Source organism: Rhinatrema bivittatum, chromosome 8 (assembly GCF_901001135.1).
Source record: "Rhinatrema bivittatum chromosome 8, aRhiBiv1.1, whole genome shotgun sequence".
In the NCBI taxonomy this organism is placed as follows: Eukaryota; Metazoa; Chordata; class Amphibia; order Gymnophiona; family Rhinatrematidae; genus Rhinatrema; species Rhinatrema bivittatum.
This window is the reverse complement of record NC_042622.1, coordinates 274,631,883-274,703,971: the sequence shown is the minus strand read 5'-3', so window position 1 is coordinate 274,703,971 and position 72,089 is coordinate 274,631,883. Positions and strand designations below refer to the sequence as shown.

General features: G+C 46.0%; 1 protein-coding gene across 1 annotated transcript; it reads left to right on the top strand.

Annotated features, from left to right (window-relative positions):
- The first annotated feature begins 47,025 nt into the window (after positions 1-47,025).
- On the top strand, positions 47,026-61,710 carry LOC115097435 (actin-like). Its single transcript, XM_029613242.1, has 2 exons — positions 47,026-47,090; positions 60,344-61,710. Exon 2 carries the CDS (start codon positions 60,412-60,414, stop codon positions 61,687-61,689), a length of 1,278 nt encoding a protein of 425 aa, XP_029469102.1. The 5' UTR covers positions 47,026-47,090; positions 60,344-60,411; the 3' UTR covers positions 61,690-61,710.
- The last annotated feature ends 10,379 nt before the right edge of the window (positions 61,711-72,089 follow it).

Below are 72,089 nucleotides of genomic sequence, written 5' to 3'. Positions count from 1 at the left end.
GAGACTGGAAAGGATGAGGTTGGTTGGGTGGGACTTTTATTCCATACGGCTGAATCGGTAGGCTCCGAACCTTTGCTAGCTGCTACCTTAGTTATAGATTTAGGTTATTCCGCGGGTGTGGCTCGGGGCTCTACAAAGTTCCTCATGAGAGGCTTCTAGGAAAAGTAAAAAGTCATGGGATAGGTGGCGATGTCCTTTCATGGATTGCAAACTGGCTAAAAGACAGGAAACAGAGAGTAGGATTAAATGGACAATTTTCTCAGTGGAAGGGAGTGGGCAGTGGAGTGCCTCAGGGATCTGTATTGGGACCCTTACTTTTCAATATTTATTTTTATTTATTTTAATATATTTATAAATGATCTGGGAAGAAATACGATGAGTGAGATAATCAAATCTGCAGATGATACAAAATTGTTCAGAGTAGTTAAATCACAAGCAGATTGTGATTTTCTGAGACTGGAAAATTGGGGCATCAAAATGGCAGATGAAATTTAATGTGGATAAGTGCAAGGTGATGCATATAGGGAAAAATAACCCATGCAATAGTTACACAATGTTAGGTTCCATATTAGGTGCTACAACCCAAGAAAGAGATCTAGGTGTCATAGTGGATAACACATTGAAATCGTCGGTTCAGTGTGCTACGGCAGTCAAAAAAGCAAACAGAATGGTGGGAATTATTAGAAAGGGAATGGTGAATAAAACGGAAAATGTCATAATGCCTCTGTATCACTCCATGGTGAGACCGCACCTTGAATACTGTGTACAATTCTGGTCACCGCATCTCAAAAAAGATATAATTGCGATGGAGAAGGTACAGAGAAGGGCTACCAAAATGATAAGGGGAATGGAACAGCTCCCCTATGAGGAAAGACTAAAGAGGTTAGGACTTTTCAGCTTGGAGAAGAGACGACTGAGGGGGGATATGATAGAGGTGTTTAAAATCATGAGAGGTCTAGAACGGGTAGATGTGAATCGGTTATTTACTCTTTCGGATAGTAGAAAGACTAGGGGGCACTCCATGAAGTTAGCATGGGGCACATTTAAAACTAATCAGAGAATGTTCTTTTTTACTCAATGCACAATTAAACTCTGGAATTTGTTGCCAGAGGATGTGGTTAGTGCAGTTAGTATAGCTTTGTTTAAAAAAGGATTGGATAAGTTCTTGGAGGAGAAGTCCATTACCTGCTATTAATTAAGTTGACATAGAAAATAGCCACTGCTATTACCAGCAATGGTAACATGGAATAGACTTAGTTTTTGGGTACTTGCCAGGTTCTTATGGCCTGGATTAGCCACTGTTGGAAACAGGATGCTGGGCTTGATGGACCCTTGGTCTGACCCAGTATGGTAGGTTCTTAACTTCCGACTTCTAGCCTTAAGCTCTCGCTCCCACGTGCAACTGTCTCTGCACTTCCCAGTTCTCTGTTAACCTGTTTTTTGTAACTGCTCTCTTCCTGCTTTGTTTTTTACCCCTGTTACATGTAAACCGGCATGATATCTCTGATGATGGTCGGTCAAGAAAAAAGACAAATAACTAAAAATAAATTAAAAATTTCCATCTTCTAGATATTAGGGATCCTCGATGTTTAGCTAGTGCCCTCTTGATTGCCTACTGTTGTGGTCCGTGCACGTGGGCGGCCTCGGGCGCAGTCCCCTACCTCGCCCTCCAACCACGGCGGGGCCAACCGCCGCGCGGCGGCGCCAGTCCCTGAGCCGACCGCCGGGATCGGAGCTGCTGTTGCTCCTCCCTCGCAGCCGCCACTGTTCTCCTCCGCGGCCCGGATCCAAAATGGCCGCCGCCATCCATAGGCGCGAGGCCGCGCCTCTTCATCGGATTTAAAGGGACCTCATCCCTTTAAGTGGATTCAGCTGATTCCTATCCACGGAGTCAGAGGAAGTATAAAGGGAGACTTCCTCTGACCATTCCTTGACTTGGCAACGTCTCTTGTGAGCTTTGTCTAGTCTGCTTGCTTCGGTGAGTTCCAGCGTTTTGATCCTTTGTTCCAGTTTGTCTTGATTCCTGGTTCCTGACTTCGACTCGGCTAGCGATATTTCCTGGTTCCTGACTTCGGCTCGGCTAGCGGTGATTCCTGGTATTGACTTCGGACTGGGAGTGGTGATCCGGGGTCATGCACCAGAGGAGTGGTGATCCTCTGGTGCATGACCCCGGACTGGTGAGCGACATTTCTCTGGCTCTCGACTTCGGACTTCCCTCTGATCCTTGCTTCCAAGGGCCCACCTAAGTCCCAGCGGCCCGGGTCCCTACGGGCTCCTCCCGTGGGGACCTCGGGCTTCCAGGGGTGAAGCTCCAGTCGGCCCTTGCACCGTGCGGTACCTGCTTGACCTCTCAAAGGTCTACCGAAGTCCCAGTGGTCCGGGTCCCTACGGGCTCTTCCCGGGGAGACCGCGGATCTCCAGCGGTGAAGACTCATCTTCTCCTCTAAGCCACAACTCTTCATTCACTCCCAGTGTCTCGCCTGTCCCCAGTATCGAGGGTCCACCAGTCTTCTTCGGTTCCTACCTCGCCACCCGACGAGAGAACCCTCGGGCCTATCCCCAGGATAACCCATCCTCCCGTCGGCCCAAGGGTCCACGAGCCTGAGCATAACACCTATACAGTACTTTTCACCCAGCCTGCAGTTCCCCTGACCACACTCAGCTCGATCACTGTTGCTGGTGGGGGAAGCTGGCGTGAACAGCTGTGTGTGTGTGTTAGGAGGCTCCTTGGATGGGTAGAGGGGAGCGGAGAAAGGCAGCAAACATGTTGGAGACAGACAAAAACACAAAGGGCAAAAAATAATCCTGAAGAGAGGCAGTAAAGGTTGATAAGGTCAGACTATTTTAAGACAAAACCAAAAGAGAGACAAAGAAGCCTTTATTAGGTTGCGATGTGGTGTGGATCAAGGTAGTAGCTTCATGCACAGATAGTGACTACAGAGATAGGTAGATAGATATTGTAATTAACAGTTTTTATTGAATTTTCAAATACACAATGCCACACCTTACAGGTATCCACATGTCTGTCCAGTCTATACAATAATACACTATCTGGTGTCCACATCCCATATCACAGCCATTGGCATTGTGTTTACAGGTTTTCCAATGCCTGCCAGTTTTTCCCCTTTTAACCACAACCCGCCCAGCTACAGATTTCGTATTTTTTCTCACTTACATCTTGGTGGAATAATGCTGCCACCTAGCAGCAGTGACCGTGTATGTAAGCAGATATAATCCATGAGGCAGGTGCTGCCCGGATGCACAATGCCCACAGGGACTGCTAGCGCTCTCTCTCACGCGCGTGCTGATATAGCCCGCGCGACTTCAGCCAAAGGCAGACAACTGCATCAGTAGTGAGCCAGCTAAAGGTCAGAGGTGGGGGCCAGAAAACCGGCTCACCTCATTCACCTGCCCCCAGTCCATGATTGACTCGGGGCTCCCTCCTTCATCCCTGCCTTCCTCCAGCCACTCCTTGGGGTCTCCAACCCTTACCAAGTTTTCTGGATATCCTATCCCTTAGGTTATCCCAAATCCAGGTCTTGATCTCTAGATTGACAGTCTTTGCTGAAAAACAAATCATTCTATTATTATTCAACGCACAATTAAGCTCTGGAATTTGTTGCCAGAGGATGTGGTTAGTGCAGTTAGTGTAGCTGGGTTTAAAAAAGGTTTGGATAAGTTCTTGGAGGAGAAGTCCATTACCTGCTATTAATTAAATTGACTTAGAAAATAGCCACTGCTATTACTAGCAACTGTAACATGGAATAGACTTAGTGTTTGGGTACTTGCCAGGTTCTTATGGCCTGGTTTGGTCTCTGTTGGAAACAGGATGCTGGGCTTGATGGACCCTTGGTCTGACCCAGTATGGCATGTTCTTATGTTCTTAAGTCCTGTCTATGCGCCAAGAGTTCTTTTGGTCTACGTTAGTGCTATCTTGACCCTGTTTGTATTGTGCTATTGATTCAGGCTTCCTCTAGGAGCATTCAGGGCCACTTTAACCTATGGGTAAATGGGACAGTTGTCCTGCTCCTGCAACGCAGGGAGCCCATAGTACTAGACCATTAACACTGAGCTCACAACAGCTTACAAGGAGAAGAAGAATGCCTTATACTGTGGCTCTGTGGGCCAGGAGGAAGCATGTGTGCTTGCATAGGCCCACGTGGTCTGGAACAAGGAGAAGGAGGTAGAGTGCTTGCACCCACCCGCAGCAGCTGGAAGAGGGTAAAGGCAGGCCCGCATCACCCTACGCAGGCCAGAAGAAGGAAGAAAGGTGCGGATGGGGCTGCCTTCCCTTCAGCCAGCGCAGAGAAAAGATGCAACAGGTGGAGCTGGGACGCAGCCTGGAGAAAGGGTTAGTCAGAGGCTGGAAGGGCCGAACCTGGGTACAGAGGGGGCAGAGGGATAGAGGGAAGGAGGCGCATGCTGGGGTTGGGAATGATGGGGGAGCACATGGAGAAAACAGAAGGGGGCCCTCAAGTGGTTAAAGCAGATCTAGCACCATTGCAGATGCTCTACGATGAGATCATGCTGCATCCAAAATCTAACTGCAGCCAGATATAGAGCCCCCCCTTCTGTCAAAATCACCTCCCCCCCTTTGTCCTTTGCATGTAATCACTGCTGAGAAAGGTGCAGGCGTTATGACAGATTGAGCCAGAGAGCCACTGCGCCACCTGCTCAGTTAGAAGGCCCTTGGCTGCCATCTAGTGACCGGAGGTGACAATGACATGCCAGGCCAAAGAGAACCGTACGTCCCCTTTCCAGCGCCCGTTACTGGGAGGCTCCAGTGTTACGCACACTGCAGGAATGCTTGATTCGCCTGTAGCGGAAGCTCCTTTTAGGTATTAGCTACTGTAACACCACACCCTCTGCAATCCACCTGCTCTGTTCTTGGCTAGGGTGCGTGGCCGGACTCCAAGATACTTAATTAGAGACAAGTATGAGCCAATTTAATGAACAACAATGTAACTCCTGTAAGGCAGTCTCTTCTACTATTTCCAGCGGTAACTATTCTCATGTGCCTGACTCTATTTTTAACTCCACCTTTAATACATTTCTAATCACTAAAAAAAAAAAATTTAAAAATTGCAGCATGATATCACAGAAAATCATGTTCGGAGGCGATGTCTGATGTAACGACAGTGGGAAAAAGATGCTGAGTTATGGTTGCTGGGGAGGGCGCCCTGCGTCCTGAATGCCGGGCACATAAAACCTGCGCACTTCCCTGGCTTTTGGGAATCCAGATAAAGAACTTTAGTTTAATAATTTACGTTCCACCTTTTCCAACAACTGCTGGAACAAGGCAGGTTACAGCAATTATACAACGGGTGTAATCACAGACAGCCATAGCCAAAAGCATTTAGCAGGATAACTCAAAAGTTAATCCAACTAAACGAAGATTTTGGGCCCTTAACTGGCTAGAATTTAACCAAATAAGGGGCAGATTTTAAAAGGCCCGGGCGCGGTTCCCGGCGCACACACACGGACAGCAGCCATTTTGTGACAAGCGCGCCTCGGCGCACACATTGTATAAAATTCGATTCCTGCGTGCCACGTGCGCGCCGGATTTTAATGTCCGCGTGTGCGTGTCAGGGCGGGTGGCCTCCCCCGGGACAGCATCTAATGGCGTTGTCCTGGCCCCGCCCTCCCCCTTTCTTCCGGCCCGGCACTTCTGCCCGATTCGGGGGTTACACTCGTGGCCGGGCCCTTTCGAAATTGCCCGCGCAGGGCTTTTAAAATCCGGGTTTCAGTTAGGAGCATTCTGGGAGCAGAACTGGGAAGAGCTGATTTAGGCCAGCTCAGTTATCCAGCTATGTCTAGTCTAGCCAAAGAGCTGTCCTAACTTTAGCATAGCTGCTTATATTCAAAAGTGTGGCTGCACTATCGAATATATACCTCCAAAGTTAGCCAGATAAGTGTATCCGGCTAACTTTGTTATCTGGAAAGTGACTGAATATGCACCTCACAGGTTACAGATTAAAATGTGATACTGAGAAATCTGGTATAAAATAACACACATTTAAACATAGTGCATTCTATATCAATACTTTCACATTAAACATACCATAACCCTTGCTAAACTTAACATTGCTGGCCTGATGTTTTAAAGTCTTCTTAAAAAAAACCCAACATATACCATATCTTATCAGAACATATTCAGGGATCAAGGAAACTACCTGCTATCAGCTGATCCTATAACCACGTTTTTAACAAATGCCAGAGCTGTATTCTAGTTCCCATTTGCTTTTAGAGTTCCCTAAGGAGTGCATTCCGCAACCCCCATCCTAGATCTCGTCAAGGAGAGCTTTGACCGAAGGGGTGGATAGATTCACAGACTGACTGGGATGGAATGACCTTACAGACGGATAACGGACCATAATTTATTTAACATAAACTGGTCCCCCAATTATATAAAAATCCAAAGACAACGATAAACCTTTTCCGTCAGAAAAAAATCAGCAGAACCATGGGTCACGATTTGAAGCTCCAGGGAGGAAGACTCAGAACCAATGTCGGGAAGTATTTCTTCATGGAGAGGGTGGTGGATGCCTGGAATGCCCTTCCGGAGGAAGTGGTGAAGACGAAAACTGTGAAGGACTTCAAAGGGGCGTGGATAAACACTGTGGATCCATAAAGTCTAGAGGATGTGAATGAAGAGTGGGTGACTCATGGGAATGAAGGCTACTAGCTGGTGATAATACCCTTATTCAATAAACATACACACGGTTAATGCGACTCCAACATTGCTCTAAGCTTCAGCGGCAATGAGGAAATGTGGAAAAAAGGATTTGCATTCACAAAAAAAGCAGGGAGTAGCTTGCTTGTTACGGCGGTTACTACCCCAAACCAAATAAGCCTGATACTTCACTTTCAATGCATATCCAGCATAGCTCTCTGCTTCAACGGCAGGGGAGAAAGACTGATACTTCACGCATATATCCAGCATAGCTCTCTGCTTCATTGCCAGGGGAGAAAGTCTGATACTTCACGCATATCCAGCATAGCTCTCTGCTTCAACGGCAGGGGAGAAAGTCTGATACGTCACTTTCAATGCATATCCAGCATAACTCTGCTTCAGCGGCAGGAGGGAATGAAGAAAAGTGGATCTATATACAGACAAGGACTGAATAACATAGTCTGGGTACAACAAATAATCATGGGTGTAGCTTGCTTATTGCGGCGGTTACTACCCCTACTACCCCTAACTAATTAAACTAGATATTTCACTTAGATGCAGCTCCATCACTGCTCTCTACATTAATGGTGGGGGTGGAAGGGAAATAGAACCAAAAGGTTACTAAGAGCCAGGGACGGTTTCGCGCTGACGACCGGCCCGGGGATTCGCCACCCTGGCCGGCCCCGGAGCTACCACGTTGTCTGCCGAGCGCGGCTCTTTCATAGCCGCACTCGGCAGACCACGTGACTAGAGCGACCAGCCCACCGGGGGATGCCCGACCCCCCCGATAGGCCAATCTGTCCCTGCTAAGAGCCAAGAGTAACAGATAAGTATGAGGAAAAAAAAAGTGCGAAACTTGCTGGGCAGACTGGATGGGCCGTTTGGTCTTCTTCTGCCGTCATTTCTATGTTTCTAAGTTAAAAGCTCTAGAATTCATTGTCAGAGGATGTGGTTACAGCAGTCAGTGTAACTGGGTTTAAAAAAAGGTTTGGATAATTTCCTAGAGGGAAAATCCATAAACTGCTATTAATTAATAATCAACAGTAGCCTGGGATCTGTTTAATGTTTGGGTACTTGCCAGGTTCTTATGGCCTGGATTGGCCTCTGTTGGAAACAGGATGCTGGGCTTGGTCTGACCCAGTATGGCAATTTCTTATGTTCTTATGTAAAAAAAACAAGTCAAAACAGCTTGAACTTGACACACAAGTTTCTCGGGAGCCAGTGTAATCAGTCTAATGAAAGTGTGGCTCTATCCTATCTGGGACTTGTCCCTGCTAGAAATCTATTTGCTGCATTCTGAATCATCTGGAGCTTAGGCGCCCTCTAGTTTGGAAGTCCCACATAAACTGAACCTGCAAAACCTGCCTGGCATGGTTCTGGTTGTCTGGTTCATAACTGATTAAAACAAAAGTGAAAAGTGAAAAAGATAAATATTGTTCTATTTTTTTTTTAAACTAGCAATGGGGCCAGTGGAATAATGGATGCTAAGGTAGGCTTTTACTCCTGTTTTAGTGCACAAGTTATAACTCTGGTATGTAACAGCGGTTTTAGCTCCTAAAAAATGCACTTTGTAACACCAGTGCTAATTTTGGCATGGGCGCCTGCAAATCCCAGGTAAAAGGCGGCATCAGCTATTCCTCAGCAATGCAGGAAGGTGCATTAAAGGGCGAACAGCTTAAAGCACATTCTCTTCTTAATGCTGGAAATTTTACTCCTGGGTCAAAGCAGGGGTAAAACTCAATTCATATTTCCGTGTGCCATGTTATACTATTGCTGTGCCCAGTGTGCTGGTGTCTTGCTGCTTCTACCGCACTGGGCACAGCAGTAGAATAACTTTGGCCGCCTGACATGTGAGCTTATTGTACCTCGGACCCAGGGATTTAATTTCTGGTCCTCTGGGGCTGTGAATCCAACTTCGGCATACTGTTCAACCGTAGGTGCCCACCCCAGGGAGCTTACACTTTATTCAGCTAGCTGCAAGGGCCTACTCCAGAGAGCGAATTCTTGCAAGCAAAGCCCTTTTGGCTAGTAAAATCAAAGTCGAAGCTCTTTGGGGTGGGCAACTAGAGGCAGCTGAACAAAGCATGAGCTCTGGGCAGGGGACGGGCACCTAAAGCTGAACAGGATGCCAAAGCTGGATGCACAGTGGCAAAGTGCATATTGTTCAGCTGCAGGTGCCTGCCCCAGAGAGCTTACGCTTTGATTTTACTGGCCATGCCTTGCAGTAATGGCACTGCATGAGAGACTGGCACTGGGCATATTCTCTCATTCAAGGTCATTTTGATAAGGAAAGGCAAGTAAAATAAAATAATAATGTTTCTGGGGAACGCACCTACAGCTAGAAGAACAGGTAGACAGGTAGGCACCAGCAGCTAAACAGCACACACTTTAGCAATACGTGTAGGTGTGCTGTCGAGCTATTCAGGGAAACAAAGAAAGCCTGTGACTGGCGCCTGCCTCAGAAAGCTTACATTGGAAGTTTTAACTCCTGGGTTTGAAGTGCAGTAAACTCGCATTTCTGGTGGCAAATGTTCTCTCTTGTTGTCCCCAGTGTGGTTCTCCTGCAGGAGGGTTTGCATCCAATGTAAGCTGTCTGGGGCAGGCACCCACAGTTCATCGAGAGAGCTTATGCTTTGTTCAGCTACAGGTGCAACCCACAGGGAGCTTATGGCTTCTCTGATATGAGGTGGAGTAAACTCACATCTCCGGTGGCTGAACCCAGTCTGGTAGAAAAGACACTACCACAGGGGCACAGCGATAGAATAACAAGTCCTCTAGAAATGTGAGTTCATGTTTACTTCCCCTCAGGCCAAGGAGTTAACCTGAAAATCCACTTTAAGTCCCTTAAACCAGGAGTATGGAGTAAACACTTGAAGCTGGAAAGAATGTGGCCAAAATGGACTTGAGTGCAAGATTGTGTCCAAGTCGGGATGCCCGGTGCCTGTTTCGCAAGCAAGGCCATTTTGCCAAGTGAAATCAAAAGATAAGCGCTCTGGAGCAGGCAAGCACAGCCATTTGAGATGCACAGCACCAAAGTGTGTGCTGTTCAGCTGTAGGTGCCTACCCTGGAGAGCTTACCCTTTGATTTCACTTGGCATGCCTTACTTAAACGGGCTTGTACGTGATACTGCGCTCAAGTCAAGATGCCCAGTGCCAATTTTGCATGCAAGGGGGCCGATGTAATAAGGTTTTTACTCCTGTTTTAGAACACCTTTTTCTGGAATAAGTTAACTCTGGTATGTAAGGAGGTTTTAAGTCCTAAAAAATGCAAGCTAAGACAGGAATACAAACCAGTGCTAAGACTGGCATGGGTGCCTGCAAATTCCATGTAAAAGAAGGCATTAGCTTTTCCTCAGCATTGCAGGGAGGTGCATTAAAGGGCAGACAATTTAAAGCACATTGTTTTAATGCTGGAAACTGAAGTCCTGGATCAGAGCATGATTAAAGTTTAACTCACATTATGCTGCCCATGTTCTACTATTGCTGTGCCCACGGTGGTAGTGTATAGCTGCTTAAACCAGACTGGGCACAGCAATAGAATAACTTTGGCCACCTGAAATGTGAGTTACTCCAGCTCGTACCCAGGAGTTTAATTTTCAGTGTAAGCTCTTCATGTACAACTGAACAGTGCACCAGCGCTGTGTGTGTGAGAGCCTGAGAGAATGGCAATCTATATGTGTATATGTGAGCGAAAGTGTGTATGTCTTTGTACGGGAGCCTGAGAGAGTGAGAGCATGTGGGGGGGGGGGGGAGCCTGAGAGCCTCTGTGTGTGTGTGTGAATCAGAGAGTGAGAATCTGTGTGTGTGTGTGTGATTTAGAGAGTGAGAACCTGTGTGTATGTGTGTGAATCAGAGAGTGAGAGACTGTGTGTGTGTGTGAATCAGAGAGTGAGAATCTGTGTGTGTGTGTGTGATTTAGAGAGTGAGAACCTGTGCGTATGTGTGTGAATCAGAGAGTGAGAGACTGTGTGAGTGTGAGTGTGTGAATCAGAGAGTGAGAGCCTGTGTGTGTGTGTGTGAATCAGAGAGTGAGAGCCTGTGTGTGTGTGTGAGCTTGAGAGTCTGTGTGTGTGTGTGAATTAGAGAGTGAGAATCTGTGTGTGTGTGTGTGATTTAGAGAGTGAGAACCTGTGCGTATGTGTGTGAATCAGAGAGTGAGAGCCTGTGTGTGTGTGTGAGCTTGAGAGTCTGTGTGTGAATTAGAGAGTGAGAATCTGTGTGTGTGTGTGTGTGAATCAGAGAGTGAGAACCTGTGCGTGTGTGTTTGCTGGTGTGTGTGAGCCTAAGACAAGGCTTTGCAGACATAGCATATTTTCTTTGCACAATGCACCTTTCACTGTTCAGAGCACCATCTGGTGGTCACAGACAGGCATGACAGTGTGACTGATAGGAGCTCAGAACTTTGCCTGCATCACAAGTTGTGAAGCAGCTGCTTTGCGATCTGACCCAATATGGCCTTATGGAAACTGTGGCCACCTGAGATTCTAGGAGGAGCCCTGCACGCCTGACTTCCCATTATAGCATGACATTCTGCAAACCAATGGGGGCCTTTTCTCCCATGCCAAAATCATTGCCACCATGCATGTAACACAGTAAATGATGGGAGCTCAAGATTAAAATGGCCCATTTAGTCTGCTGCTCCACGCAGATTCTGTTTAACGATGACACCGCGGAACAGCTGGAATCTGTCTCCCAAGTGATGCTGTGAATGTCTGCATCAGCGTGGCCGCCCTGCTGAACAGTAAGACGAGTTCTGGCTGACCCTGGCTGATCTGGGTTTGGCTTTGGTCTTTTAGCTCCTTTGCAGCTGGGGCAGCAAAGGGTTAACAGATGTCCCTGAATTCTATGATTAAAGAGTCAAACATAGGGAGGGAGAGGGTTGGGAAGGAGCACTGCTTGTTATTTCATGGCTCCTAAACTGGGCTATCACATCTCCATAACTACAAAGCAGGTGCCCTTTGATAGTGACCATAAAAATACGCTATTGAGGTCTGTGCAAAGAGGATAGTAAACTTTATTTGACTGGCAGCAGGGGGGCTTTTGGATTTTGGATGCTTTCTGACAGCATTCATGTATTAAAACATGATTTGGCATCATGCTGGATGAATGACAGGGCAGATTTTCCCACCGACGTAAGAACCCTCCTGAGTCTCCAAGGTATGCAAATGTATCTCATGCATATTCATTGTGGTTATCCTGAAACCCGTCTGACTGTGGGGTCCCCAGGACAGGTTTGGGAAGTTCTGTAGGGTGACCAGCAGACAGCCTAGGCCAGCTTTTATCAGCTCCCTCCTGCAAGGTATTCCAGGATTTCTAGTCCTGCTGACATACAGGCCGATACAGTACAGTGCGCGCCGACGCACTCTTAACCCACATTTGGACACGCGTTTTCGACGCGCTAGCTTTACCCTTTATTCAGTAAGGGGTAATAGAGCGTTAAAAACGCGCGTCCAACCCCCCTCCTCCCCCCCCGGAGACTAATAGCACCCACAACATGCAAATGCATGTTGTGGGTGCTATTAGGTATTCCCGCGCGAAAGTAAAATGTGCAGCCAAGCCTCACATTTTACTTTCAGAAATTAGCGCCTACCCAAAGATAGGCGTTAATTTCTGCCGGCACCGGGGAAGTGCACAGAAAAGCAGTAAAAACTGCTTTTCTGTGCATCCTCTGACTTAAAATCATGGCGATATTAAGTCGGAGGTTCCAAAAGTTAAAAAAAGTTAAAAATAAAAAAAAAATTTAAAATCGGCCGGCGGCCCGCGGGTCGGAAGGACGCTCAATTATGCCGGCATCCGGTTTCCAAACCCGTGGCTGTCAGAGGGCTAGAGAACTGACGCCGGCAAAATTGAGATTTGGCTGTCAAACCCGCTGACAGACACCACTCCTGTCCAAACAGAGGCGCCAGAGACGCACTAGTGTCCCTAGCGCCTCTTTTTACTGCGGGCCCTAATATAAATATTTTGTTTTACTGTATTGCGCGCACAGGACACTGGCGCTCGCCTGCTCTCCCGTGAACTTTACTGTATTGGCCCAATACTGAGAAAAGCAGGCCCACAAATTCCAACATTCAAATCACCACATTTCAAATTTTACCTTGAGGGAAATTTTTAAACTTCTAGGAATGAGAAAGGGGTTATCGTATAAAGTCTCAATGAAATAAATGAGCCGGATGGATTTTTTTTTTCCATCAAAACAGAGCAAAGCAATTGTAATTTTTGTTTGCATTATCTGAAAATGAGGGACTGTCATTTTAAATAAGAGCCATAGGCGTTACAAAGGTAAAAAGCCATCCACAGGTCACCCTACTGAAAGCTGCAGCAGGCTTGGCTAATTAGACTGCCTTGTGATGTTTTCCCCATCCCGTGCTGTGCTAGCTGAGGTAAAGCACTGGTGCCTTATGGTAAATCCTAAAACCGAATCCAAGCCCACTCGCCCCTCTCAACCTTTCGCGTGGTTTAAGCAGATGGAACTGTTGCCAGTCTAGGGAATGAAGCAGCACAGTGCAAGTCCTCTGGTAAAAAGTGCTTGTGAAATTAATCTGAAGTTGTGTAATCTGGAAATGAATAAAAGGATCACTACTTCCCAAAAATCAGTCTCTGGAAAAATGATTAAATGGTTTCCCCCCCTTTTTTATTCTGCCCGTTTAGTTTTTCGTTTTTTTTTCCCATTTTGGTTCTCTCTCTTCATCGCTCTCTCTTACACTATTTTACTCAAGTCAGGCTACTTATTACAGAGTTCAGTTAAGCATGCACTTTTGGGAGTCAGAATTCTCTATGCATCCAAATTCGGAAGTGTTTTCACATTTTTGAGTGTCAAAATCATATCCCGCATTTTAAGGAAAAAGTAAAGACCATTGTTGGAGGTTTTTGGACATAAAGAACTTCCAGCCAGTGACTAAGTGAAGCCTTGCAGCTAACAAGCCCATCCCTACGGTACTTTCACCTCATAGCACGCTGCTATACTGATACTGGGTTTCCTCATCCTGAATTTCAGAGGCACACAGTTTGGCGAGCTGTCCATGAGATGTTCCATTGGCTTGTGTCTTTCTGATTCTAGGCCAGACCTAATTTGGTTTCACCAACATATGAATTTCCTAGACTGGCCGATATCCACCCAGCTCACCTTTTAACTCAAGAATTTTGGAAGTGAACCAACTCGAGTTCTGGGTGATTCACATGTTGCCACAAGTAGACGGAAACATTGCTCAAGCAGCTTCTCCAACCCAACCTGCAACTTTTGATAGCAAACCTTACAAACTTTAAAGCTTGACGTGAGGATCGGGCACCTATCGCGCTTGTCCAGACTTGTAGGTTGGGCCAACAATGAAAACAGAACTGAGTCAGGTTTGACTCAGATTTAATTCCACTGGAGGAAAGGTCACAGGGGTTTAAGATGATTTTGGTCCTACGAGAACCACATGTGTATAATGTTATGTGCCTTGTCCAATATGGATATTGGTGATAATGAATTTTCTTACTGCAGTGGTTTGCCGGCATTGCCGCTGCCTTCTAAAGCCCACGGCACCTGGTCTTCCTGGGCAATATTACACCCAGGTTCTAGCCAGGCTCCACCCTGCCTAGCCCTCCGACAGAATTGGGCTCACTCACAGGTAGATTTTAATAATGTTGCTTGTGCAAAGACGTCCGCTCGCGAGCAAATTTTAAGACGCTTTTAAGAGGCCGGGAAGTATGCGCGTTAAGAATAAGGAAGGCATAAAAGGGGCAGGGAATGGGGCCGAGATGTACGCGCTTAACCTCTGACTTTTGCAAGGCTGACCATGGCAACGCGCGCCAAGTTACGCAGGTAACTTTACTACTGGTCCTGATGAGGCGCGAGTCGAGCGAGATGGTGAGAGAAAGGGCCAATCTAACACTCTCTATATATCTCCCTCTGTAAGAGGGGCATTTTCAAATCAGGGTGGGTTTTGGGGTGGGTGGGGTTACATTGGGTGCCTAGGGTGCAAGGGTCTGTAGACCCTTGTGACAACGCTCCCTCCCCACCCTGAGTTGAAAGAGCCCCTCTTACAGTGGGAGATATAGAGAGAGAGAGTGGCCCTTTAAAAATACGTATCTCCCTCTCCCCCCTAGCCAGTCACTTGTGAGTACGCCTTGTAAGGCTCCAACACATACGCGCGGTAGGGATATTTTAAATGGCACGTGCACGCACACTATCAAATTGAGCGTATTTTTGCTCGCCTGTGCAATGCGCGCGTTCACGGGTGCCCGTGGGCGCCTTTTAAAAATCTGCTTGTCAGGGCGGCACAGCTGGGGCAACCAAAAGGATCCCAGTGAGAATACAGCGTGCATTAAGTCCAGATGGCATGTTCTCTCCCCACTTTTATGACCTTCCTCTGACCTTTTTCAACCTTCTTTCTGCTGCGTTCGGAAAATGCCAGCGAGATTAGAATAACACGACACTACATGGAAACCCCCCCAAACGCTGCTCTCCACCCTTAATACACTTCCTTCTATTCTTGCACTGCAGTGATTTTGAAAAGAGTTCAAAAAAAAATCTGTGTCACCAAGTCCCGCTCAGGGCCGGGTGAACCTTCTGCCTTGCGGCCCCCCCCCCCCCCCCGTTCACGACGCCACTCGCGGAGACGCAGCTCGCGGGCCCGCCGAGGGTTTGCTGTTCTCGGCTGTGAGCCGCTGGCGGCCCGCCGAGCCTCTAACTCTTCTCCAAGCGTGAGTGGGATGGGCTCCGCTCGCGTTCCCGCACGGCTGCTCTTCGCCGCCCCTTACTAGTTGGTGCCCGAGGCGACCGCCTGGTTCGCCTAATGGGATGCACCGGCCCTGGTCCCCCCCCCCCCCCCCCCCCCCCCCCCCCGCTGCTAATGACAAAGCAGTTTGAATGCACAGAAGTCTGGGGAAACAAAGGAGGGGCTGCCCTGACTTCCCAAGCAGCGTGCCCCATCGAGACAGAGCAATTATTCAGGCTACACTGCATAAGAAGGGAGGCGCCCAGCCTGGCAGCCTTTGGCACATGTTCTTGGCATCGCTGGGACTCCAACTCACCCGCAGGACTGGTTTCCATTTCCCATATCCTTCCAGACTAATTAGCATGGCATAATGGGAAAGGTAATTAGTGTTTTTCACACCCACAGGCGCTTAGAAAATGTCAGGAGCCTGGCATGCTTCTGCTGGCTCCGTCCTAAAGGAAGTAACTTCCTGCCGCAGGCGGCGTGTGCTGCCCCTGCTTGGTTAGTGACCCAAAGTGAAAGACAGGCCTCCGCAGCCAGAAATGCACGCGGTTCAAAGAACGACAGGCAGAAAGTGTGGCTGGTCAGGAGCAGCATTGTGCAGAAACACGACTGTCAGGGAGGGCAACTTCCTCGCTGCCTGGTTTCCTGCTGAATATTTATATTCTTTTTACTGCACAGAGAAAGTGGAATCTGAAGTTCAGGCTGTAAGTGACCCTCCTCAGATACCTGAAGGAGCATAGTCCAGCGATCTCAGCTACCATACCTGGGATGGGTTTGGTTTACTGCACAGAGAAAGTGGAATCTGAAGTTCAGGCTGGAAGTGACCCTCCTCAGATACCTGAAGGAGCACAGTCCAGCGATCTCAGCTACCATACCTGGGGATGGGTTTGGTTTACTGCACAGAGAAAGTGGAATCTGAAGTTCCGGCTGGAAGTGATCCTCCGCAGATACCTGAAGGAGCACAGTCCAGCGATCTCAGCTACCATACCTGGGATGGGTTTGCTTTACTGCACAGAGAAAGTGGAATCTGAAGTTCCGGCTGGAAGTGATCCTCCTCAGACACCTGAAGGAGCATAGTCCAGCGATCTCAGCTACCATACCTGGGATGGGTTTGGTTTACTGCACAGAGAAAGTGGAATCTGAAGTTCAGGCTGTAAGTGACCCTCCTCAGATACCTGAAGGAGCACAGTCCAGCGATCTCAGCTACCATACCTGGGATGGGTTTGATTTACTGCACAGAGAAAGTGGAATCTGAAGTTCAGGCTGGAAGTGACCCTCCTCAGATACCTGAAGGAGCATAGTCCAGCGATCTCAGCTACCATACCTGGGGATGGGTTTGGTTTACTGCACAGAGAAAGTGGAATCTGAAGTTCAGGCTGGAAGTGACCCTCCTCAGATACCTGAAGGAGCATAGTCCAGCGATCTCAGCTACCATACCTGGGGATGGGTTTGGTTTACTGCACAGAGAAAGTGGAATCTGAAGTTCAGGCTGGAAGTGATCCTCCTCAGATACCTGAAGGAGCACAGTCCAGCGATCTCAGCTACCATACCTGGGATGGGTTTGGTTTACTGCACAGAGAAAGTGGAATCTGAAGTTCAGGCTGGAAGTGACCCTCCTCAGATACCTGAAGGAGCATAGTCCAGTGATCTCAGCTACCATACCTGGGATGGGTTTGGTTTACTGCACAGAGAAAGTGGAATCTGAAGTTCAGGCTGGAAGTGATCCCCCTCAGATACCTGAAGGAGCATAGTCCAGCGATCTCAGCTACCATACCTGGGATGGGTTTGGTTTACTGCACAGAGAAAGTGGAATCTGAAGTTCAGGCTGGAAGTGATCCCCCTCAGATACCTGAAGGAGCATAGTCCAGCGATCTCAGCTACCATACCTGGGATGGGTTTGGTTTTAGCTCACCCCAATGTTGTGCTTTTTCCCATCTTTCTATGCATCATTTCCTTTTCCTGTTCATTCACCTTCCATTGTTTTCTCTGTTATTCTCCCCTTAATTCGCCTTTCCCCTTTTGTTAACACTGTTTTTTCCTCTCTCCTCTGTGCCTCTGCTTTTTAATTTCTCTCTTTCTGCCTTCTTCCTTTTCATGCGTTCATTTCCACTTTTTTTCTCCACCCTTCCCTCTTCCCTTCCTCTCCCCCCTCTTTTCCTACTCTCTCGCTCCCCCTCCCTCGGTCTGGCCTTCCTCGTGCCCCTCGCAGACACCAAAGGGTTAACGTTCTTCTCACTCAAGCACTGTCATCTCCGGCTGCTGAAAGGTGCACAATAGAAAGCTAAATACCAGACAGACCTGTAAAAAATGCAGAGGTGTGTAAGTCACTGAGTATCAGGGAAGTCAGCCAGGTATGTAATTAGCCAAGGTGGGGAACCAAACACAGGGAAGGTAAGAGAAGCCCAGGACTGGACACAAAAGGTATCAAAGCAGCTTCTCTAGGTGTGATCCAATTTCTTGTGCATAATGCAAGGCACCACCAGCAGGCATGCAAAATAATACCTTAAGCTTTTAAACACAGGCCGCTTGACTTAAAAAGGAGATAAGGGCAGAAATGGCTTAGACTGTCGAGTTGCTATTATTATTATTAATAATCCGGCAGGGAAGGACACATGGTTTACCAGTGCTGCAAAATACCAGGCGGTTAATTAAATATGGCCTGTTTGACAGATGTTACAGTAGATTTTGTTAAAAAAAAAAAAAAGAATAATTTGGAGATGTGTACACTTATAGAAACATAGAAATGACGGCAGAAGAAGACCAACCGGTCCATCCAGTCTGCCCAGCAAGCTTCACACATTTGTTCTCATACTTAACTGTTTCTCTTGGCTCTTAGTAACCTTATGTTCTAATTCCCTTTTCACCCCCACCATTAATGTAGAGAGCAGTGCTGGAGCTGCTTCCAAGTGAAATATTAAGTTTGATTAGTTGGGTAAGCGGCAGCATAGCTCTCTGCCATGAAGCAGAGGGCAATGCTGGAAATGTGTGAAGTATCAGTTTTTCTTTTCCCCTGTCATTGAAGCAAGGAGTCATGCCGGACATGCACCGAAAGTGAAGAATGCCTTGAAAGTCACATTAACTATCATCAAATATTGAAAAGCCTAATAATTGGTAATACCTATAAGCCCATGAACCCATCCCTGTTTTTTTTTCTTTTTTTCTTTTCTTTTTTTAATTGGGAGATGGATGCCCTTCATCCTTCTACTCTGTGAAGGTGGACACCTACCACCGGCCACTGGCATCCCGCTCCGTTAATGCCTCTGTGGCTACTGCCGCTCCATGCAGTGTTTTACTACCTGCTCTTTATATGCGTCCTCTAGAACTGATGGATCCCATCCCTGGGTTTTTTTATTATTTATTTAATTGGGAGATGACAGCCCTCCTTCCTTCCGCTCCGTGAAGGTGGACACCTACCACTGGCCACTGGCATCCCGCTCCGTGAATGCCTCTGTGGCTACTGCCGCTCTGTGCAGTATTTTACTACCTGCTCTTTATATGGACACCTACCACTGGCCACTGGCATCCCGCTCCGTGAATGCCTCTGTGGCTACTGCCGCTCCGTGCAGTATTTTACTACCTGCTCTTTATATGTGTCCTCTAGACCTGATGGATCCCATCCCTGTTTTGTTTTTTGTTTTTGTTTTTTATTTAATTGGGAGATGACAGCCCTACATCCTTCCGCTCCATGAAGGTGGACACCTACCACTGGCCACTGGCATCCCGCTCCGTGAATGCCTCTGTGGCTACTGCCGCTCCGTGCAGTATTTTACTACCTGCTCTTTATATGCGTCCTCTGGACCTGATGGATCCACAATATTTATCCCATGCCCCTTTGAAGTGCTTCACAGTTTTGGACTTCACCACTTCCTCCGGAAGGGCATTCCAGGCATCCACCACTCTCTCCGTGAAGAAATTCTTCCTGACATTGGTTCTTAGTCTTCCTCCTTGGAGCCTCAGCTCGTGACCTCTGGTTCTGCTGATTTTTTTCTGTTGGAAAAGATTTGTCATTGTCTTTGGATCGTTAAAGTTTTTCAAGTATCTGAAAGTTTGAATCATATCACCCCTGCTCCTCCTTTCCTCCAGGGTGTACATATTTAGATTCTTCAATCTCTCCTCGTATGTCAACCGATGAAGACCCTCCACCTTCCTGGTCGCCCTTCTCTGTACCGCCTCCAACTTGTCCTTGTCTCTTTGTAGATACGGTCTCCAGAACTGAACACAGTACTCCAGGTGAGGCCTCACCAAGGACCTGTACAAGGGGATTATCACTTCCCTTTTCTTACTCGATATTCCTCTCTCTATGCATCCCAGCATTCTTCTGGCTTTTGCAATCGCCTTGTCGCATTGTTTCGCCGACTTCATATCATTAGACACTATCACCCCAAGGTCTCTCTCCTGCTCCGTGCACATCAGCCTTTCCCCCCCCATCGAATACAGTTCATTCGGATTTCCACTCCCCAAATGCATGACTTTGCACTTCTTGGCATTGAATTTCAGCTGCCATATCTTCGACCACTCTTCCAGCTTCCTTAAATCCCGTCTCATTCTCTCCACTCCTTCCGGCGTGTCCACTCTGTTGCAGATCTTAGTGTCGTCCGCAAAAAGACAAACCTTACCTTCTATCCCGTCCGCAATGTCGCTCACAAAGATATTGAACAGGACCGGTCCCAACACCGATCCTTGCGGTACACCACTTAAAACCGCTCTTTCTTCAGAGAAAGTTCCATTTACCATCACGCATTGTCTTCTGTTCGTCAACCAGTTTGCAATCCAGGTCACCACTTCGGCACTCACTCCCAAGCTTTTTGTTTTATTCACAAGTCTCCTGTGCGGAACCGTATCAAAAGCTTTGCTGAAATCCAAGTAGATGACATCTAGCGCTCTTCCTTGATCCAATTCCTTGGTTACCCAGTCGAAAAAGTCAATCAGATTTGTCTGACAGGATCTTCCCCTGGTGAATCCATGCTGCCTCTGGTCCATCAATTCTCCGGACTGTAGATATTTCACTATTCTCTCTTTCAACAGTGACTCCATTACTTTTCCCACCACCGAAGTGAGGCTAACCGGTCTGTAGTTACCAGCCTCTTCTCTGTTCCCACTCTTGTGAAGCGGGACCACCACCGCTCTTCTCCAATCACTCGGCACCACTCCCGTTTCTAGGGATCTATTGAACAGGTCACACAGCGGACCCGCCAGCACATCTCTGAGCTCCCTCAGAATCCTTGGATGAATCCCATCAGGCCCCATGGCTTTGTCCACTTTCAGATTCTTTAGCTCTTCCCATACATTTTCTACTGTAAAATGATTTTCATCTATTCCACTACCCTCCAGCTTCTTGTGTAGAAATGGTCCTTCTCCAGGGTCTTCTTTAGTGAATACAGAGCTGAAGTATTCATTTAATATTTCTGCCATTTCTTCGTCTCTCTCCACACATTGATCATTTCCACCTTTCAATTTCACTATACCACTATGGACTTTTCTCTTTTCGCTGATGTATCTGAAAAATGTTTTGTCACCATTTTTTATCTCCTTGGCAATCCTCTCTTCCGCTTGACTTTTTGCCAACTTGATTAATTTCTTCGTCTCCCTCAGTTGAATCAAATATTCTTCTTTGTGCTCCTCCCTTTGGGATCTTTTATATTTTTTGAATGCTGTTCTTTTAGCTTTAATTTTGTCAGCCACCTCGTTTGAGAACCAGATAGGTTTCATTTTCCTTTTGCTTTTCTTTACATTTCTAACATAAAGAGTAGTTGCCTTGGTGATTGCTCCTTTTAGATTGATCCACTGCTGATCCACATCTCTCTCATTCTCCCATCCATTTAGTTCTTCCTCTAGGTACTTCCCCATTTCCTCAAAGTCTGTGTTTTTGAATTGTAAAACTCGGGTCTTTGTGGTTCTTTTCCCTATTCTTTTAGTGATATTAAACCATATTGTTTGATGATCACTGGTGCTGAGGTGGGTGCCCACCTCGACATCAGAGACATTATCTGCATTAGTGAGCACTAAGTCGAGTATATTTCCTTCTCTCGTGGGTTCTAATACCATTTGTTTGAACAAAGCTACTTGCATGGCATCCACTATTGCTCTACTATTTTTAGATTCTGCAGATGGGATTTTCCAGTCTACATCTGGCATATTAAAGTCACCCACGATCACCACTTCTCCCTTCTTACCTATCTTATGGATGTCTTCAACCAGGTCTCTGTCCAGCTCTTCCTTTTATAGGACCTGATTTTCAAAAAAGCCTTTCTGCACAGAATTAACGTGATTTTGTGCGCATAAATAGGCTTTTGAAAATGGTCCCGGAGATGGTGCGCGGAAAGGGACGCACAGAAATGTTTCTGCCTCTACTTTCATGTGCGCTAGAAAGGGATTTTTTTTGGGCGGGGAGGGGGGAATAATATTTACCTGCTGGGAAGGTAATTACCTTTGTAAATGCAACGTACTATCGCAGCAACTTTCAGAAGCCCATGTGCACGCTTAAAAGGCAATTCTGCACGGAAAACCTAAGGGCAATTCAACAGCGTATGCTGCAGCGGCTTTCCAAAGTACACTTACAGGCGAATGACCCAGTTTTAAGCATGTATCACCCCCATACGTTTACACCTGCTAACAAGCACAGCTATCTGTCCAGTGGAAGGCTCCTTGATGTACCAGGAGAACAGGAAACTGGAGTCTAAACCACACAACTATGAATCTCACCCTCCTTTTGTTACCTTATGAGAGGAATTTTGAGCAGGCCACAGAGGGTCCATATAGACTGTAGCCAAAATGTAGAAAATGAACCCCACCTAAGCATGCAGGCAGGCGCACCTTGTCACCTGCTTGGAGCCAGGAAATGAAATTACAGACCGCATGGCCCATAGCAGGAAAGTGACAGCACGGGGATCTGAGGGATTCCCTCTCTGGGTCCTGAAAGCAGAGCTGGAACTCAAGTGGAATTGACCAAATGCATCACGCCTGAGATCCTTCTGGGGTTTTCCTTTCGTACATTTTTTTTTAACTGTAATAGCCTGAAGCACCTGCGATCTCTGCATATCGCTTAGCTCCAAAACTGCTCATGCATGTAGCAGAGTGAAATTACTTAGCTTGCATAGAAGTGACCTGGAATGGAGAGGAGGGCTGGGTATTATAAACCAATATTATCCCTGAAAACTAGAAAATACTTGCTGTGCAGCCCCGTGGAAGTGCAGTTTAGAAAGAATTCCAGTGCTTGGACGGGTGCCATGAGGGTATCTGACTGGTGTGCCTGGGCTGCCCCCTGGTGCTCAGTGGAGGGCAGTGCGGCACCTCTGAAAACCAGAGGATGCCCCGAGAGCTTGCTTTCAGGGACAGCACCTCCCTCCCCAGCCCAGCCTGTCAAAAGCTTTCTTCTTGCCTAGGGACCATGGGGGAATCAAAATAGGTTTCTATAAATCTGGTGCTACTTGTAAATTTTATTTATTTATTTATTTTATGTTTTTCTATACCGGCATTCGCAATGAATATTGCATCATGTCGGTTTACAATTAACAAGCGTAGAGGGAACAAGAAAGATAATAAATAATGATGATTATAATAATTAATAATAGTAAACATTAAACAAGAGAAGGCGAAGGTTTGCAGTTACAATAAAACAAGGGAGTTATACAACTTGGAACAGAGAAAAGAAGCTAGGATTTTAACAGAGAGAACATCTCTCTGTTAAATAAATAAAAGCCCAGAGGGCTCACAGCACAATAACTATTCCACTGAAAAAGAAAACCTTTACTTACTGAAAAACAGAGCAGGGAGAAAGCTGGCAGCAAAATTATCTTTCATCAGTGCCTGGAATGCCCTTCCAGAACCGGCGGTGAATACAAAAGCAGCAAAGTGATTCAAAGGGACATGGGATACAGACGGTGGATCGCTAGAGGCTGGAAATGGTGCATGGGGGTAACCTGCACGGAGCAGCAGCTACTATCCCTTAACAGAAGGCACGGGGATTACTGCCCCTAATTAATTAACCTTGATGCTTTTGACACAACTGCAACTTGGCTCTCTGCTTTGATGGCGGAGGTGGGGAAGGGGAACTGGATTCAGTACCGGGCTTTTGCAGTCTGGAGTACTGATACGCAAGCATTAGGATCTTCCACATTTCATTTACGCAGATGATGTACAGATCCTTATCCCCATCAACGATTCCCTACCTAACGCTTTAAAAATTTAGGATGCAGCCCTTATAGAAATAAAAAAACTACTTACTGAGTACTTCCTAGCAATCAACACTACGAAGACAGAGCTCCTCATCATCTCACCTCATAATAACATTGCCGCTAACCCTACTCTACCTTCACCATCGGACTCCCTCAATTTACAGCAAGTCCGCAGCCTTGGCGTCATCATAGATAATCACTTCTCCTTAAAGAATTTCATCTCAGCCACAATCAAAAACGGTTTCTTCAAGCTACATACTCTAAAAAGAATTAAACCGCTTCTACATCCACATGACTTCCGGACAGTATTACAAGCTACAATATTGTCAAAACTGGACTACTGTAATGCCGTACTACTAGGTCTCCCCAAAAACACAATACAACCACTACAGATGCTACAAAATGCTGCAGCACGCCTACTCACTAACTCTCACCGCCATGAACACATTACACCTGTTCTCATGTTCCTTCACTGGCTTCCTGTAGCATCTAGAATATTATTCAAAGTTCTCTCCCTCATACATAAATCGATCCATAACCAAGATATGCAATGGTTCTCCGATCATTTTATTTTCCACACATCAAACAGACCAATAAGAAAAATGCACCAAGCCAAACTCATCTCTTCTACAATTAAACACATCAAGCACGTCTCTACAAGAGACTGCACATTCACTATTGCCAGGACCAACATCTAGAACAAAATGCCCACAGACCTGCGTCTAGAACCCTGCCATAAGAAATTTAAGCAAAACCTCAAAACATGGCTGTTCGAACAAGCTTACACTCAATGATCCTCTCCTCTACTGAAATACCGATTACTTTTACTGTTCTCCCTGAATCATTGCTACACGCTGATTTTATACTTCTCACTGCTAATTTTGACTTTTTTGGTCTCTGAACTTCCATTTATTATTAGACTTGCCATTAACTAAGGATCATGATTACCATTGGTTTATTGTATTTGCTTTTATTTTGTTGGTATTTTTTGATATATATCATGTCTATGTTATTTCAATTTCTCTGTAAAGCCTGTTGCTGAATTATTGTTTATTGTAAACCGAGGTGATGTTTTTAACGTGCCGCGGTATATAAAAAAAAAAATCACTAAATAAATAAATAATAAATAAATTAGGGGAAAAGCACAGGACTGCTTCTTCGGCCAAGTCCAAAAGCGAAGCCCGTTCAAGCAGCACTGTCTGAATCATCAGGAAGGCGGCTGCTCACCCCAGAAAAAAGTTGCTAGCGGTAATTTTGTTACGGGTTTGATAGTTGCTTGTTTTTTATTATTGTAAATATATTGCTATCCTTAGCACAAGGCGTGGGGATAACTAGCATGGAGCAGCAGTTCAGTTACTACCATTAACACCAAGCAAGACTAAAATCTATTTCCTCATTCAAATGTAATGGCATGATATACATTTTTTTAATTTATAAATCCCAAAGACGTTCCCCTAGGCAATACTTGATTTTATCTGTGATCACCTTTGCGTGCTGGTTTTAATCTCTTTTACTCCAATAAAAGGCAGAAAGAACGCACATGGCGCAAAGACCCATCCCCGCAAAAAGCATCCATATTCAAATCCTCACTACATCTCTACAGGCTAGCCACCCTTAAAGCCAAACGAGACTACTACGCCCTAAGAATCCACGATTACAAATATAACCCCAAAGCCCTCTTCACCTATGTTTCTTCCCTTACCAAACACACATCCCCCCCCCCCCATTCCTGACAGCGAAACCAGCAGCAAATGTGAAGAACTGGGATGCTACTTTCATGACAAAATCGCAACCATCCTTCTCCGATTTCCCTCTACTCCCTCCTCGCTCCCAGCTGCTACAGGCACTGACCCACCCTCGTCCTCCTTTAACGACCTTGAACTCGTTTCTTCCACTGAAATCACATCTATCCTCAAAAAGATGAAACCTGCGACTCATCCATCAGACACTATCCCCACCAAAGCCCTCCTCACCATACCTGACATAATTTCCAAACCCATTGCAGATGTTATCAATTGCTCCCTCTCTTCAGGCATTGTCCCTGACCCACTCAAGCATGCTATGGTCAAACCACTGCTCAAAAAACCTGCACTTGACCCCAAGGACCCCGCCAACTTTCGCCCTATCTCCAATCTCCCTTTCATCTCAAAAATCATGGAGAAGGTCGTCAACTTGCAACTTACAGAATTCCTTGAAACTCACAACCTTCTCCACCCCTCTCAATTTGGCTTCCGTAAACACCTCAACACTGAGACCCTCTTACTTTCCTTGACTGCCTACTTACTCAGGGGAATGGATCAAGGTCACAGCTACCTTCTTGCTCTACTGGACATTTCAGCAGCTTTTGACACCATAAATCACACCCACCTCCTTGCCCGCCTAACCGACATTGGCCTTTCCGGCACAGCCCTTAAGTGGTTCTCATCCTACCTCGACAATAGGAAATTCACCATGAAAATAGGCAATGCTGAGTCCTCCCACTACACCCTCGCCCAAGGAGTCCCCCAAGGCTCCTCCCTCTCTTCTACCCTCTTTAACATTTACCTCACCCCCTTGTGCAAACTCTTATCAGAACTTGGCCTCAAATTCTCTCTCTACGCTGATGATGTGCAAATCATCATACCCATTCAAGGCTCCCTATCTGACACCCTTGAATCCTGGGGAAATCATCTCGCTGCCATCAACTCCTTACTTACCAACCTCCACCTTGCTCTAAACACTGCCAAAACTGAACTCCTCCTCATATCCCATCACCCCCCTACTAATCCCGCACTCTCAATTGACTCTGCTATCAAGATTCCTCATGCACAGCCCTGCGCAAGGAACCTGGGGGTCCTAATCGACCAACAACTGAACTTCAAAAAACATATCAGTGCCATACTCAAAGAGGGTTTCTTCAAACTTAAAGTCTTAAAAAACCTGAAACCTCTCCTTCACGCTAGTGACTTCCGCACTGTCGTCCAGGCTACACTGGCATCCAAGATGGATTACTGTAACTCCCTCTTTCTTGGCCTACCCTACTCCTCCTTAAAGCCCCTCCAAATGCTACAGAACACTGTAGCCAGAACCCTCTCCAACGCTCACAAATACGACCATATTTCCCCTATACTGAAGGACCTACACTGGCTCCCTATTCCCTCCCGCATCCTCTTTAAATCCCTGACCATTATACATAAAGCCTTATATTCCCATCACTCCAACTGGCTGGCAGATCCCCTTCAATTTACCTGCTCGAATCGACCGACAAGGACCACCAACAAAGGGTCCCTCCATGTGCCATCCCTAAAGAAAGCACACCTCACAGCTACAAGGGATCGGGCGCTCTCCATTGCTGGACCTATGCACTGGAACTCACTCCCAACCCACCTCAGACTTGAACCTTGCATCACCAAATTCAGAGCCCAGCTCAAAACCTGGCTATTCAAACAAGCCTTTCCCCAACACCCTTGATGAATATTGAATTGTGATGGATCATGACCTGAATTTGACTATGACCTTGTTCTTATGACATTATAGTTCACTTGTTGTTTGTTCCTATGCTTCTCTGCTCTCCTTATGGTTTTTTGTACCCCTTACCCTTCCCCCTGTTACTTGTAATTTCCGTTGCTTTTGTTCCATGTAAACCGAGGTGATGTTTTGACTAACATCGGTATAGAAGACTTTTAAATAAATAAATAAATAAATCAATAAATAAATCAGTGTCTACTGGCACCTCTCTGACCTCTCTCCCCCACCATGAACATAAGTGAAGCACTAGGAATATCCTGAGTATCTGCTATCATGTAGGGATCTGAATTGGGTACCTGATCATTCCCACTTTTGGGATCGTGTTTCCCCGTGTTTTTTTTTTTAGTGAAACATCATTTTTCGGGTTAGTGCGCGCTAACAGGAGTTAGCACGCACTAACCCGAAAAACAATTTTTACGAAAAATTGGGGGTAAAATTGATCGTTTCTTTCTTTTAACCCATTTCTAACGAATTTAGAAATATCGTATGATATTTCAATTCGATAGAAAAACGATTCACATCCCTACTATCATGTTCCTTTACTGAGAACAAACGTTCCTGTCTATTCGTTTTCCGATTTCTCACACTGGAGGTAATTTCCAAAAGGGTTTATGGTGTGTAAAACTGGGTTTTTTGAAAACTGCTATTTTTTGCACAAGTAACTCCTTCGAATATCCACTCCATAGGGCGGAATCTTTTAAAGCTTCTGAGCGTGTAAATGGGCTTTTGAAAACTGCCAAGATATGTGTTACTTTTACACGGGTAACTCTTTTGAAAATTCACTCCTATGGTTCCAGGAAAAGTGGAAAATCTCAAGAATCTGGTGATGGAATTGATTCAGATCCCAAATAGTTTATGGACTCCTAGCCCTCAGATTCAACACAACAAGCGGAGTGGCTTCTTTACTAAAGATTTTCTCCCATTTTGTACCTCTGGGAAAATTCTTAGTAAATGAAGCCCTGACCCTACAAACACCACCTGCCTGAATGCAGCTCCTCCAGGGGCCCTAGACACAACTAGAGAACCAGAAAACCTTTCAAATCCTTTCCCCGTTATAAGGATCGACGCACAGCACTTCCCAGTCCTCTCATCTGATACTGTGGATAGAGAGACCTAGGGCTTAGGGATTCTCTCCTCCCTCCCACCTCATTCTGGCCCTAATTTACTGAGGGGGTAAATGTCACGTAACACCGCAGCGCCACCCCCAATATCCACACAGGGTAACCCTGTGGCCACCCGGAGGGTCCTGCCGAGCACTGCACCCCTGCTTCTGCACTGGCAACCTCCCACCCACCAACTGGGTTCCTGCCTGCCTCTGGGCACCTTCCCCACCCACAAGCTATCCCCCGACACTGAGACCCCTCACAACCAGGGGTCCCACCGTTCCTAGAAATGCACCCACATCCACCCAAATAGATCAAATGTACACAATATCAGGATAGTTAGTCAGTCCAAGACAGGCAGAGCTAACAAACTAATAAGTTTATTAAGAAAGAGGAGGAACAGTGAACGGAAAAAAGATTTAAGCTGCAAACAGAAACAGGTAGAACAAGGGGTCGATTTTTAAAGGTCCGGGCATGTTATAAAATACGGGTCCCGCACGTAGATGTCCATGCGCGCATGTGCGGGCGGATAAGCCTCCTCCACGCGGGGGGGGGGGAATTTTAGAAAAATACGCACGTGGCTGGGCCCTTTCGAAAATGCACACAACGTGCACAGGGCCCCAGCCACGTGCGTAACCCCCCCAATTTTATGCCCATGGCCAATCAACAATTCGGGCTTAACTGAATACTTTTCACTACTTATAAAGTACCTGGGGAGGTCAGGGAAAAGGGCCTCAGCAGAGAGATCTGCTCCCTTTGCACTCCCCGCTGGGACCGGAGAGTTCCAGCGCCCCCTGGGGGAGTTCTCTGCCTCCAGGGCCAATCAGGGCACACGGTATTAACAGTTAGCTTTCTAGCCAATGGCACTGCAGGGTGTTTCAGTGTCACATGCGCCCGGGGCTGCTGGGATGTGTGTGCTGATCAAGCCACGTTTTGTGTGCTTGCTTTTGAAAACGGAAAGCTTTGTGCATAAGTCCAAAACCCCCCTCCCCCTCCATCAATGCCTCGAGAATGCCTCCGCGCCGTCCTGATAAACCTGCGTGCCCACGGGACACGCGCACGGACGTTTACCCGCATATGGAAGGGGTAATCATTCTATAACATGCCATGTCTGTGGATAAAGCACCATTTTATCCATGGAAATGCCTTTGAAAATTACCCTCCCTCAGCCTGTGGGAAATGTTTTCAACGTTTGAGATGTCAGGCCACCAAACAGGAAGATGCAGGAAGTTCACTCCAGCTTTACTGATTTAACAGAAGCTACGTATTAATACCTAAATGTGATTACCGACCCGCCACATCTTGACCCTGATGAGGGCACAGGGTGTGCTGAAACCCCAGTGTTGGGCTGTTGGTTTCTAGTTCACTGCAGTCCTGATACAGTAAGCAATAAGCAATCAGCTGTGGCACCTACAATTGGCATCTGTAATTGAGACGTCAGAGCCATCAATAGAAGGAGGTATGGTCGGTGATGGCAACTGTTATTTGCAATATAAAAACTAAACCAAAACAAAGTTTTTTCTGTGATTCCTGCATCTAGCCTTGTATGGTACATGATTAGATAAGTATCAAACTTAAGTCCAAACTATCTACTCAAATATCAGTTGGCACCTGAATTCTGACACCACATAGTAGAGGGGTGGCCAACTCTGGTCCCTGAGAGCCACACGCAGGCCTGGTTTTCAGGATGTCCACAGTGAACATGCATGAGATTTGCATGCATTGCCTCCAGTGTATGCAAATCTATCTCGTGCATAATCATTGTTGATATCTGAAAACGTAGCCTGTTTGCGGCTCTCGATGACCGGAACGGCCACTCCTGACTTAGTGCATACTGATGTGCTTCATTTCTCACATAGGTAATGAGACCAATGTATGTTGCCAGTTATTACGGTGACATAAATTTCTCGGCCAAAGGCCACACGTCAGGACCCTACAATGATGGATCCTAAATCTGGCCAGTAAGTGTCACTCTGACTCCCTTCCCCAGGGACTGTGAATGTTGCAGCATCCCCAGCTGCCCCGGGGAGTGAAAGAACTTACTCAGAAATGGCACCAAGGACCTCAGCATGGCAGCATGCAGCATATCACTAATGCCACAAGGCTGTCCTTTGCATTAATTTTTTGAATTGCATCCTAAACCTACCATTCAGGGAGTGGTAGAGTACAGGGGGTGAAATTCTTCTAAGCACAAAAGAAGAGCAGGATCTGGTGTGATTGTATCAGATGATCTTAAGGTGGCCAAACAGGTGTATAATGTGATGGGAAAAGACAAAAAGATGCCTGGATACATAGGGAGAATGAGGGGATATTGCCCCTACATGGTGAGATCTCATTTGGAATATTGTGTACAGTTCTGGAGATCACATCTTGAAAAGCATATAAAACAGCTGTAGTTGATCCAGAGGACGGCTACTAAAATGGTCAGTGGTCTTCGTTCTATAGCATATGAGGACACACTTAAATATCTAAACATGTATATCCTAGAGAAAAGGCATAATAGGGGAGACATGACAGAGACATTTTGCTTGGGTCATAGGTGGACTTCTTTCAAGGGAAGGAGACTCTAGAATGAGGGATCATGAGATGAGGGTGAACGGGGGTAATCTAAAGAAATAGTTAGAGGATAGTGAATGCATGGAACAGCCTCCCTGTGGAGGTGGTAGAGACAAGGACAATATCTCAATTCAACAAAGCATGGGATAAACCCCGAGGATCTCTGAGGGAGTGGTTAGGATTGTAAAGCTGAATAGTTGGTGTGGATGGGCAGCTTAGATAGTTTTCTGCCATCATGTTTCTATGTTTCTAGGTCTGGGATATCCTGCTCAGTATGGGGCAATGGGAGGACCCAGAGTTGGCGTCAAGGTTCTATCCTGCCGTTGACCATGAGAGTACGTTCTGCCCCGTCTTTAATGCTTTACCCCACGCTTCACCTTTCAGTTACATAATCCGCTGGTGTTAGGAGGCATTTGCAAACACTGTTGCTGCATTTTTGGTTCAGGTTTTGGACACTTGTTCTTTTGAGAAGCTAAAGGACAGACGGAATGCAGGACAGAAGGGTGTAAACCAACTGCCAAACACAAGAATAATGAAAGCACAGCCCCAGGGTGGAAGGTGAGGTCTGCCCTCTCTGCTCATCTCCCTTGCTCAGAAACAAAATTGTTTTGTTGTTCTCTTACTACAAGGTTCCTGTTTCTGTCCTGTCACTGTAGGCAAAAACGTTTAGAAACAAGGCAACTATATATTATGTGTGGACAATAGATGGCTGGGCCATGTTCCTCATGTCTTTGTCGCAGATCACAAATTTGTAGGAATCTGACAGGAGCTGTGATGGGCGCACACCTCCTATGGCCACCAGAGCTGGACTGAAACCACCCACTCATTTCACATAGACTCCTGCCGACCTGAGCTGGGTTTGATCCAGTGACCTATGTGAAAGGTTCTCTGGTGTGTGGCAATTCCCTGGAGCCATTCAGGACCCACCCATGCTTTTCTCTGCTAAGCAACTGGAAATCCTGCTAAACCAGAATTAAAAGGGAGACAGTGGCATTTTTAAGCAGAACCGAAAGAAAGAAGGCAATCTGTGCTGACCTTAAAAATGTAAGAAATGCCATACTGAGTCGGACCAAGGTCTCTTGAGCCCAGCAGTTTGGGGAAAGAATGCATTATACTGGACACTTTCTGACACTGGCTAATCCGGGTCACAAGTACCCAGCAGATCCCAAAAAAGCAGATCTATTTCTTGTTACTCACTCCCAGAGATAGCAAGAGTTCTCTCTAGCATACCTGGCTAATAATGGGGCCGATGCAAAAAAAGTGCGGAAAGTGGGCGCTGAAAAGTCAGTGCCCGCTTTCTTAATGCGTGCATGGCGCCCGCAAGGGGGCGAAATGCTATACTGCAATTAGGGGGTCGCTCTAGCAAGGAGGTGCTAGGGGTCGTTTGCATGACCTTAGCGCCTCCTTGCTAACACGACCCCGCGGTTACTGGCGGTCTGCCGGCTATGAACACTGACACCGATATGCTCGGCATCGGTTTTCATAACTAGAGTCCGCAGGTTTTCATAATGCAGCCGGCCGGTTATGAAAACCGAAGCCGAGCATATCAGCATCGGTCTTCTTAATGCAGCAGGCTGAGGTTTTTTTTTTCTTTTTTTTAAACTTTTTTAAAAAGTACAGAAAAGCTGTTTTTTTCTGCTTCTCTGTTCTTCTTTTCAATGCGCTCAGGTATTCACGCCTGCTCCAGGCAGGCGTGAATACCTGAGCGATAAATGTGTGTCTGAGACGCACATTTATTTTTTTGCATTGGAGTGAATGAGCAATAGCCTCATTCTCGTGCATTTGCATGTGATGAGCGCTATCTCATTCACTCCGCGTCGGCTGAGCGCCCTGTATTGCATCGGCCTCAATGTGCTGAAGAACACTCGTTGAAACCTCTTTTAAATCACACTGTTACTCACTATATTGTCCTTGCCTACAAGCTGAATGGGATTTGCCTCAAAATCCCCCAATTAGAGTTGGCAAACATTATCAGCAGGGCCATCTCTCCTTCAGCTTCTCAACTACAAATCCATAAAAATGCAATGGGGCAAAACCAGGACTGGCTCAGCCTGAACCTGTCAACAGGGAACCTGTCTGTTAATCCTAATATACCACCGGCTATTCCCTATTGATTAATAGCAGTTTGTGAACTTATCCAAACCTATTTTAAACCCAGCTATGCTAACTGCCTTAACCACATCCTCCAGCAATGAATTCCAGAATTTAATTGTGCGTTTAGTGAAAAAGAATTTTCTCTGATTTGTTTTAAGTGTGCTACTTGCTAACTTCATGCAGTGCCCCCTAATCTTTCTATTATCCAAAAGAGTAAATAACCAATTCACATTTACCCGAGTGAGTCCTTTCAGGATTTTGTAGACCTCTATCATATCCCCCCTCAGCCATCTCTTCTCCAAGCTGAAAAGTCCTAACCTCTTTAGTCTTTCCTCATAGGGGAGCTGTTCCATCCCCTTTATCATTTTGGTCGCCCTTCTCTATACTTACTCTAGTGCAACTAAATTATTGCATTCAGCAGTCTGCTTGCTAACCTCGCGAACCACCATCCTTACCTCCAACACCGGGTCAGACATGCCATCACCCGGTGTGGGGAAGCCCCATCAGGCCAGCATGAAGCAAGGTGCTGTTCCCTGGCGCAGCAGGAGGACGTTGGCCATGATGCAGTGTGATGCTGCCAACTCTAGTGTGCTGTGCCTTTCCCTAAGTGCACATGTCTCCCTTCGGCTTTTAAAAAGACCATGGCAGGAAAAGTCCTGTGGCCCCTGAAGATGACATCACCAGTGCTGCCCTATATAAGGGCAGCTCCCAAACAGCAACTTGCCTCAGCAACAGGTTACCTACTTCCAAGTAGTGCAAGTTGCTCCTGCATCTGTCTTTTCCTGCATTTGTCTTCAGTTCTTCATCCAGAGTCCTTGTCTTATTTATTTATTTATTTATTTTTAATTTATTTTTAATTTTTATATACCGATGTTCCTGTATAATATACATATCGCACCGGTTTACAAGGAAATAAAACTGTTGCCTCGTGGGCAGCTTACATTGAAACACATAACAGAGAATAACTTAGCAATAAATAACTTAAATTACAGAGAACAGACAAAAAACTGATTAGACTGCAATATAGAACTGTTAAGAGACATATGAGCAGAAGGAGAAGGGGATCAGGGTCTATAATGTAATCGTATTCCTCGGATCTTAGTTTTCCAGGGATGTTTGGGTGAGAGCTCAAGTCTTTAGTTTCTTTTTCATTTTGAGAGACCTGTGGCAGGGATCTTGGCAAAGGGGATCGGGGTCTATAATGTCAATGAAATTCCTCGAGTCTTAGTTCTCCGGGAATGTCTTTAGCTTCTTTTTGACTGTCCTGTGGCAGGGCTCTAGGCGAAGGCGTCTTCATCTCTTCTATTCTTCAACGGCTCCCTTGTCTCCCGCCTGTTCTTCTCCATGCCTTCCTGTCCTGCCTATCTTTCCCAGCTTTCCTTTTGGACGAATACCTGGTTTGGCCTTGGTCCTATCTCAGTCACATTGATTTCTACCTACCACTGACATGCTTGTATGTCACTTTCCACTGACCGCAGACTGTCACCGGACATGCCCAACCTCTGTCTTCTCCGACCAAGCTACCCTACAATGAACCTCACCGCCTTCAGTAGAGGCCCCCACCTGCCAGCCCTAGCAGCCAAAGGCTCAATCCGAGGGGAACATGGGCTGGTAAAAGCGAAGCTGCAGTTGGGCCTCGTCTGGGTCAGACTGTCGAGGTGGAGACCTGCAGGGCTCCTCCCTGCAGGTTGTGCAAACACCACCTTGATCCAAGGGTCCACGAACACAACAGGTTGCTGAGGCCATGGACCTGGTGGGCTAGAATTCCCTGCAGGCCATTGTGGGCCTTGCCCACCAGCTACGGAACAGCAGCAGAACTTGGAGATCCTGACCGCATTCATGGACCGGTTCTCCACCCAACTGAATACGCTAACCAGTGTGGCGGTGCCGCCACCCTCTGTACCTGCACCACCACCTCTAGAAACCATTCACCGGCAGATTTCCCACTTACTGGCTCCAATCCCGTTATTCCGGGGACACCAAGAATTGCCGCAGATTCCTGAATTAATGTCACCTGCACATCCAATTGCAGGCTCCACTATTCACGAATGACCAGTCAAAGACTACTTATATAATATCTCTGCTGGATGGCTCTACCCTGGCTTAGGCTTCTCCCCACTGGGAAAGGGGAGACCTGCTTTTGCTCAGCCTACAATAGAACAATTCAAGCTTGTGTTTGAGGAACCAGGCCGGGGAACAACAATGGCCTCTGACTTAATTCATTTACGCCAAGGCTCCAAAATTCTGGCAGAGTACGCCATTGAGTTTTGGACCTGAGCATCCAAATTGAACTGGCAAGAGGACTCACTGTTTGCTATTTTCCTTGAAGGGATTGCACCCAGGATTAAGGATGAGCTTGCTATCCGAGACCTTCCCACCTCGTTGGAGGAACTTATATCCCTGACCAGGAAAATGGATCACCAGCTCAACAGAGAGTCTGGGAGAGCCATCCCATGAAAAGAAGCATTGTCTTGGCGTCGAAGTTTCAGAATCCTCTTACACCTCTGTCCACTCCTCTGCCTACTTTGTCAACTGCAGAAGAAAGCATGCAACTGGGGCGATGTTGCTTATTCCGGAAGAAAGGCTTCGCTGCAGGCAGCAGAGCCTTTGCTATAATGTGCGGGCCAAGGGCACTTGTGGGCTCAATGTCCCCTTAAGTCAGGAAACTTCCATGCCTAGGGTCCTTTGGGGAGGCGACCCTAGGCCTCACCATTCTCATATCCCAACTACTGGTCCCCCTTTGTGGACTCGGGCTCTGGAGGGAATTTCATCCTTAAGGAACATGTCGAGCAACTCTTGATTCCAACAGTCAGTATGGCTGCTACATTAGTCATTTCGTCCATTTATGGAGTTCCTCTTCCTAGTCGAGTCATGCTAATAACTGAACCCGTGACCTTGTGCACTGGCCTCCTACATCTGGAGAAGCTCAGCCTGCATGTAATCTCTAGGGTCATTCATCCTGTTATTTTGGGCCTACCTTGGCTTCAGAGACATCAACCGCAATTCGACTGGGCTACACTGCAACTTGCCTGTTGGGGTTGCCACTGTTCAAACTCTTGCTTGAAGCATATTAAACCCTCTTGTAACATGACCGTGTCTGTGGTATTTCCAGGGCTCCCTCCACAGTACGCGGATTTCCAAGATGTCTTTTCAAAGAAGATAGCCAAAATCCTCCCACCATACCATCCATATAACTGTGGCATGGAACTACTCCCAGAGAGAAAACCTCCACGCAGTCGGGTCTATCCACTGTCCCTTCCCGAGAACCAGGCTATGACTAACTATATCCAGGAGAACCTGGAAAGCGGATTTATTCGCCTGTCTTCATCCAGGGCAGGTGCTGTATTCTTCTTTGTTACAAAAAAGATGGCTCCCTCAGGCCGTGCATTGATCATTCCAGCCTGAATGCAATCATCAAGAAGGACCAGTATCCATCATTCTCAATAGTAGAACTTTTTAATCGCCTAGAAGGAGCTAAGATATTCACCATGCTGGACCTCAGAAGGGCATATAACCTCATATGTATCAAGGCTGGAGATGAGTAGAAAACAGCGTATAAAACTCGGAATGGACACTACAAATACTTAGTTTTTCCATTTGGGCTCTGCAACGCAACCCCTGTTTTACAAAAAATGGTCAATGAGATCTTTGGTAACCTTCTCTACTCCTGTATGGTTGTATATTTAGACTTAAGTAACAGCAATAGTGATTGGGAAAATGTTGAAGTCCACAGAAACACAAATAGCTGTTCAAAGAGGTGATTTATTCATTAACAGGAGATAACATCTTATTGAATCATGTTCACGGTCCCCCGACATGGACCATGTTTCATTTGACTGCGTCGGGAGAGACCAGATCTCAGTATAGTGGATACAAGGGCTTATTGATAAGATAAAGGCACGTCTTATTATCAAAATGACTTTGATGAAAAAGTGCCACACTGTTCCCAAAGAAATTAAGGGAAGAGGTCTCAGCAGCAAGATTACTGATGCCAATAATAGCAGAAGCCATTCTCTAAGTCACCTTGATTAATAGCAGGTAATGGACTTCTCCTCCAAGAATTTACACACACCTTTTTTAAACCCAGCTACACTAAGAGCATTAACCACATCCTCTGGCAACAAATTCCAGAGCTTAATTGTGCATTGAATTAAAAAGAATTTTCTCCAAATAATCTTAAATGTGCTACCTGCTAACTTAATAGAGTGCCCCTAGTCCTTCTATTATCCGAGAGAGTAAATAACAGAGTCACATCTACCCGTTCTAGACCTCTCATGATCTTAAAGACCTCTATCATATCCCCCCTCAGTCGTCTCTTCTCTAAGCTGAACAGCCCTAACCTCTTCAGGCTTTCCTCATAGGGGAGCTGTTCCATCCCCTTTATCATTTTGGTTGCCCTTCTCTGTACCTTCTCCATCGCAACTATATCTTTTTTGAGATGCGGCGACCAGAATTGTACACAGTATTCAAGGTGCGGTCTCACCATGGAGCGATATAGAGGCATGATGACATTTTCCGTTTTATTAACCATTCCCTTCCTAATAATTCCTAACATTTTGTTTGCTTTTTTGACTGCTGCAGCATAGTGAGCCGATGATTTCAATGTATTATCCACTATGATGCCTAGATCTTTTTCCTGGGTGGTAGCTCCTAATATGGAACCTAAAATTGTGTAACTACAGCAAGGGTTATTTTTCCCTATGTGCATCACCTTGCACTTGTCCGCATTAAATTTCATCTGCCATTTGGATGCTCAACCTTCCAGTCTTGCAAGGTCCTCCTGCAATTTATCAAAATCCACTTGTGATTTAACTATTCTGAATAATTTTGTATCATCTGCAAATTTGATAACATCACTCATCGTATTCCTTTCCAGATCATTTATAAACATATTGAAAAGCACCGGTCTAAGCACAGATCCCTGAGGCACTCCACTGTTTACCCTTTTCCACTGAGAAAATTGACCATTTAATCCTACTCTCTCTTTCCTGTCTTTTAACCAGTTTGTAATCCACGAAAGGACATCGCCTCCTATCCCATGACTTTTTAGTTTTCTTGAAAGCCTCTCATGAGGGACTTCGTCAAACGCCTTCTGAAAATCCAAATACACTACATCTACGCCACTTTGCACCAGGCAGGCAAATTACCAGGAAGTCCTCATGTCCACCAACCACCCTGCTATCTACATGTCTAATAATTGAATCACCAACTATGATGGCCGGCCTAACCCTTCCCTGCTGGGCAGTAGCCCTGGGAGAATTGTTCTCAGTGTGAGAGGTCAATAGCAAGTATCTGGAGAGCAGGTCCTTGCTACAGGATCACTTCCTGCTACATCAGGGTGATGTTCTCCTACTGGGAGACCTTTCTGATCCAAGGCAGCACTGGGGCTGCCAGACTGGATTTGGGACTTGGCTACTATGTCCCTAAAGGTCTCATCAATGTACCTCTCTGTCTGCCTCAGCTCCTCCAAGTCTGCCACTCTAGCCTCCAGAGATCGGACTCGTTCCCTGAGAGCCAGGAGCTCTTTGCACCGAGTGCACACATACACTCTCTCACAGGCGGGTAAAAAAATCATACATGTGACACTCAATATAAAAGACTGGAAAGCCCCCCTCTCCTCTGTTTGGAGACACAGAATTTTTATTTCACCCTTCCTTCTTCTTGCTTCATTTTTACCCTTTTTGGACTCATCTAATATTTTTTCCACTTGGAGCTGATAACCCATGGTACCTGGGAATCAGTATACGAAACCATTGAAAGAGGGAAGTCTTTTATTCAGAACAACAGAATATAATTGTAAATAGCATCTAATCATCTAATCAACTGTCATCAGTAAAGAAGTTGGAAACCATCATTCTTCTCGTGGGTGTTATTTGGATACTGAGACAGTATAAAGCTTAGGGTTATGTACTGAGGATGGGGAATAGGGCTTGGAATGCAAAGAAGCGAGGTATAAGAACTATTGTTCATCCCCACCCCTAGGAGACTGGAGTTCAGAGAGTAAAGCTGAGAAGAAAGGCATCGCAAAAAGGGTCAATTTCTATCTTCTCTCTATGTGCTCCTGGGTGTCAGTTTAGAGGATCTGTCCCACCCTTGGGCTACACTTGTATCTCAGGAGCTTTGCTAACTTCTAGCTCTGAGCCCTCACTATGGATGAGCATATTTTCAAACACAGAATTAGGGGTCGATTTTCTACTGTAGGGGTTGGGGGACACACACAGCATATATGCTGTACAAATTAGCCACTTGCAAATATATTTACAGTAGGTTACAGTTACGAGGGTAAGTGAAAGATTTTGATGGACTATGCAATGTTTTCATAGTCCTTGGTACACAACACTAAGCTTTACACAGTCTCTGCATCCAAATAACACACAGGAGAAGAAGGGACTTGTAGCTCCTGCACTTCTCAAAGAAACTGCATCTACAAGGCCACAGGTACCATGAAGTAAAAGTGGAACTGGCTCCGCCTTAGTGTTCACATCACCCCATTCCCTGTGGCCTTTAGTCACACTAGTGGACAGCAAATCAGACAAGTCAACAGAGGAGGCTGTAGGAGTCACACCCCGGCTGAATTAATTAGCACACAAAATAAAGAACAGCGGCCAGTTGTCCCCAATGCCAAAATAAACAGATTTCCAACCTTTTTTGTGTTTCTGATTTAATTTATTCTCTCTCCACTTGTTTTTTTCTTGTTGTCTTAGGGTTGCCACCTCGTGCCAGGGCAGTCAAACAGGATGAACCACTCCAGTTCCCACTGATTTCCCTAAAAATATCAGAACCACAGTACAAACTCCATTATCTGGCATGCATGTGGGGGCTGATTAATTGAAAATGCCAATTATCTGCGAGCCCACTGTTTCCAGCACCAGGCAGCAGCCTGCAGGGAACAGGATGGGTGGGGATGATGGAGTGGGCAGAGCACAGCCAAGTCACTTTGCTCCCTAATCCAACCCTTCCCATCATTGTCCCTTGCAAGGAACAGGAAAAGAGGAGGTGGTGCAGGAATTGACAGAGCAGAGAAAAGCTATGTAAACCAACCCTCTCTTTCCTGATTAGCTGAGCACCCCGAATAGCTGAATACCAGATAATGAGGCTGTTACTGTAGGGTGACAACTGGATGGCATTGTCTTGCCTGGCTCCTTTTAATTAAGGAGGACCTGCGATGGGCAGGGCCGTGAAATCAGCAATCTCATTGCCTGTATTCCGCTGACCACTAGCCTCCAGGGCCACATCCTCCTACCTGCCAGATCTTCTCTTAACCTTCCCTCCCTACGGACCTGATCTTCAGAAACAGGGACCTGTCCTAAAAAACAGACTGAGCTGGTGGCGACAGCAAGTTGTGAGGGTTGGCAAAATGAGCCAGGGCAACCCTCACTCCCACCTCCAAATGGAGGCCAGGGTGGCCAATCCTTCAGTCATAGCCACTAGATGGCCCTAGGTCCCTTACTATCGGGACTAATAACAGCTTTGTGGTGTTTTCCATTCCTTTTCAGACTCTCCAGTGAGCTGACTGTGACTGGCTATCCCAAGGACATAAGGTAAAGCTAAAAATATAGAGAGCATGGTCATTTTGGCTCTTGAAGAGTTAGGAGCTATTTTTCCTTTCACCCTGCTGAGTTTGGGCCCTACTAACCCAACTAGGTATTTTTCCTGCATTCAGAGGAGATCCCCTCCATCAGTACACTCCCTGTCTGAGAGGGTCTGCCTCATTTTTGGAAGAGAAAGAGAATTTTGGAGACTTTTAATCAGATTTTGGATTAATTTTCTCATTCAAGGAAGGACCCTGTGCTTTGGGAAAGGGACAAGCCCCAATCCTGAGGGCAGGGGCTGGAGACCTGTGAGCTACCCCTCTAATCCTGTTATGACCTGCGGTCCGCGGGCTGCCCCACAGGCCACCATTCTTATCTCCAGCCTAGCCCGAATAGCAGCGGGCTGCTGCCACTGATTTCCCCCAGGGAAGCCGCACTTCCCCAACACGGCACATCCTCCCTAGGCGCACACACGCAGCCCTCCTCGGGCCTTAAAGGGGCTGCAGCTAGAAAAGCTCCGCGGCCCCTGATGCTGGGGCCTATAAGAGGCCTTACATTGCTCATGGCCTCTGCAACAGGTCTCCTACCTCTGCGAACTGTTGCACTCGCCTGCCCAACCAGGCTGTCCCTGGTTGCTCCCAACACGGCCTAGTGCCTTCTGCTCTTCACACAGGTGAACACCGCACTCCAATGCAGCAGCACCGCTGGCCCCATTCCTCAATAGGCGCGCGCGGGTCCTTCACGGCGCCTAATGATGATATCATATGCTAAGCCCTATGAAAGGCCCTTGCTGTCTCTCTTTCAAGGTCTCAGCAACAGATCCAGCTATGCTTTGTATTGCATGTTGCTTCCCAGCATCTTGTCTTCGTTCCAGCCTTGTCCAGCTTGACTTCGGTTCTTGTCCAGCTTGACTTAAGAAATTGCCATGCTGGGTCAGACCAAGAGTCCATCAAGCCCAGCATCCTGTTTCCAACAGAGGCCAATCCAGGCCACAAGAACCTGGCAATTACCCAAAAACTAAGAAGATCCCATGCTACTGATGCAATTAATAGCAGTGGCTATTCCCTAAGTCAACTTGATTAATAGCCGTTAATGGACTTCTCCTCCAGGGACTTATCCAAACCTTTTTGGAACCCAGCTACACTAACTGCACTAACCACATCCTCTGGCAACAAATTCCAGAGCTTGCCCAGCCCATTTTCTGTTCTGCTCCATTTGACTTCTCCCATGTTGTCCGCTTGTTCTTGTACTCCCCTGCCTGCCTTGCTTATCCGTTCCCCTTCTCTCCCCTCAGATGGATACCTGGTTTGCCTTCAGCTTGGATTTTGGATATGCTTGACTGCTGTCTGCCTCTGACCATTGGCTGGACCTTAAATATGTCTGACTGCTGCCTGCCTATGAGCCTAGCTAACCACAGACCATCTCTTCTGTCATCAACAGAGACTCCACCTGCCAGCCCCAACACCCAAAGGCTTAACCCAAAGAGAATGAGGCCTGGTATAGGTGAAGGTCCTGACGAGACTCTGCCTTGCCTGGGTCCACCTGCCAATGGTGGGAACTTGCAGGGCTCCTCACTGCAGGTAGAGTCAAGCCCGTCTCGGTCCAAGGGTCCACAGACGCAACATACAGTTTGTATAACGATGAGTAGAATGTGGTAAGTTCACCCTCAGGACTTGGAGAGCATACAAGCTAATCCTCTGAGAGACCACATAAATAGTTCACATGTACAGTTTCAGTTGTGGAAAGTATGTGGGACATTGATCAATGTGTTGGAAATAATCAGTAAATTTTATTTGAACGCCCAGTCTGTGTCTAGCCTGTCTGTCCCTGAGGAGAATATAGTACCAGAGAGATACAAACACTTAAGGAGAAACACGCTATCACCTGGACCAAGAAGAATTTCCTTCCTCCCTCCACAAAGAACTCCCCCCGCCCCCTCCCCAGGATCGTTAGAGAGAAGGGGTAGGATGAATAAAGAGGACCCTGTAGGGGAACCAGAAAGATGCAGAGCCTTTGCAGGGCCTGGGATCAGAGTGTGCACGCGCTGAGTTTTGGCACATGCACTTTCACAACTTGTCACCATCACAGCCAGGTCAAGGACCGGCTCCTGTTTGTAAAGAAAAGGTTCATAGAGGGGAAAGGGAATTGTGGATGGAACAGCTCCCCTATGAGGAAAGGCTGAAGAGGTTAGGGCTGTTCAGCTTGGAGAAGAGACGTCTGAGGGGGAATATGATAGAGGTGTTTAAAATCATGAGAGGTCTAGACAGGTAGATGTGACTCGGTTATTTACTCTTTCGGATAGTAGAAAGACTAAGGGGCATTCCATGAAGTTAGCATGGGGCACATTTAAGACTAATCGGAGAAAGTTCTTTTTTACTCAATGCACAATAAAGCTCTGGAATTTGTTGCCAGAGAATGTGGTTAGTGCAGTTAGTGTAGCTGGGTTCAAAAAAGGTTTGGATAAGTTCTTGGAGGAGAAGTCCATTACCTGCTATTAATCAAGTTTACTTAGGGAATAGCCACTGCTATTACTGGCATCAGTAGCATGGGATCTATTTAATGTTTGGGTACTTGCCAGGTTCTTATGGCCTGGATTGGCCTCTGTTGGAAACAGGATGCTGGGCTTGATGGACCCGTGGTCTGACCCAGCATGGCATGTTCTTATGGTGAGGAAAAGATCCAGGGGGAGAGATTGTGGAAGTGAGAAAGCTTGGGAGGGGCAGGGGAAAGGATTGCTTGTAGAGGAGAGGAAGAGATGAGGTCAGGTGGAGGGGGATGACCTTTTATTTTTTTTCAAAGTTACCAAAATAGCACAATATCATGACAAAGATCGACAAAGCAACAAGAGTGTCTAAAAAGAAGATGTTCTGTGGCACATACCAGAATAGAATCCTCAAATACTAAAAATATTTTAAAATGTTACAAACCCAACTCTATGCACGTCAAGGTGTGTGTTAACAATGGACTTCCACACACACTAGAGGATTATGTCCTGAGGCCTAGCACTATAAACAAAGGTCAGCACCCTTACGTCTGGCAGCTTATTCATGGTTAAGTTGGGTTCTTAAGGGAGTGTCCTGGGTAAATAACTAGAGACGTGGAGTGCTCTCAACCCAAGGACAGCAACATGAGCTCAGCAAGACAACATCCGCCATGCCCATGACCAGCAGCAAGAAAGCAAAACCATATTTCTCTTCCCAAAACCGACTGACACCATTCCAAAATTCCACATTACTATTAATAAAAAATGTTTTATTTTGTCCCCTCAAAGGTTTGACCTCAGTTACAATGAATAAAGTCAGATGTCAGCCAGGGTTCCAGGCTGGTGTGCCAAAGATCCAGTTTTATTGATCAAATCATTTCATAATAATTTTTTTTTTTTAATTTTTTATTTATTGAATTTTCAAATATTTCAATTTACATTGATGATATATAGGAAAAATTTGGTAGTTATACAAAGAAAATTCTCAAATTCCAATATGTCAGGAAACAAAACATCAGTATAACATTTCCCAAATATTATAAGAAAACATTTCATAATAATTTAATAGTTTGATTTATATTCTGCCTTTCAGGATACTTCAAAGCAGATTACATTCAGCCAAGCAGATGAAATTTAATGTGAATAAGTGCAAGTTGATGCATATAGGGAAAAATAATCCATGCTATAGCTACACAATGTTAGGCTCCATATTAGGTGCTACAACCCAAGAAAGAGATCTAGGTGTCATAGTGGATAACACATTGAAATCGTCGGCACAGTGTGCTGCGGCAGTCAAAAAAGCAAACAGAATGTTGGGAATTATTAGAAAGGGAATGGTGAATAAAACGGAAAATGTCATAATGCCTCTGTATCGCTCCATGGTGAGACCGCACCTTGAATACTGTGTACAATTCTGGTCGCCGCATCTCAAAAAAGATATAATTGCGATGGAGAAGGTACAGAGAAGGGCTACCAAAATGATAAAGGGGATGGAACAGCTTCCCTATGAGGAAAGGCTGAAGAGGTTAGGACTTTTCAGCTTGGAGAAGAGACAGCTGAGGGGGGATATGATAGAGGTGTTTAAAATCATGAAAGGTCTAGAACGAGTAGATGTGAATCTGTTATTTACTCTTTCAGATAATATAGAAATGAAATGAAATGACGGCAGAAGAAGACCAAATGGCCCATCCAGTCTGCCCAGCAAGCTTCACACATTTTTTCTCTCATACTTATCTGTTTCTCTTAGCTCTTTGTTCTATTCCCCTTCCACCCCCACCATTAATGTAGAGAGCAGTGATGGAGCTGCATCCAAGTGAAATATCAAGCTTGATTAGTTAGGGGTCGTAGGGGAAGTAACCGCCACAATAAGCAAGCTACACCCATGCTTATTTGTTTTACCCAGACTATGTTATTCAGCCCTTATCGGTTGTTTTTCTTCTCCCCTGCTGTTGAAGCAGAGAACTATGCTGTATATGCATTGAAAGTGAAGTATCAGGCTTATTTGATTTGGGGTAGTAACCGCCGTAACAAGCCAGCTACTCCCCTCTTTGTGAGTGCGAATCCTTTTTTCCACATTTCCTCTTGTTGTTGAAGCTTAGAGCGATGTTGGAGTCACAGTAAGCATGTGTATGTTTATTGAATAAGGGTATTGACTCCAGGCAGTAGCCATCATTCTGGCGAGTCACCCACGCTTCATTGGTGGCCTCTTGACTTTATGGATCCACAGTGTTTATCCCACGCCCCTTTGAAGTCCTTCACAGTTCTGGTCTTCACCACATCCTCCGGAAGGGCATTCCAGGCATCCACCACCCTCTCCGTGAAGAAATACTTCCTGACATTGGTTCTGAATCTTCCTCCCTGGAGCTTCAAATCGTGACCCCTGGTTCTGCTGATTTTTTTCCTATGGAAAAGAAATAATTGAAAGACTAGGGGGCACTCCATGAAGTTAGCATGGGGCACATTTAAAACTAATCAGAGAAAGTTCTTTTTCACTCAACGCACAATTAAACTCTGGAATTTGTTGCCAGAGGATGTGGTTAGTGCAGTTAGTATAGCTGTGTTTAAAAAAGGATTGGATAAGTTCTTGGAGGAGAAGTCCATTACCTGCTATTAAGTTCACTTAGAGAATAGCCACTGCCATTAGCAATGGTTACATGGAATAGACTTAGTTTTTGGGTACTTGCCAGGTTCTTATGGCCTGGATTGGCCACTGTTGGAAACAGGATGCTGGGCTTGATGGACCCTTGGTCTGACCCAGTATGGCATTTTCTTATGTTCTTCTTATGTTCTTAAGTTAATGCATACATTCAGGTGACTGAAAATACACTTACCTTCATATGGCTGATGGACCCATGTGAAAGGTGACTCAATTGGTTGACTAATTTTTTGTTTTGTTTTTGTTTTTTTTGGTTTTTTTTACAAGAGACACAGTGATGGGTAAAAAGCCTTAGAAAATTAGGCCCTAGGTTTTTCAAAATGTAATCTGAAAAGCATAAAATACATTATAACTAAACAAGACAGGAGATCTAGGAATAAGACTGAAAGAGGCAACAGCAGAGCCAAAAAAAAAATCATATTTATATTTTTGAGAAATCAAGCGAGTGCAAATTCATTTTGGAGTTGAGCCTATCTAGCACCTGGGATTTATTATTTTATATTATGAGATTAAAACTATCAGATTTAATTCTAAACAGTTACAAGCCAGCTATTAAAAAAAAACCCAAAACAAAACACTGTGTGCAATGGCAGAGCGCCCAGATTGGAATAATTTCTCCTCCGTGCCAGAAGAACGTGTTGGCCATGGATAATACCCAGTGAAGCCTTCTAAGAAAGTGTCTCAGTTTTTCATGAATAAAGTGAGAATGACAGCCTAATGCATCAGCAACACGCGGGCAGCCATGGCTGGGATGCATGGCCAGTGAGCACAGTTCTGAAGAGAGGAAAAGGAAGCCTGTGTTGCTAACATCATTATATTTTTATCACAATATTATAACTGGTGACAGAAAGGAGACAGCAGCTTTGCTCTGTGATTTCAGACTTGAGGATCAAACTTCTAGCCTGCAGCAGCAGGTTTTAAGCAACTGAACTGTCCAGTGTTTAATTTAGGACTATTAAATCTTACTGTCGGCAGAAGATTCTCCTGCACTGGGCAAAGGCTATTTTAGCATCTTTATTATTAATTCATTCATTATTATTATTTTTTTTTTTTGTATATTTAACCCAGGCCTCAACAGTCTTGCTTTTGTATCTGAGACCATTTAGCTCCACGTCCAGGCAGAGAAGCTGAGACTGTCCTGACTGCATCCCATTGCAGGCAGAGAAATTTACTCTCTGTTATTCTTAAGGAACTCAATAGGGATATAACAACAACTACAACTCCCTGCCTGCAGTGGGGCATTCAACCAGGACCGGTTCATTTCATCCCCTCTATGCCGCCCTAGGCAGACCTAACACTCTGGAACCGAGCAAGAGTCATGAGAAGAAAGGAATGTAAGAGCCCATGTTTTATTCCTAGCTACTAGAACATGGCTGGCTGAGCATCAGACTTTGTAGTGAAATCAGAGGAAAGCTAAACAGGATGGGAAAAGGCAGCTATATTTTTACAGTTGCTTTCTCTGTCATCCGTGAACTCACGACACATCTCCTTGCCCATTATGACCTGCTCTGAAGTAAAAACTATGACATGTCATCAATGGATCTGACTGATGCAGCACTAGAATGTGACCAGCAGTTCAGACACCTAACTACGTCTCAAAGAGTCTACCAGGTAGGTCAGTGGCTACTTTGCAAGGAGCCTCATTTTTTTTAAATTAGCAAGATTATTTTTCATATACCAAGTAATTCAAAGCACAGTGCCTTGATATCTCCAAGCTCAGGGTCAGTGATTTAATTTTTCTCACTTCCCCCAAATTTTCAGGCTTAAAGTTTAAAATCACTCAAGTTAGGCCCCAGTTTTATTTTTCCAAGCCAAGATATCCTATGTATTGTACAGGGCTGATCTTAGAAGGGTGTGGGGCTCAGGGCGAATCAACTGGATTTTCGTGGCTTGAAAGTCCCTAATATGTGAGTTACAGCAAGTCCCAGGGCTTCTCACTCTTCTCATAAATCAGACTTCTGACTCTGGTACTACTGGTGAGGAGGAGGACCAAGCTTCCTGGTCTCTAGATGGTATGGGTGGTCTCTTCTCAGTCTCTTAAGCTCACCACTTCTCACCATCACAGACCCAATCAGTTCTCAGTTTGTCTTCTTCAAACAGTTTTCAAGAAGGAGGTAACAAAACCATACAGTAGACTAGGAGTGGTGTTCAAACAAAAAATACTTACTGCAGTTCAAAAAATAAGATGCACGCAAGAATAGCAAACATCATAATCATGAACACAAAAATGATAATTCCCAGTATTATAGTCTCTTTAATCAGTGTCCTTTCCCCAGTGGTTGAAAAAGGAAAAATAGTGCTTTCCAAAGAGAGATGGCTAGGAAGGTGAAGGCCAAACTATTTCTTCCCTCAAAAATTGGAAAGACCACAATCCATTCTCTTCTGCCCAATATGACTCTGAGGAATACAAGCCCACTTGCCTGGTAGACAGATATTCAGCCTCAGTCCTGCTCCTTCCAAAAATGTTTTTTTTTTGTGAAAAACACCTTAAATTTCTATTATGATTTGTAATCAAAAAAGGGTATCAGCAAGCCAGACACAATAGATTAGCAATTCTGTCTTCGTCAGTCTTAATCTTGTACCCAAAATGCTATATTCACAATGCATCTCTTAATGTTCACTTTTTTCAAGTATTTTTTTATGCAATTAAAAATGTTAGTTACAAAAATACATAGGTTTTGCAAGTCAAAAATGATACTATGATCCAATGGTACTATAAGCCTACGTCAGCTGGCATCTCTTTAACCATTAGCTGCTTCCGTGGTATATCAATAAATAAATACTTAGCTTGAACAGTGTCTGATTTCAGATGCCAGCATCTCATCCTGTCATCCAGAACAGAGGCCATCTTGGAACTTATCCCTTCTTCTCATATGATGTCATCATGGTATGCATCATCAGGCTTCGTTAGTACTAACAACTGCCAAATAAAGAATATATGAGACAAACCACAACCACTTAAAAAAATATCTTATACACAGCAAAAGCTTTTATACAAAAAAACAAGATAAATCAGATTCTGAGCTGAGACCTTTAGGAGGAACTGTATTCAAACAGTGTATCCAAAGTGGTTCTCTTTGCAGAAGCCGTGTGTCAAGATCACCGCCTCTCCAGCTCAACAATGGTTGCTTAAGTACTTCGAAAAGGAGTTCATCATATATATGCTGGAATTCTGAGCAATGAGTCACCATCGGAGCTGCCATACATTGGCTCATAAGGCAACTCCGGTGTTCAATCATTCTCACCCTGATCTTCCGGGATGTTTTACCTACATAAGCTTTATCACAAGGGTGAAGAATAATGTATACAACTCCACTTGAAGTGCAATCTGTATTTTGCTGCAAATGAATCAAAGAATTATGTGAAGACACTGCTATTACATGAGTGTTCAAGGATAACTTGCATACCATACAATTACAACATGGCTGTTATTGGTGTTGTGTTTGTGGCATTGTGGACCCTTGGTCACTGTGGAGATGACTCCGCCCACGGGGAGGAGCCCCATGGGGAACCACAATGATAGGCTGAACGCAGTTAGTAGACACAGTATGGATAGAGGCTTTATTGTATTGCTTGTGGATAGATGGTAAAGCAGAAACGTAAGGCACTGATCCCAGAAGTGCCAGTATGTTCAACAAGCTCAAAAGTGAAGTCTCACCCACATGTTTCAAGATGGCGGAAGCCCGCAGTGCGGGTGATGTCGCAGCTGGTGGGTGGAGCACTGGATCGTAGAGGTACTCACAGGAATAATGGCGTCTTCCTGATGGTGTAAAGTTGGGACCAAAGGTCCGTGGTGCAGTATATAATGGGTGGTAGGCCCTCAAGGAGCGAGTACCCGATGATCCGATATCCTGAAATGTAAAAAGAGAGAAAGACCCCCAAGGAGCGGTTGTCTAGTTAGAGAGGACCCCGAAGGGTAGTTGGAAGCGAGAGACCCCCGAGGAGCAGGTATCTTGAGCTTCTACTGGAGCAAGGCCCTTGGAGAAAGTAGCATCTAAGCATACAGCTTAGAGCGGTCAGAGTAGCTTAAACCAAAGTCCTTGCTAACTCAAGGTGGAAGTGAAAACGGAGGCTAGATATACCCGGAGGTACGGACGACATGCGGTGGGGCCGTCCCCGAGGTTCCCACCATGACGTGTATTTGAGCATAGGAGATGTGCCCGCTCACACCCTAGGAGGCCACGGGAGTGAGCATGGCAGATGGGGATGCCCATGCTTGTCTGGAAACACTGAGGCCCTTGGCACCGGAGGTAGCCATCTTGCCCAGAGAGAGAGAAAGGGGAGAAAATGAGGTAAGGCAGAGCAGTCGCAGCTGTCTGCGACCGATGGACGCAACAGTACCCCCCTTCAAAGGGTCCCCTCCAAGACCTCTTCCAGGTGGTCTGAGCTTGCATGGGTGTGCCAGGTGGAATTGACGTAGCATCTCCTTGTCTGTAATATTAGCCAGTGGTTCCCAGGACGTTTCCTCTGGGCCATAGTTCTCCCATGAGATGAGATACTCCCATATCTTGCCTCTTTTCCGTACATCAAGGATATCATCTACGGCATATTCAATGTCATCTTCTGTATCCAGGCTGGTAGGCTCTGGGTCTTTATTGGAGAACTCTGAGTGTATCACTGGGGCTTTAGTAGAGATACATGACATGCATGACGTATCTTCATAGATGGAGGCAGTTTAAGACTGTATGTTAGATTTCCCAATTGCCTAAGGATGGCGAACGGTCCCACAAAGCGAGGTGCAAATCTTGCAGAAGGAAGCTTCAGTTGAAGGTACTTGGTGCTTAACCAAACCTTGTCTCCATGCTTAAACTGGGGTGCCTTTTGATGGTGGCATCATAATCTTTGCCTATTGTCCTGCTTTAAGGAGAAGCTCCTTCATCTGTCTCCAAAGTTGGGATAATTCTGCTGCGGTAGCCTGGGCAGCAGGAGGGGCTACTGACAATGTAAAAGGCAGCGGAGGTAATGGTTGTCTCCCGTAGACAAGCTGGAAAGGGGAAGACCCTGTTGAAGAAACAGGATGTGAATTGATGGCAAATTCTGCCCAAGGCAGTAATTCAGCCCAGTCATTCTGTCTAGAGTTAACATAAGATCGCAGAAATTGCTTCAGCGTCCTATTCATCCTCTCAGTCTAACCGTTAGACTGTGGATGGTAGGCAGAGGTTAAGTCCAAGGTGATGTCAAATTTTTGACATAATGCACTCCAGAACTTTGCAGTAAATTGCACTCCTCTGTCGGATAGGATATGTTTAGGCATTCCATGAAGACAGAAGATGTGTTTAATGAAGAGTTTTGCTAACTCAGTAGCAGAGGATAATCCTGGTAATGCTACAAAACGTGGGAAGTAATGGTCCAAACAAGGAATAAAGTTAATCTTTTCCCAAGTTGTCATTTATTATTTTTTCAAAATAAAGCAGCTGGTCTAGAACTCAACATATTGAATTACAGTTCTCAAACAGGTCCCCCGACACGGACCCGTGTTTCGCTCCAAGCTGCGTCGGGAGGGACTAGTAATTGTTTTAAACACTGTAAATCAAAGCAAAAAATACAAATATGTAAATAACATTGGACCAAGTAAAAGAGGACTAGCCTTTAAATAACGCTGAGACACGTACCTTAATGCTGGTATATTGACAGTCCAATTTGAAGATCCATTTTTGCTCCCTGCGAAATAAAATTTCTGAAAAGTTACCCCCAAGCGTGAGGTAAAATTTCTCAGAAATTTCTCAGAAATTTTATTATGCAGGGAGCAAAAATGGATCTTCAAATTGGACTGTCTAGCTCCTAAAGGTCTCAATAATGAAATAGAATGGTTTCATTTTATTCAGTTGTTTTTTCCTCATTGATTCACTTTTTCCTTATTGGTTTACTTGTTCTGTGTTGGTACGTCCTGACTGGTGTAGTGCTTTTCGCCAAAACCCGGTTCTTTAAATGGACACTACAGTCCACTACAGTCCACTACAGTTGAACATAATTAGAGTAAAGGAGAGCTCTGTCTGCTCTCCTTTACTCTAATTATGTTCAACAATATACCAGCATTAAGGTATGTGTCTCAGCATTATTTAAAGGCTAGTCCTCTTTTACTTGGTCCAATGTTATTTACATATTTGTATTTTTTGCTTTGATTTACAATGTTTAAAACAATTATTAGTCCCTCTCGACGCAGCTTGGAGCGAAACATGGGTTCATGTCGGGGGACCTGTTTGAGAACTGTAATTCAATATGTTGAGTTCTGGAGCAGCCGCTTTATTTTGAAAAAATGAAAAAATAATAAATGACAACTTGGGAAAAGATTAACTTTATTCCTTGTTTGGACCATTACTTCTTTTGCATCTCCCTCATGTTGTGTCGATAATGTTTTGGAGTGCAAATCTCTTCTCCTTGTTTTGTGTTGAATGCTACAAAGTGTGCCATTTTAGAGAAACGGTCTACTGTAACCCATATGGTGTTATTGCCATTGGATGATGGCAGGTCCACTACAAAATCAGTAGCAATATGAGTCCATGGTTCATCCGGTGATGGCAGAAGCTGCAACAGGCCCCAAGGACACCCGGGTTGTGGTTTTTGCTTGGCACAGACAGCACAGGAACCCACATATGCTTGTACGTCCTTCTTCATGGTGGGCCACCAATAATACCTTTGCAACATAGCTAGGGTACGACTCTGCCCTGGATAGCCTGCAGACGGGAATCGTGTGCCCATTTCAACAGTTTCTTTCTTAAGCTTTTGGCCACCACCATCTTCCCTGCAGGTACCGTGTGGGTGGCTACAAGGACCACTCTTTCGGGATTGATGATATGACGGGGTTCATCCGGCACATCCTGAGGTGAGAAGGATCATGACAGGGCATCAGCCCGAGTGTTCTTCTCTCCTGGACGGTACTTCAGAAGGAAGTCGAATCTGTTGAAAAACAGAGACCATCTTGCTTGATGGTGGTTGAGTCGTTGAGCATGTCGAAGGTAGTCTAAATTCTTATGGTCAGTGTATACTACTATTTGGTGTTGTGCACCTTCTAGCCAGGGACGCCACTCTTCAAAAGCCAGCTTGATTGCGAGAAGCTCTTTGTCTCCTATCCCATAGTTTTTCTCAGCAGGCAAGAATCGCCTAGAAAAGAAGGAGCAAGGATGGAGCACATTGGATTCGCTGTACTGACTTAAAACTGCCCCCACACCAAGTCGGATGCGTCGACCTCCACGATGAAAGGACGGTGTGGATCAGGGTGGCGGAGACACGGCTTCTTTTGAAAAGCCTCTTTCAGCGTCAGAAAGGCTGAGGTGGCTTCAGGAGACCAATTGGCTGGGTTGGCCCCCTTCTTGGTCATAGCAGTTAGATGGACTGTCAATTGTGAGTAGTTTTTAATGAAGGATCGGTAGTAATTGGTAAATCCCAAGAAGCGATGCAATGCCTTCAGGCCTGTGGGTTGAGGCCAGTCCCGGACACTCTCAAGTTTCTTGGGGTCCATTTGAAAACCATTCTTAGAAACAATGTATCCCAGGAAGAGTACAGCCTTTGTGGAATTCACACTTCTCCAGCTTTGCACAAAGGTAGTACTCACGTAGGCGTCTTAGGACTTTCTTAACATCCTCCTGATGACTTTGCAGATCTTGAGAAAAGATCAGTATATCATCGAGATATACTACTACGCATTGATACAGTAAGTCCCGTAAAATGTTGTTCATCATATTTTGAAAGACTGCAGGTGCATTACTTAAACCGAAGGGCATGATGAAGTATTCAAAGTGTCCATCTCAGGTGTTAAAAGCAGTCTTCCATTTGTCTCCTCGAATACACACCAAGTTGTAAGCTCCTTTTAGGTCTAATTTGGAGAATATTTTGGCCTCTTGTAGCCTATCAAACAGTTCAGATATTAAGGGCAGGGGGTACCTGTCCTTGATGGTAATCTCATTCAGACCCCTGTAGTCGATGCAGGGGCGTAAGGTGCCATTCTTTTTCCCCACGAAAAAGAAGCCTGCACCAGCAGGTGATTTGGAAGGTCTGATAAATCCTTTTTGCAGATTTTCCTGTATGTAGGTAGACATGGCTTTCATCTCAGCTACTGAAAGAGGGTAGACTCTTCCTTTGGGAATTTCAGAATTTGGCTTCAGATTTATGGCACAATCAAACTCTCTATGTGGCGGAAGAACATCAGCTGCTTGCTTTGAGAAAACATCCTGGAAGGAGGCGTATTGTGGAGGTAAGCCAGGTAATGATGGGGTAGTGGGCATGCAATTGAGCGGTGAAACTTCAGCAAGACACCGACCATGACAGTCTGGTCCCCACCGAGACAGTTTCAAGGTAGCCCAATTAAATTGTGGCATATGGTCTTGAAACCACGGCAGCCCCAATACCACCGGATGCATGGCTTTTTCTAACACTAGAAAAGAAATTGATTCAGAGTGTAGAGCTCCAGTGCGCAGGCCAATGGCCTGGGTGGTCAGTGAAACTTCTCCAGGAAGTGGTTCTCCATGGATGGATGACAATAGCAGAGGCTTAGTTATTGGTGTGGTAGAAACCCGTAGATGTTCAACCAAGCGCTTCAGAATAAAATTACCTCCGGCACCAGGGTCAATGAGGGCGAGAGTCTGAAATTCAAGACCTCCGCAGAGCAGAGATACAGGTAATAATGGAGGAGTGGGAGAGGTAAGGCCCAGGAGAAGTCCTCCTGCAGATCCCAGGCCTTTCAGTTTCCTGGACAAATGGGACAAGTATGGACTGCATGACCTGATTGGCCACGGTACATATACAACCCCATGCGCTTGTGATAACGTCTCTCCTTAGAGGTCAAATGGCTTCGGCCTAGTTGCATAGGCTCTTCCTCCTCCAGGGGTGCAGATGGTAAGCTGGAAGCAATAGGCATAAGTTTAGGACGGTTAGCCCCCACTGTGGACTTTCGTGGATTCTTAGGCTCCTGAGTACGATCGCGGATACGGCGGTCAATTTCCCTGCTAGTTCCATCAGGGACTCAAGGGTATCAGGCAAGTCATGAGCCACTAATTCGTCTTTTTCATGGGAGTTGAGACCCTCCATGAATATGGCACGTAGGCATCCAGTGTCCCATTGTAATTCAGATGCTAGAGTCTTAAATTCAATAGCAAAGTCTGTAAGTGGCTTGTTACCTTGCTGAAGGTTGAGCAAGGCGGGTCCAGCGATGGTCTGGCGAGCTGGGTCATCAAACACAGACCTAAAAAGTTTTAAAAATCCTGGTAGGTCATTCAGGATGGGATCATCACGTTCCCATAATGATGAAGCCCAAACCAGGGCTCGTCCTTCTAGGAACGACAGGATGAAGGTGGTCTTTGAAGCTTCAGTGGGAAAGAGGGTAGGCTGTAATGAAAAATGCATGCTGCATTGATTAACAAACCCTCTGCACATCTTGGCTTCACCCGTAAAGCGGGTAGGAGTGGATAAAGGTTCAGTGGTTTTAAGGGTTAGCACTGGCGACAGCAATTCCTTCACAGGAGGAGCTGAAGAGTTCAGTTGAGCGTGTAACTGATTGAAGGCAGTAGCTAGGCTCTCCAAAGACTTTTGTTGTTCCGTGATCCGGTGGGCTAGGCCAGGGCTGGCCTGCAGGGCTGCGAGCTGAGCCGAGTCCATGGAGTTAGCAATCTGTTGTGTTTGTGGCATGGGACACCGGTGCGCACCTGTGCATGTAAGCATTTACACGCAGATCTCTTGGTCTTCCCTGACATGCGCATACCCTGCCCCCTTTTTAAAAACTTTCGAATTGTGCACATAGCGGGAGATACACGTGTACACAGGTGGCTTCTAAAATACACTCGGCACACACAGGCCGAACTTGTGAGCGTACCTCCCAGCTTCAACACACACAGGGCTTTTAAAATTCAACTTTACTTGTTTTAGTAATTACAGTTTTTAATTGCATAAAAAATACTTTAAAAAGTGAACAGGAGGAGATATATTCTGAACATTGAACAAAGATTATTTTGGGTACATGATCTTGAAGACTGCCACAGACAGAATTGCTAGACTACTATGTCTGGCTTGCTGATACCCTTTTTTTATTAAAAATCACAATAGAAATTGAATGTGTTTTTCATGAAAAACATTTTGGAGCTCTGTTTCATGCTGCATTATTGATCTGAACTGCCAGTTTGCACTTCTGTTATAGGTCAATATTTCAGATCACAAAAATAACAGCCCAAACTCTGTAAGACAAAAAAAACCTCTCTTTGCTTCTCTCCAACAACAAAAAACCCTTCCTGGTCCGTGAAAGCACAAAAGAGGATTTCTCCTTGTAATCAGAAACCTGAGGGCATGGGGCCAACTGGGATCACCAGCAAACAACTCCAGTCCTCCCGAAATCAAAACTTCAGCCAAACACATCCTGAGCATGCTCAGTCCAGTTCATATAGGGGAGCTCAGCCAATCACTGCACCAGGGTAGAGAAAACTCTTCCAGATGGTCCTAAAAGAGCAGGCCCTCTTCTAAAAGGGAGACCTGTTAGTACAGGAGCATAGTGCTCCGAGCAATAATGCTGGGGGTGGAGTTAGCATAACCGTGTGGGGCCCAGAGCAATCACCCCTGCCTATGTATTATCCAGAATTATTCGATTCCTCGTGTTTTCCCAAAAGACACAACCACCACCCAGTTCAGAAATAAAAAGAAACAGACTGGGGGGTTAGTCAAGTGCTTTCGTTTTTTTTTTTAATTTATTCTTTGTCTTGTTCTGTTCTTTCAAGTTTGGGCAGGAGTTAAACCTTCAGATTGAGGTTAACTAATCTCCTATGTGCAGTTTCCAAATCCTGCTGCTTTGAGTTTACTAGCCCCTGAATTACTAGCGCAAGCCCTCAGAGCTGCCAGTTTACCTAGCCCTAGATTTCTGACAACTCTATCCTGTTGCATTCTGGGACTTGCTGCACCATCTTAAATAAATAGGATCAGGGACCACAGATACCACGTTGGTTTGGGGTGTAAGTTCAAAACCAGGACTGACCAAAAAACGTTTCCCTCCTGGACTTGACCGCTCTGAGGCCTTCCTCTGCCAGACATCCAACCCACTGAGTTTTTGGCCTCTCAAGGAATACTTTAGATGTGAAAGTCCAGACAAATCGTGTAGGTCAGGTGATATCTTTTTACTGAGGTCTATCTAGGGTGGCCAGCTGACCCCATTTTTGCAGGACAGGTTGGTTGATTGTGTCCTGGTTTTACTCCATGGTCTGCATGGTCTTGCAGTTCTAGTCTCCCTAATTGATTTCCTTATGAAAAGCAGGAACTACAAATCCATGCGTGTCATGGTATAAAACCAGGACTGGATCACCCTGGCCTGAAAATCTGGGTCCATTTGTCCAACCTTGGTCTGAATTCACTTAACACATTTGTGACCAGCTTTGGGGCTAGATGTACTAAACTTTTTTTCCCCATAGTGTCGTGGGCTCCTCCGGCTGGCTCCACAGCTGGGCTTAACTTCTTCCTCCCAAGCTATGCAGGCCCTCCGATCCCGATAGCCCGGCTGCAACCGCTGGTGTCCTCTGTAATCCTAGTGGCTCTGACAACCCTCCAACGTGGTTATTTGCAAGCCTTTCAAACCAGGCCCGTATCCTTAACAGGGCTAGTCTCTCTAGCCAGTACCCTTTTCAAGGTCCACACAAGTGGGGGAATAACAGTTTCCCCCCCCCCCCCACAGGGGAAGGGTTAACAAGCAAAACAAAACAAAGAATAGTGTAGTATTAGTTCCCGCTTATTCCTTTCTCTCAATGTTGTGCAGTAATCCTTCTTCTATAGTCCCGTGACAGAAAAACTGCAACCTGGAACCTCTTTATCCAAATGTCTGCTGTCAGGCTTTAATCCTGGCCCTGACAGCCCTTTTTTGTTTGGGATCCAGCACAACTCGCCCCTTCTCCCCTACAGCTGTGCTATAAGTAATGTTTTACCTCTGCCACACAGTCAGCACCTTCTTTAGTTAGGGCCTTTCTCAGTTCTGTGTCACATTACTTCCCCACTTACTCTATCTCCATGCTGGATAAAGAAGAGTCCTCTGTAGGCAGCTCCCAGTCCATCTCCTCCTCCTCACTCAGGGACACACCCTCTCCTTCCCACAGCATGGACTCAGCTGACTCTAATTCCCCCAGATCACCTTCAGCAGCCACCTCAGCCTCAGCCTGGTCACGAGCCTTCCACTGCCGCTCTGGAACTCTGGGTATTGTAGTCCTTACAGGTTGTCTAAACGCCCCCTGCTGTTTCACTTTGGGATAGCTTGACAACTGTTTAGTTTGGACCCGCTTACTGTCCCTCCGGGATAGGAGCCTGTTGCTCTTCCCACTACAATAGACACAGAAAGCCCCTGTCTCAGTCAGCTCTTGGGCATCAGGACACATGGGTAGGGTCAAGGATCATGCAAGGTCCCATGACTTCCCGATGTTCCTGCAGAGGGGGCAAAATAATATATTTTCAAGGTCCTTAGGGTTTTCCTCACTCTTCTGCTGTCTACCCAGTCACTTAAAAAAAAAAAATCACTAAGCCCGACGCTCAAAGTTGTTAAAAAAATAAATATTTTAATGATGGAAATGAGCAGATGATAAAATAAAAAAACAAACTCAGTCTCTTTTCTCCAAATGTCCAACAACCTTCCAAACAATCAGCTCACAGGAGACGGGGCCTTCCTTTCTTGGGAACCCTCCAGTACCTGTTAAGATGGCAAGATACCTTCTGTCTTCACTCAACTCTGCCTTCTTAGCTGAGCTCCTAGTTCAAAACTCCTTCTTGCATAGAACTTTTCGCAGGTTTTTTCCGATATGCAAGGCAGCTTCTTCCATTCAAGAACGTCTTCCATTGCAAACCACACTTCTCAGGCTGCAATATTCTCCCATGTCTTCTGGGACAACTGAAATATTCTTCCTAACCTCTTATCCCTCTGTCCAATAAGGTCTGAGCAGCTCTCTCTGTAATCCCAGCCCCTTCCCTGGTCCAGACTCTCCTTTTCTGGCAAAATCTCCTTTCGTAGGGGCTTCCCTGTGAAGGGATGCAGGCCCAGTGGTACCACTCTGTGACGAGAATGGCTTCCCCTTTCATACTTCCCTTACATCACTTCCTCATTCCCCCTGCATCAACGGGTGCAGAAGCTTTTATTGACTCCCGTGACTCAATGGGATTGTCAATCCTCCCTAAGCACTAACATCACGTTAGAGGCAAGGTCTCTTTCAGACCTCTGGCATACACCATGGGCACTCAGACAGCTGAAGCCACTACTGCCATTTTTGTAAGGGGCAGAACTGGAAACCCCCTTTAGTTCATTTGGCCCTGTAAGAGTTATGCTCCTGTCATCAAGATTTTGCACTGATCTGGTGAAGAGAATATAACTCTCAAAAGCTAGTCATAATGACAGTAAGTGAGTCCAATAAAAGTATCACCTAAAACTTATTTATAGACCTTTTTTCTCCTAAGTGGATTAACATAGCAGCTGCACTACTCTATTCAAAGACCTCCTTAAAATCTGCTTGATTTTTGAAGCACTCCAGGAGCTGCTAGCCTAATAGTTTTCTTGTTGATGTTGTAGCATCTTAACTAAATTGACAGTGAGGCTGATATTCAAAGAACTGTTGAGCAACAAAGTTAACCAGTTAACTTTGCCTGGATATTCAGCCATAGCCAGCCAGCTAAAACTGTGACTGAATATCCACACAAAAATGTAACCACACAAAACCTGCCTGGTTAGATTCAGCATTTGTGCAGCCACACTTAGGTGGACAAATGTGTTAGCGCACATGGACCCTTGGCCCGAGGTGGAGTTGGCGCACCCCGCAGGTCCCCACCATCGGGAGGCAAGGCCAGACGGGAAGCCGAGGCAAATGGACGCTTCACCAGGGCCAGTCCACGTTCCCCGCAGGTTAAGCCTTTGGGTGCCGGGGCCAGCTGGACTTAGGTGACCTTTCTGCGTGGCTGCTCCTAACGGCGGCCAAAGGAGGTAGTGCAATGGCTGAAGACAAGGTTGGCTTCGGTCCGAAGTCAGGGCAGGTGGCTGACGGCAAAGTCGGGTCCGGTCCGAGGTCAGGGCAGGCGGCTGGGGACAAGGTTGGTTCAGGTCCAGGGTCAGGGCATGCACTGAAGACAAAGTCGATTTCGTTCCAAGGTCTGGGCAGGTGGCTGAAGACAAGGTCAGTTCCGGTCCGAGGTTGAGGTAGAGAAAGGAAGACAAGAAGGCTGCTTGGATGACGAATCCACACAGGAGGCCAGAAGCAAGCAGGCAGGAACTTGTTGCCAAGTTGTAGGGTGACCAGGGGGCCTTCCTTAAGAAGGCAGGGAGTCTCGACGTCAGCTGGGGGCCGGGCCTGGTTTTCCCGCCGCGGCCCCTTTAAGAGGCGGGGTGTCAGCGAGCACGCGCTAAGGGATTTCCAGAAGCATCGAGGCCTGCAGCGTCTCGGCCTCCACGCGGCCGCAGGAGGGCCAGAGCAGGCGGAGAGTGGTGGCTGTGGCTTGCTGGAGCTGCGCGAACCCCTGAGGAGACGACGGCAGTCGGGCCGTGGGTAAGGGGAAGCACCCGCGGCCTGTTAGTGCCGCCAGCACTAACAAAATGTAGCTGGTTAGCAATGAATATTGCTCTAACTAGTTACATTTGAATTACCTATCCCAGGGACACCCCGACCCCTCTGTTGTCTGGCTAAATCTGTGCACACAGCAATGGTGGGAGGAAGAAGTGGACTTTTAAGCATGCAAATCTTTTGAATTTCATCCCCTATGTACTACTTTTGCTATAGTGTTTTGTAAAACTCAACTCTGAAGAACCTTGCATAAAACTAAATAGTAGCAGCTATAAACTATAGTTAAGGTACTGACTGTCAAAGAAAAGAAGAAAGGTAGGAAGTAATGCCAGTGGTTAGATGATACATGCCAACTCTGTTTCCTTATTTTAGCACAGAAAACCAACGAAGAAAGGAACCCGATCCAAGATTGCAATTTGTTTTGCCTCTTTCCAGTCCAAATGTTTCCTCAAGATAAGAGATCAGCACTTACCATTCAAGTAGCTACCAAAGTGACTGGCAGCAAACAGTTTTTAAAATCAGACAGAGAATGGCAGATATTTAACCAATCTGAGGGGTCACAAGCTGCCTCCACATCACAAGACAGCCAGATACCGGCTCTCCCAGTAAAGAAAACTGTGGCGGTTGTGATAGATACTGGCACAGGAATAAGCAAAGCAGGGATGGCGGGAGAGCAAAAACCAAGTTCCCTTGTCTCAACATTGGTTGGATATCCATTGAAGAAGTCGTTAAAGTGTGGAAATATCCGGGACCCATTTTATATTGGAAGCCTTGCCTTGATTCAGCCGGACGTCAAGATTATAGAACCAGTGAGGCATGGTATTATTGTAGACTGGGAAGCAATAGAAACACTTTGGAGGCATACTTTCTATTACGACTTAAAGACCTCTCCTGAAGAGCATGCCATCTTGCTCTCCGATCCACCCCTCAGCCCCACTACAAACAGGGAGAAGCTGGTGGAAGTCTTATTCGAATCCATGCATAGCCTTGCTATGTATGTGTCCTATCAGTCTGTCTTGTCGACCTATTCCTACGGGAAAGTCAGTGGCTTAGTGGTGGAATCAGGCTATGGCGTTACCCATACAGTACCAGTTTTTCAAGGTTACATTCTTCCCCATGCTACTGAGAGGATGGACATTGCAGGGAAAGACTTGACCACTCACTTGATGAAACTTCTGCAAAAATCTGCGTGTATGTTCACTGAGAAAACTAGGCACATTGTCGAAGACATCAAGCAAAAATGCTGTTACGTTGCACTTGACTATGAATGTGAATTATGCCTCCCAGAGAATGAGTATTTGGTAGACTACAAACTACCTGATGGCCAAGTTATCACTATAGGAAAAGAGAGATTCCAGTGCCCGGAGATTTTATTCAAGCCTCCTCAAATGGAAGGGGTTTCTCTAGCTGGAATCCACTTCATGGCACAAAGAAGCCTACAGAAGATTCCAGAAGAGTCCAAAAAGGAGATCCAGGAAAACATTTTTCTATGCGGAGGGTCAACCCTCTATGAAGGATTCACAGAGAGGTTCACTAAAGAGCTCCTTAAGCATCAACCACAACACAAGTCAAATGTCCTCTCTGTGCCTGAACGGGAGTACTCCACTTGGCTTGGGGGTTCCATTTTAGCTTCATTAACATCCTTCCAGTCTTGTTGGATTCATGCACAACAGTACAAGGAGTATGGACCGCATATTGTCTACCGCAAGTGTTACTGAATAAACAAACTCGCACCCATTGTTAAAGAGTAAAAATTGTATTTCTCCACTGCATGTTCAAGAAATAAATAAAACTGAGTTTATGATAAATTATAATTAACCTTCTGACTATAAATTGATACTGGATAGACTATTCTTTATCCAGGTAGTAAGAGTGCTACCTGGGTTCTTAAACAATCTACTTGTCTATTAGATTAAATAATCATTAATATATCCCTGTTTGCTCCTTAATATCATAGGCCAAAAAAAAAAAATGTTAAAACGTCCTCTCTCTCTCTGAGTAAATAATATAATGGCATCCTAAACCAGGGTGCAGTACCTGAAAATAGATACCGTGAGACCCTTCGCAAACAGCTTATGATCTAAGTGGGTAATGGAGGCAATTGAAGATAAATTGACTTCAAGGTCACAGTGACTGCCGATGGGAGGAGCAGGATTTGAACTCTGCTTTGCTGGCTCCCAGCCCATTATTTCAGCCATACTCTCCCTAACATAAGTATTCAGGCAATTGTCTTTTCCTCTGACATTTCTTATCTCTAGTCTCCCCTCACCTCCCTATTTATACCATACAAGCAGGCCGGTGCAAGACTATTTGGCGCTGTAGGCAAACCTTCGGTCATGCATTCCCCCCTCCCCCTAACATACCTATTGGTGGTAGCTCCAGCACAGTGCCTCCTTCATTGGGAGTACTGGCGTTGGCATGGCACCCCTCTGGGCTGTAAGCGATATGAGGGGTTTCTACTAGTGCACTCCCCCTTTCTCCCACACCTATGGGGCTGGCCGGCTACACATAGTTCTCCCTATTACCCCCTTTACCACATACAGTCCAAATCGTTCAGGAATGAGAATGTGTTTTATCCACAGAATTAGACTTTTATTTGCCGGACTTTGCAAGCTTAGCATTTAGAAAAAGATTCACAGTACAGATCTCTTTCATCCTTGCTACTGAGTGAGCACCAGTTTTATGCTAAAGGAAGATCTGCACCATTAGTGGCTTTAAATATGCCAGAAACCTTAGGGGTAGATTTTCTAAATTTGCGCGATCGCGTACTTTTGTTCGCGCACCAGGCTGGATTTTATAAGATACGCGCGTAGCCACGCGTATCTTATAAAATCCGGGGTCAGTGCGCGCAAGGGGGTGCACATTTGTGCAACCTGCACGCGCCGAGCCCAGCGCGCGCTGCCTGTTCCCTCCGAGGCCGCTCCGATTTCGGAGCGGCCTCAGAGGGAACTTTTATTCGCCCTCCCCCCACCTTCCCCTCCCTTCCCCTACCTAACCCACCCCCCCCCCGGCCCTATCTAAACCCCCCACCCCTTACCTTTGTTTCATGATTTACGCCTGCTAAAAGCAGACGTAAATCTACACGCACCAGTGGGCTGCTGGCGCGCCTTCACCCAACCCAGGGGCTGGTCTGGAGGCCTCGACCATGCCCCCGGGCCAGCGCCACACCCCCGGGCCTGCCCCCGAAACGCCGCGTCATTTTAGACACGCCCCCGACACGCCCCTTTTAGAAAGCCCCGGGACTTATGCGCGTCCCGGGGCTCTGCGAGCGCCGGCGGCCTTTGCAAAATAGGCACACCAGCGCGCGAGGGCCCTGCGTGCGTAAATCCAGCGGGATTTATGCGCGCAGGGCAGTTAAAATCCGCCCCTTAGTTTGCATAATATATATTAAGAATGATAGTTTAACTTACCATCACCAATAACTTCAGGAGATTCCCTTTATGTACCTCTACAGCCATCTCTGGCAGATCTAGGGGATCGTCTCGAGCAACAGCCTTGCTTCCTGAGTTCAGCTACTGGGCTCCTAAACACTTTACTGGCTGTCATATACCAGGCAGGGCTTTCCTCTCTCGTCAGTCTCTCGGCCACACCTGGTCCTCTCCTTCCTTCATACAGAGAGTGCAAGGGATCCTTTGTATTATCAACCCCCTTCAGGTAGTCAGCTCTTCTAGGTAGCCACCTCCCTCTTTCCCCTTCTTATACTAGCCAGCCTATGATTATGCATAAGGTTCTTGCATAATCATGCAATGAGTGTTATGGTTTTGAGGTATTGGAGTGGATTCTTGGGTACTGCGATGATGGCCACTCCCACGGGGAGGAGCCCCGTGAGGAACCGCAGTACTAGGCTAGACTCGAGACATGTAAACACAGAAGATTTATCTTTATTATACAGCCGGGGTGATACCACCAGAGGTGGCAGTAGTGAGGTGATCCAATAAGAGCAGTCCTGGGGCCTTTGGCAGAGGAGACCCATCCCACAATGGTAGATGTTAGCAGCTCTCGGTAGTATAGGGAGTCCCGGATGTAGGTTCCCAGTGCTGAGCTGTAGGTGAGACAGACTGACAAAGGTTAGATTACTCACTATCGGGCCGATTCAGTAAAGTCGGGCATCTTTTTATTGGATTTACAAGTCTCCAAATAAAGTTTCTTAACGGACATTCCTTAGCATCTATCGTTAGTATCTATCTTTTGCAATCTCTGACCCTCTGTGGCTAAGGTTCATCTTTGGGGCCTCCAGTGGTAAAATATAGTGTATCCCCCTACATTTTCCTCTTTTTAAGATGGGATAAGCTGACAAGGGAGCTTATCACTACTTAAGCCTAACTATTAGACTACTATGCAGGCCTCAGCTGTCATGACACATATGACCACTAATGATGACATTTTCAGTATGAGGTAGGAATAACGCAACAATAATAGAGTCAGGGTAATTCAAGGAATCCTAATAGTAATAAAGGTAGAAGGGCAATAATGTAATAATGGAATAGATGGAATAAAAGTGAATAAAATCATGGAAATAATGAGGAAAAGTAATAATGGTATAATAGTGAAGGGAAATAAATTGAGAATAGCAATGGGAAATATTAGAGTAAAAAATAAGGTAGTTCTAACACTGCATACTGTAGCAATATGAGATAGGGAATCACCTAAGACTTGAAGTAGAATATGTGTGCGTGTATAAAACCTCTTTTTCCTAGTCTGAAAGATGATGAGGTGTAATCATTGATTAACACAGTACCTCATACTGTTCCAGAGATGGGGGCTGTGTAAGTTCTCACAGGCGCATGGCTCTATGGTGAGACCTTTCCCTTGTGTGTCTTTCTAGGGCTATCAGCCTTCTAAAAAGGGTGATCGAAAATATTGCATGGATCATGGAGATTGTGGCTAGGGCTGGTAAGATGTAAGACAGAACATAGTCAGTTTATAAAATATCTTCTTCCCTGGAATCATAATTGTACACAGCGATTTCTACTGTGTTCTGGTCCACAGTCAGTTCAAACATGTGAGAGTCTTTATAGCCTAAAAGATATACCACATTTTCATCAAAGTTGCTTTCTTGGCCCTGAAACACATCCAGGATCTTTACCTCTGTGGGAACCGGATCTGGTTCTAGGTAGTATAAGGACACCCTCCCACCCACAGTAACAATTGAGTTCTTAGGTACTGTGACTAAAGAAACATTACTGGGTAAGGGAACCTTGCTATCTGTTATAATCTGGTGTTTTTGTGGACCCTGGACCGTAGTGAGAGTTGGTTCCACCCACAGGAAGGACCCCTGTGGGGACTCACTGTGGTAGGTGTGGCCTCAGTTGAGACGGACACAGATGAGATAGGCTTTATTGTACTGGAATCATGGGAAATACCCACAGCATGGAGAGAAGACACTGTCCAAAGTAGTAAAGCAGCTCAATGCAGATATTCCTGATGGTGGCCCGCAGCGGAGTACGCCAGGAAGTCTTCTGCATATGGTAACTCTCTGGAGGGATCCGGTAGTGGCCCACAGAGCGGGGTATGCAGAGGATCAGCAGGTAGAAGTCCAGAGAGGTGCAGAAGATCAGCAGAGCAAAGTAGATGATGGTACTTACTCCGGAGTATAGAAGGGTAGCTGGAATGAGCACGGTAGTCGTCCGAGGCACGGAGTACTCCGACGGTTCTTTCAGCTAGGAGGTAGAAGCATAAGTAGACTTCAGTAGGCTGAACTCATGATGTCCTGAATCAGGAAGATAAGAATCTCCAGGCAGAAAGGCCCTCTGAGGAGCGGGTGTCCAGAATCTAACAAGGCCCCCAAGGAGCGGGTAACTAAGGCGTTCTAGTTCAGGAAGTAGTGAAGTGAAGCATCTCCAAATGGAGTGGAATAAGCAGGAAGGAAGTCCTTGCTAACTTATAGGAAGCTTAGGCTGGCTGGGTTAAATACATCAAGCGGGTGACATCATGCAGAGGGGACATCCCCGAGGTTCCCGCCATGATGTCACTAAGAGAGGGCCTGGCGCGCACGTGCCCTAAGTAATCCCTGACTCAAGATGGCAGATGGGATTGCTCACGCCATCCCGGGGACACCGAGGAAGGTGGCATTTGCAGGCTGAGGCCGCCATGGCCTTGAGAATCGCTGTGCAGGAAAAAAAGAGGTGAGCAGCAAAGGTCACAGCCATATGCGACCGATGGGTGCAACAGGGCCCCTGCCAGGGGGTTTTGGCTTCCTTGGATGAGTTAGATAAAATTGTTGTATGAGATCCTTGTCAAGGATGTTTTTAGCAAGTTCCTAGCTGTTTTCTTCTGGCCTATATCCTTCCCAAGATAATAGATATTCCAAATGCTTTCCATGTTTGTGTATGTCTAAGATCTCATCCACTTGGTATGTAATGTCCTCTTCGGCAGTCAGAGGCTGTGGATCCAGGGTCTTCTTTGAAAACTCTGAGAGGATGTGTGGCTTCAAAAGTGATACGTGGAAGGGGTTGTGTATTTTCATGTAAGTGGGTAACCGCAGGCTATAAGTCACGGGTCCCAGGCGGTAGAGAATAGAGAAAGGGCCAATGTAGCATGGAGCGAATCAAATAGATGACAGCTTGAGACAGATGAATTTGGTACTGAGCCATAGCTTGTCTCCTGGCTGGAACTCAAGTGGTGCTCTGTGATAAGCATCATAATATTTCTTGGCTCATTGTCCTGCCTTCTGCAAAAGGCCTGTGGTTTGGACCCAAAGCTGATGGAGTTCTTCAGCTGAAGCCTGGGCTGCTGGCGATGGAACAGACAAGGGTATTGGTAGCGGAGGTAGTGGTTGACAGCCATACACTATCTGGAATGGTGTTGATCCAGTTGCCGCAGATGGGTGTGGATTCAGGGCGAACTCGGCCCATGGGAGCAGCTCTGCCCAGTCGCTTTGTCTGGAGTTGACGTATGAGCGAAGGAACTATTTCAGTGTATGGTTTGTTCTTTCGGTTTGACTGTTTGACTGAGGGTGGTATGCAGACGTCAGGTCAAGAGAAATATCAAACTTCTTGCAAAGAGCTCTCCAGAACTTTGCCATGAATTGTACACCTCTATCTGAAAGGATGTGCTTCGGCATGCTGTGCAGGTGAAATATATGCCATATAAACAGCTTTGCCAATTCTGGAGCAGATGGGAGTCCGGGTAATGCCACAAAGTGTGCCATTTTTGAGAAGCAGTCTACAGTAACCCATATGGTGTTGTTTCTGTTGGACACTGGTAGGTCAATGACAAAGTCAGTCACAATATGCGTCCATGGGTCCTCTGGACTAAGTAAAGGCTGGATAAGGCCCCAAGGGCGACCGACCAGAGGCTTTTGTCTTGCACAGGTGACGCAAGATTCTACGTACGCTTGCATGTCCTTCTTCATTGAAGGCCACCAGTAGAATCTCTCTAGGGTGGATAGCGTACGGGCTTGTCCCAGGTGACTGGCTAGACGAGCATCATGAGCCCATTTAAGAAGTTTCTTTCTTAAGGACCATGGAGCTACTGTCTTCCCAGCTGAAACGGAATGGGTAGCAGCAAGAATGACCTTATCCGGGTTGATTATATGGCAAGGTGCATCCGGAACATCTTCAACAGTGAAGGATCTTGAGCGAGCATCTGCGCGTGTGTTTTTGTCAGCAGGGCGGTACTTGAGTAGAAAGTCAAACCAATTAAAAAACAAAGACCATTGGGCCTGTCTATGATTAAGTCGTTGTGCATGTCGCAGATATTCCAAGTTTTTGTGGTCTGTGTATACAGTTATCTGATGTTGCGCTCCCTCTAACCACTCTTCAAATGCTAGCTTAATAGCCAACAGCTCTTTATTTCCTATGCCATAATTTCTCTTGGCAGGAGAAAATCCCCAGGAAAAAAAAGAGCAGGGGTGTAGAGTATGGCTAAGAATGACCCCTACACCGACATTGGGGGCATCAACCTAGACTATAAATGGACATCGAGGGTCCGGGTGGCGAAGGCAAGGTTTTTTTTAGAAAAGCCTCTTTGAGGGTTTGAAAAGCCGCCACAGCTTCTGGAGACCACTGTGAAGGGTTGGCTCCCTTCCTCGTCATGGCGGTAAGTGGTGCCGACAAGGTGGAGTAGTTTTGGATGAATGTGCGATAATAATTAGTGAAGCCGAGGAAGCAGCGGAGTGCTTTGAGACCAGTGGGTTGAGGCCAGTCCTCTATACTTTTGGTCTTTTGTGGATCCATCTGGAACCCTCTACTGGACACCACGTAGCCCAAAAAGGGAACGGACTCCTGATGGAAAGCGCGTTTTTTGAGCTTTGCGTAGAGACAGTTACCGCGTAGTCTTTGCCGAACTCTGGCAACATCTGTGTGATGGCTTTCCAAATCCTGGGAGAAAATGAGTATGTCGTCTAAATACCCAACCACACATTGGTAAAGCATATCTCGCAGAATCTCATTCATCATATTTTGGAATATGGCCAGGGCATTACACAGGCCAAAAGGCATGACCATGTACTCGAAGTGGCCATCGCGAGTATTAAAGGCCGTCTTCCAGTCGTCTCCTTCATGAATGTGGACCAGGTTGTTTGCCCCTTTTAGGTCTAGTTTTGTGAAAATCTTGGCCCCCTGGAGCCTGTCAAATAACTCTGAAATCAGAGGTAAAGGATAGTGATCCTTTATTGTAATTTCGTTGCGTCCTCTGTAGTCTATACATGGATGGAGAGATCCATCCTTTTTACTGGATAAAAACCTTTTCCAAATTCTCTTGAATATAGGCCGACATGGCCTGTCTCTGACTACTTGGACTTAGCCTTTCTTAGGCTTCTGCCTACTTACAAGCCCGGACTTAACGTGTTCTTGACTCCTAGCCTGCTTCAGCGTATCCAGGCTTCTGGATCCAGGCCCAATCTTGAACCCAGCTTCATTGGACCCTGTGTCTCTGCTGCTTCCTGGCTCCCTGCCTTGAGCACCTCCATGGGATCAACCACGCAGAGGTCCGCCTAAGACCAGCCGGCCCTGGTACCCAAGGGTTGAACCTGCGGGGAACAAGGGCTGGTATTAGTAAAGCTCCAGTCGGCCTCCGCTTCCCATTCTGCTCCGCCTCCTGATGGTGGGGATCTGTGGGGGCTTCCCCACGGGTAGCATCAACTCGGGCTAAGGGTCTCTCCACCTTGGGCTAATGGTCTACCTCTGCAACAGATAATGCCTTGATTCTGTAGTGGCGCTCTATGTGCAGGTAAAGTGGGCTGTAACCTACAGCAGTAAGACAACCTTTTGTGTACGATTTCTCATCTTGGTACATGAGAGGCCAATATGCTTCTTGTTTCATTGCTTCATAAGTGATCTGCTCATCCATATACCCTGTGCATGGCTTTTGATTGGCAAGCTGTAGCATGATTCCCCTATAGGACTGCGGGACTACCCATTGTGTGATTCCATTCTTACTTGTCCATATCAGTAAATCCTTCACTATCTGAAACTGATTTCTGGAAGCATAGAGTCATAACTCCTCATATGCCTGACAGTCTGCTTCAGTGAGAAGATTTGCATCCGGAGCCTGAATGAAGGCATAGAACTTTCCCAGGATAGGATCTCCTTTCTGGGCATTCACTAGATCAAAGCCTGGCCTTTCGCTAGGTAGCGGCCTGTTTAGCTTGTTGCCTGGTCACTGCCTTCACATGTTCTGTGGGGTATTCCTTCATTGGCCAGAGCCTATCTGAAATGGCAGCCTCCTTGGCAAGTTGGTCTGCAAGGTCGTTGCTGATCTTGTCCGTACCCCTGACTTTAAAATGACTTGTCACCTTTTTCCAGAGGACTGTCATCTCTCTTGCTTGCACTAACTGATTTAAGGCCAGAAACAAGTCGCTTGATTCTCTTTCCAATTAGGCAGATGCGTCATGAAGTTATTTCTGATGTAGTCAGAATCTGTGCAAATTACAATGATCTGCAAACCATTTACACAGCTATCAGTGCTGCAGTCAGCTCTGTGTACTGATTTAATTTAGATCCCAGAGTGTAGCCAAGGGGACCACAGGGGTGATTCTCCTCCCATGCTATTCCTACTCCAGCTACTAATTCCTGGTCAGTTTCCCTGTGGAAAGCACAACCGTCAACATAAACTTTAGGGAAATTCTTGCACGCTTCTTCGTCATAGGCGTGACGATGGTGGGATTCTGTTGCTTCTGTCTCAGATTCTGAGATCAAATCCGGTTCGCTTTTAGCAAGGCAATCATGTAATTTGACTAGAATTTGAGCCACATCACTTTTTTGTCCTTGGGTATATCGCACCTCAAGTGGTCAACCTTGAAGAGTGAGTGTCCAGGAAGTGATTTTGCTGCTGGAGACCTGACAGGCTTTGATTTGGTCACCGGCTATAAAGTTTATGGACGAGTGACAAGTATCTACTATTAGTTTCTCCCCTTGTACATAGCTTCTGAAGCATTGAAGGGCCCATACTGTGGTTAGCAGGCATTTATCACACTCAGAGTATTTCTTCTCCACCTCTGTCGGACGTTTACTGGCATGTGCTATGACTCGCCGGTCAGAATCATGTTTTTGATACAAGACAGCACTCTTGCACTTTGGAGTGAAGGCTAATTCCATGAAGAAGCTCCTCCCACTTTCCAGATAAGTGAGAGAGGGAGCCTTACCCAGGATTCCCTTCAACTCGTCCATGGCTACTTGCTGCTCAGATCCCCACTGCCAGGGTTCATCCTTCCTCAGGAGTTTTACTGGAGGCTGCATGATCTCTGCATACTGATCGAACAAAAAAAAACGTTTATTTTTGTTATTTTTTGTTACCTTTTGCTATTTTTGTTAGTGCACGCTAACAGGAGTTAGCGTGCACTAACCCGAAAAATGATTTTTCACTAAAAAAAACCCAAAAAACGGGGATCTGCGAGAAAGTTAGATTTTTCCACGGCCAGACGATCCCGAAAGCGGGAACGATCGGGCACCCGATTCACATCCCTAAAGAACATAGCTCTTTCAGAGTGGTGGCTGTTCTTATTTTTTGGTAAAGCTTCTATTCTTTTCCTTTGGGGACACAGTCCCTCTGCTGAAACTTCATATCCTAAGTAGTTGAGTGACTTCCTACACCACTGACCCTTAGAGAGAGACAGTTGGGCTCCTGCCGCCTGCAGCTGGGCCAAAACATGCTCAGTCTCTCATAGGTGTTCCTGAAAGTTAGTATTCCTAATTGGGATGTCATCCATGTACACTAGCGTCTGCATTAGGTTAATGCCTTTTGTAGGAAAATGTTGAAATTTGCTGGAGAATTCAGATACTCAAAGAGTTTTCTGCTTCAGGTGTATTGTTTCTACCCAAAGAAGGAAGTCAATTTATACTGATCTTTGGGGTCTATAGGAACAGTCCAGAACCCAGAGGCTAAATCAAGGCTGGTAAAATATTTGGCTCCCTCAGTTTTGGTTAAATTCTGATCCAGGTGTGCCATGGGCCATCTGGTACAATCTTGTGCAATTTCCTGTAGTCTATAAGCAGTCTCCATGAGCCATTCTTTTCCAAGAGGCTGTTAAAGGCTGTTACACTGTCTGATAATTCCTCTTTCTTCTACAGTATTTAAGATTTCTTACTGACTCGTATGAATCTAGCGGTATTTTGTACTGGCATACAAAACCTGGCTTGCATTTCAGCTCTTGGGCACTTGAGTGGCATGTAAGTCAGTCAGACGGCAGTCATAGGCATCAATAACAAGGATATCTTTATATTTATTTAACACTTCTTTTATCTGATCTCTCTCTGCAGAGCTCATACAAGCATCCACTTCTATGAGCTGATTGTTTACTGTCTCCTGGAACTCAGGAAAGGGTTCATTCGGAATGATCTCTACTCACTCTTCCGTCTCCTCTAAGATGGAGCAAGCCTAACTGAGCTAACAGTTCAGAGCCCTTCTGCCTGGATTTCGTTTGTCTCGCTTCTCTCAAGCTCTCTTGACAGTAGAAGGCAGTCGTGTTCCACCTGAACCTTAGAGGTTTGATCATCATAAGGCCAAATAAACTGTAAAATAAGGCCTTTAGGTAGCGTTTTGCAACACTCAGGAGGATCTTCTCCAGAGTATACCTCAGTGTTCCTAGGTAATTTACCTATGACCGGAAGGTTTGGCTCCAGATCCAGGAATGATTCGCCAGTTAGGGAACCCAAGGGTTCATTTTCTCTTAGGGTAA

What these genes read in the sequence shown, in the direction of transcription:
- LOC115097435 (XM_029613242.1), top strand. Translation starts at nt 60,412, where the DNA reads ATGTTTCCTCAAGATAAGAGATCAGCACTTACCATTCAAGTAGCTACC.